The sequence below is a fragment of the Mauremys reevesii genome, linkage group 1 (genome assembly GCF_016161935.1).
Source record: "Mauremys reevesii isolate NIE-2019 linkage group 1, ASM1616193v1, whole genome shotgun sequence".
In the NCBI taxonomy this organism is placed as follows: Eukaryota; Metazoa; Chordata; order Testudines; family Geoemydidae; genus Mauremys; species Mauremys reevesii.
The window spans coordinates 129,921,095-129,993,183 of NC_052623.1; the positions used below are offsets into that span (position 1 = coordinate 129,921,095).

The 72,089-nt window shown below is 42.1% G+C and overlaps 1 pseudogene; it reads left to right on the top strand.

Moving 5' to 3' along the window:
• Positions 1 to 279: 279 nt before the first annotated feature.
• LOC120405828 lies at positions 280 to 11,092 on the top strand (annotated as a pseudogene).
• Positions 11,093 to 72,089: the final 60,997 nt, after the last annotated feature.

Genomic DNA, 72,089 nt, shown 5'->3' on the forward strand with positions numbered 1-72,089 from the left:
AGCTACGCCATGACTGTCTTCACTGGGTGGAACAGGATCCCCGCACGGAAGAACCACAGACCCAGCTGCTGGTGCCTCGGTGCCATCGACGAGCAGAAATGAAGCTCGCACATGACATACTTGCTGCAGGGCACTTGGGCCATGAAAAGACCCTCACCCAGATTTTGACGTGGTTCTTTTGACCCAGCATTTACCAGGAGGTGAAGAACTATTGTAGCTCCTGCCCTGAGTGCCAATTAGCAGTTCCCCAACAGGTACGCCAAGGTCCCCTTGGTTCCCATGCCCATAGTGGAGATGCCATTTGAGTGGGTGGCCATGGACCTGGTGGGCCCACTCCCAAGAAGTGCCATGGGATTCCAGTATGTGCTGGTCATCGTTGATTATGCCACCCATTTTCCCGAGGCCATGCCATTGTGGAGCACCACTGCCCGAACCATCTCCAGCAAACTAGTGAAGGTCTTTGCTCAAGTGGGCCTACCCCGGGAAATCCTAATGGACCAGGGCACCAACTTCACCTCCCGGCTGTTGCAGCAGGTATGCGAGCTCCTGGGAGTTAAACAGTTATGCACCTCCGTCTACCAGCCACAGACTGACGGGACCAGCTACTCCCACCCTTACTGCTGGCAATCCGTGAGGTACCCCAGTCATCAACAACATTTTCACTGTTTGAGCTACAATAGGGCTGCCGCCCGTTGGGCCTATTAGACTTAATGCGGGAGACATGGGAGCAGTCTCCATCTCCAACCCAGGGCCTCATGAAGTATGTTCTCCAGCTCCAGGAGCACCTCGCTTAGACCAGAGCCCTAGCAAGTGAAAACTTAAAAGCCGTGCAGGAAGCCTAGGCACGAACTTATAGCCAGGAAGCGCAGGCTTGTGCCTTTGAGCCAGGTGATTGGGTCCTGCTCCTCCTACCGTCGAGCAAATCGAAGCTGCTGGCCCATTGGCAGGGACCTTATGAGGTGGCCCAGAAGGTCAGGCCCGTCACCTATGAGGTACACCAGCCCAACCAGCGAAAGAAGACCCAGGGATATCATATGAATCTATTGAAACCATGGCGGGAGCAACAGGGCCTATTAATTCATTCTTATCCGTCAGAACCAGAGTTGTGTCCCCACACGCCCCTGACAGAGGACCCCGCAGGCCCCCAGCTTGGTGACATGCTAACAGAGGAGCAGCAAAAGCAGGCCCAATATCTCCTGCAGGTTTTCAGGAGAACCTTTATGGTCCTATCCGGTTACACGATCCTGGCCCATCATGCCATCCAGACCAAACTGGGGAAGGTAATTCAGGAGATGATCAGGCCCCTTCTGCACCTAATGTGGCAGTTCGTCGAGGAGGAAGTACAGGCCATGCTAGCCCTAGGAGTCATCAAGCCGTCGCAGAGTGAGTGGCACAGTCCAGTGGTCTTGGTACCCAAGCCTGATGGAACATGGTGCTTCTGTATAGACTTCCAGTGGGTCAATGCGATCTCGAGGTTCAATGCATATCCTATGCCCCAAGTGGATGAACTGCTTGGTCGCCTATGGGAGTCCTGTTTCATCACCCTCGACCTCGACCTCAGTAAGGGGTATTGGCAGATCCCGCTTGACCCCATCTCTAAGGAGAAGACAGCGTTCACCACCACAATGGGATTTTACTAATTTACACAGATGCCCTTCGGCCTCCATGGGGCGACGTTCCAGTGATTAATGGATCGCCTTCTATGGCCCCCATCAAGACTATGCAGTGGCATATTTGGATGACGTTGTAGTCTACAGCCGTGGGTGGACTACCTGGAACACGTAGCCAAGGTCCTGAGATCCCTGCAAAAGGCGGGACTAACAGCCAATCCAAAAAAGTGTTGCATTGGATGGCAAGAGGCAAAGTATCTTGGATACAACATAGGGGAGGATGAGTGAAACCCCTCATGGGGAAGGTTCAAGCACTGGCAGCCTGCCCACCACCTACCACGAAATGCCAAGTGTAACAATTCCTGGGGCTCAGTCTGAGCTCCTGAATCACTGTTGCCCCACCCTGACCTAGGGCCTGGGCTTGTTTCTCTTTGTACCGTTGTTGCTCAGCCCCTGCCTGAGGGCCTGAGAGCCTGACTCACCATTGCCCCACCCTGACCTAGGGCCTGGGCTCACTGTGTTTATTTGTACTTTCACAAAGGCCACAGAGGAAGACTCCCGCGGCCAGACTAGTTCTGTACAAGACCTATTCCCAAATTTAGTGAGGCGGTGTGGTTCCCTGCTACCCGAGAGAGAGAGACGAGCCCCGGCTAACCTCTCTACAGTCTGCATTAGACTTTTTTAGGAAATCTCCCAGTACCATAAGTGAACTCTAACTATTGGAGCAATGGAGTATCAGTATAGATAGGACACCTGCATCTTTACCATATCATCAAACACTCCTCAGAACAGGTTTAGATGATGCACTTTTAAAAGAGATTTTGGAGGGATCAAAATCTTGTGTAGACACAGCCATGGGATACTTGATTCGTATTCTCTTCAGGGAATATTGGATTTAGTGGTGGTGTAGAGTGTGACACTGCACCCCATATTCTACATTGTGATATTATTATGATATGATTATAGCATAATTATGATGCATTTTATCCAAGATGGGTCATGTGAGATGTCATTAGAAAGGCTATGATTTGCTGAATATGATGATCCTATGTTTATGCATGTATCATTTTTGTATCTAAAGTTATGAATATTGACTATGTATCTGTATTTCAAATGTAGTTATACCTTGGTAATGTCCACTAAGCAAGATGCTTTTAGTCTAGATAGAGGGTGGGCAAGGGCCTATTCAGGGCAATGGAACATTAGGAAAAACAATAGGCCTTAGGAAAAGTTTATCCCCCACCTCAGGAGCCTTCCTGAGAACACTACAGACAGACTGTAAGTAATGGCTGCTATTGCTCCACAAGGTCATGTGACCAGGCCACATGACTTTGGACTCCATCTTGAGATATCAATGTTTTTCCACAAACTGAGTTTGGAACAAAAGGGTTCCTGCCATATGCTAAAGCTATACAAGGCAGGTAGTGACAGCATCTGTTGTTCTTCACTCCCCACACAAGAAGACTCCTGGAAACACCTGAGGAACAAAGACTGAACTGGGGGAAGTGCTGGACCCAGGCTAAAGGGATTTCTAGCCTGTGTATGAAAGACCTGGGAATTCCAAGCTGTAAAGCAAGTGCAGCTTGCCCCTTAAGAATCTGCAGGGTTGTACCATCTCCCAGGGTGAGAAACTGCCAATTCATATCCAATCTATCTAGTATGTTAATCTTAGTTTGTGTTTTTGTTTATTTACTAGGTAATCTGCTTTGATCTGTTTGCTATCACTTATAGTCACTTAAAATCTATCTTTTGTAGTTAATAAATCTGTTTTATGTTTTAAATTACACGAGTGTACCTTTAAGAGAAATGTCTCAGGAAAAATCTCAGCTTGGTTTAACACAGGCTTATTGTATTTCTCTTCACATTGAGGGAGGGGCGAACTCTATGAGCTTATGCTGTACAGTTCCCAATGCAGCACAAAAGGATATAATTTTGGGTTTATGCTCCAGAGGGGGGGTGTGCTTGGGGAGCTGAGAGTTACCTTCATTGTAGCCTTTCTATTGTTGGTTCATGCAGTGGCTGGTCAGAGAGCCTGCATGTAACTGCAGCTGGGTGTGTTCCTACCTGTGTGAATGCTGGTGGAAGTGTAGAAGTGGGTCTTCAGTTTGTCACAGCAGCAAAGTGAGAGAGGGAGCCCACTATGGGTCAGAGGGCTCAGATGTACCCCAGTTCCAGGTACAAGGTACCCGCTTTGCCCACCCCTCCCCTAAAGCTTAAGCATCTAAAGGCAAATTCCAACCAGATCCTTGGAGCTATTGTAGCATCCCTGCGTCAATCAGCATAATTTGGTTCTCCTTGGTTCTGCTAACCCATTATCCCAACATGTTTATCATAAAGCCCAGTTGTGTACTCTTCATAGGAGTAACAGTAGCCATTGTGATCGCTAGCTAGATACTAACCCCTGTCATATGATTATAGATGGGACATGTAGCAATACCTATTATTAAGGTTGCCCAACACATCACATTATAAGACACTGTTTTCAGTTGCTTATAATGGTTCCAAATTTTAACAATTTGGACTGCAATTTTTCATGCCAAGTGTCTTGCTCAAACTATTATTTACTTACTTTAATTTCAGCCATTTTTGAGAACAAGGCTAGAGAAAAATATATTTTGCTCGTTAAAATATATGATCTTTTCTTTAAACAGCTTTAGTGCCCCCATTCTTTGGAACTGGGACTTGAAATTTGATAATGTGACTTTTACGTCAGGAATGTGCTTTTTGCCTTCCCTGTGAAAATCTGCATAACCATGGCCACATTATAAGCCTTTGAATAATCACAGCTCACATAAGTAGAGATTTGTTCAATTTTAGCTGCTAAACTGTCCAAAGATTCCATCCTCACTGAGTATATTCCATTCCCTCACAGCTCCAGTGTGTGACCAGACTGTGCAAGTGTGAAGAATTGGGGCTGTCTGTACAAATTATGAAATCTGATTGATTTTGTGAAATTGTATTAAGAAAAACTGCTGTGTCATGACTGCCTATGAATGTGTGGATCTACCATTGCTGGCAGGTCCTATAGCCAGATACATACCAGACTGGGACAATGGGAAATAGTTAAGGTTAACAATAGTAATTACCCCTCACAAAGGTTATACTAAGCAGTAACTTGAGCCTTGGAAATCCAATCTTGTTTACCCCTTTGAAAGGAGGAAAGATAGACATAGTGGAAACTTACCAGGAGTAGAACAAAAGAGGCCAGGTGACCAGGAGAGGTTTAAATTAAAAAAAACACACAGGAACTGGGGCCACACAGGAACCAGAAGTATGGTGCAGGAGACAGCAAGGTCATAGAAGCAGGATAAAGGGCTCCATGAGGGAGAGAGACCGGACAGTGTGAAACAACCTATCCTGCCGGAACCTAGATGGTTCCCCAAGGACTCACATGGGAAGGGTGAGCTAGAAAATGATGGACACTGCTATTTCAGATGTTTGTTTTGCATGATCTGTACTTTCCTGTGCTTTACATGATTAAATATAAAAGAGCATAAAGGCATTGGACTGTACATATTATGTGTGTGCTGACTGCTTCATAACTATTGCATGCCCCTAAGAGAGTTAAACTGTAACTAGAAGCTTCAAAACTTTTTGGTGGAGTTTTGGGAGAGGGGCACGTTTAAGTAATGGGGGTATTTTGGGGGTCAGCATTGGTCTTGGTGCCTATGGCAGGTGGGCTGAGGAGTCCCATTTGAGGAGACGTAACAGACTGAGAGTCAGTACAGGTTGGGATGGGGCACAGGAACTGAGAGCAGAGGACCTCTCTCTCCATGCTCTCAGTGATGCCCCAGTGGTTGCCTAGGTAGCATTGAGAAGGATGAGGTCTGATGCAAATACAGAGAAGACAAGAGTCAGACCAGGGAGAGGGGAAAGGAATAGATTGGATGTGACCTTAAGCACCCCTGTATTCACACTCTGCACACAATTGTAATAAACTTTGTACAAAATATGCCTTGTGAGGTATCATTTCAAAACTAACAACTTGCTGGTCAATAACATCATGGCAAAATGTATGTACCAACATTATATGTAAAGTTACGAGTTCCCCTGGTAGGATGTCACTAGCATATGTTCAATGTCAGATACCTTTGCCTAAGTAGAGTTGTTAAACAGGTCTACCACAGACAAACAAATGTAATTTCCCCACCTCGGAGTTACTTTCAAAGTATGTTGAAAGACAAGGAAAATGTATGTACCTATCTTGTAAACAGACCCACCAAGCTAACAAGACGTGGAGGCAAACCTCACAGAATCATTCAAAAATCATGAGTCCCATTCCTCCCCCCCGCAACAGTCATGGGTCTGTCTGAAAAATCATGAGATTTTAAAAATATATATATATATATATATCTGGGATTCTTCTTCTTTACCTTCTGGTTGCTGCACCTCCAGAGTTTACTTTGGGTAGTAGTTACCAATTTTTTTCAGCTAGAAACCTTAATTTCTTAATGAAAGCTTAGATTGTCAAAATTCCAGGAACCTGAACTTTAAGAAAAACAGCAAATATCACAAGACTTGTGATAAAATCATGGAAGCTGACCATGCTGTGTGACTGGGGTCAAAAAATAAAGATCAGTCTCTTATCCGCACACCAGAATGACAGATGCTTGGGGTGTGGGTGTCATGCTGTTCTGTCTGTATAGGTGTTAATAGAAAATGTGCAAGTAGAAGATGCGTAAGAATATGTAGTATTGTTTATGGGTTTTATAGTACCAGTGAAGATCTTGGCTTCCTCTGTGCAGCTATTTATATCAGTTCTTAACAGAGGAAAGGGGTAACATGTAATATTGGTGGTTTCCTTTCTGAAAGCACCAGCACCATTTGTTTGTTATTTGCAAGACTGTGCACCCTTAATAATAATGCCTATTTTTTACACTGTACTCTTCATCAGTAGATCTCAAAGTGCTTCACAATTTTTAATGTCTTTATTTTCAGTACGCCCCAGTGAGGTAGAGAAACATTTTTATTCCCATTTTACAAAGGGGGAACTGAGGCACAGAGAGGCTAAGTGACTTGCCCAATGTCACACAGGAAATCCATTACAGCCCATGAAACTGAACCTAGATCTCTTATAGTGTAGGCTAGGGCCCTAATGCCTGAACTATCCTCTCCCCTGCAAGCAGCACAGGGGAATGTGTCTACCTTTATTATTTGTATGTATAGTCCCAATAATTCTGCCTCTTCTGTGTGAGAAAGCAAACAACTCAGCATGCTGTATATCTTGGGAGCAGTAGACAGCTGTCACAGTTTATTAAAAATATAAACTTCACTCAACTGGAAAAACTTGGTGCTCTTTGTACTATATGATTTGGAAGGTTAATTTTTGTCTGTAAGTCTAGAAATAATTCTTTAGCCTGCCCCCTTAAGAGGCTTTCAGAACAGTGAGATCAGTGAAGCTACGCATGGAGTTTGAAGCTGTAACCACCACAGCCTGCTCCAGGACCTTAGTTATTTTTGCTGATCTACCTTTAAGAGAGGTAAGAAATGTGTGGTAAACATTTTTTTTCCCTCTGAGTGATTTTGTTCATTTAACCAGGTGGGCTAAATTAGCAAGTGTAAAAACAATTCAATGGGTAAATATTTCTGGTGGATTTACTCTGATTTATTCTGGAAAAAATGGTGGGTCTTACAGCAAAACTGACTCTGAATTATTTTAGATGAGTTTAGCAAAAATAGGCTTCTGTATTCCACCCTAGGAGGAAAATCATGAAGATTTTCCAGAAGACTTGCTTCTTTCCTTTAAATAGATTTTTTTTTTCCTTAACCCACACAGCCCTAAGGATGAGATAAGATTTCTGAGGACAATGACCAGAAATAAATGAGCTCTTCTCTTAAAAAAATGACCTTGAAAAGACTTAAAAATACAGGCTTGTGCTTTCTTTTCCTGATTGTTTGTTTGGGTTTTTTAAACTTTTTAGAAAAGTCAGACATGTCAAGTCTGGCTTTCTCAATTTTTTCCTGAGGATCTTGTGGTTTTTATTGTGATTTCTAACTACTCAACTGAAGGGGTGGGGATATTGAATCTTTAGCAAAGATGCTCTTTATACAAAATGTTAGTTAATGTTTTTAAATAGGTGATAGCAAAAACAAATACATCTGAGGCATTCTAAACAGTCTGACTAAATATCCCTCCCCTTCTTGGTTGGTCAGATTTCACTTTTCTAGTCCTCCCTCCCCCACACCTCCCCCCTCCACTTCTCTTGACATAAGAATATTCTAGTCTAGACAGGACCAAGATTTTCATTTTTTTTCTAACATCTTTTTTTGGGAGGAAGGACAAATTGAGGCCCTCTTTATATATCTCCCAAAAGGGGCACCAGTCAAAAGTATTCCTTTTTATAGGTGATTTTTAAAATAAGCCCACTTACAGATCCTGCTGTGGACTTCAAAAGTGCTCTTCTCTCAATGGTCAGAGAGCTACTTGCTTTTATATTCCAAGCTGTTTCTTGAACATAGAACTGCGCTGGTGTCAGTATCAGTCCTGGAGTGTGACTGGCATCACCTGGAGTCAATACCTGATTCTATACTGCCTCCCAAAAGCCCAGCTAGACACCATCAAGGTCTGAAGACCTAGACTTTCCAGTGTCCTAAAAGGTAAGGGTGAACTGAACAACTATTTCAACTGTAAACAAACATATCCTAAATTATTTGTAACTAAGGACACTGCAAATACTTTATTAATAAACTTGAAAAATAAACTAAAAGTTTTGTTCTTTTTTAAATCTGCCACAGTTTGGGGTCCTGTGTTTCTCCTGCTGGAATTGATGGCATCACTAACAGATCTAGAAGGGCATTATTGCTCCTGGTTTTGTATTTATTTTCAAGTATGTTTTTTTAAGAATGATTATTAAATAAATGGAACCACCTTTCTCCAAAGATCTGTTCCCTGTGTGTGTTTTTGGAGTCTGTAGCACAGCTGGATAAAGGCATAAGTACTATATGACTGTTTCTATGATACAGCTCCTAGAGTTACTTAAGAATCCAGTTTTCATATTAGTTTGTCTTTAAGTTCCAGGCACTAATAGTTACAAAGAAAAGCATGAACACATAACTGAGCCAATGAAATCTGTCTGGGTCTGCAGACAGAATGGAAACAATAGCTCTGAGAGAGGTGAACTGCACTATGCATCTCAATGGGGTGTTTCCAAAACCTACACCTCCGGGGGACCATGTCAATAGCACCCCAGCAGAGAACTATGTGTGATAGGAGAAAAGTACGATCTCCTAGATTAGCCATGACATAGTGGGAAAACTAAGGCAAGGGCAATGGTAGTGGGGTGGGATTCAAAGCATGGGCCTGATTTTTAGAGATATTTAGAAGCCAAAACTCCTGTTAAATTAAATGTCAGCACTTCTGAAAATTAAACAACACTATTTAACTTACTGTACTAGTTTAATTTTTTCAGCATCCTGTGCATTGTACTGCATTCACACCACTGTCAGCGTTTGTGTGGAGACCATTGATTTTGACTGTGCATGGTGTTAGTTTAACTCGTTTTTTGTGCATTCACAGAATATAATTGATATTTCTAGCACTTGTGTTATACTGAGTTATGTTTTTTCCCCAAGTACAGAGTGTGTGTATAAAGCAGGGGTAGGCAACCTTTCAGAAGTGGTGTGCCGAGTCTTCATTTATTCACTGGAATTTAAGGTTTTGCATGCCAGTAAAAATTTTAATGTTTTTAGAAGGTCTCTTTCTATAAGTCTATAATATATAACTAAACTATTGTTGTGTGTAAAGTAAATAAGGCTTTAAAAATGTTTAAGAAGCTTCATTTAAAATTAAATTAAAATGCGGAGCCCCCCCGACTGGTGGCCAGGACCCGGGCAGTGTGACTGCCACTGAAAATCAGCTTGTGTGCTGCCTTCGGCACCCGTGCCATAGGTTGCCTACTCCTGGTATAAAGCCAACTACTCTTGAACTTCAACCGGAGTTTGTTCAATCCTGTATAGCACAGTAGTATTCATTTAATTGAACTGTAATTCTTATGGTTGTTACTGGCCAATCAGATCCTCTATCATAACAATGGTTACATAAAGGTATCCAGCACCAATGTTTTAATTATATACTGTAGATAAGATAGCTAATAAAGATAACCTTTAATAACTAAATGACTATATCTTTTTTGTATGCAGTTGGTAGAGCTCACAATAGAATCCTTCATCAATATTTCTGATATTTAATTGCAAGTTACTTTTCTCTACGGCAGCGTATTTGGGCTTCCATTTGCCCTCATCCCAGCTGTGAAGGGCAGAGTAGTGTCCCATTCCCTGAGATCGAGGAAGGAGCCAGCATCCCCAAAGCAGTTCCTGAACATTCTTAAACTCCTCTAAGACCGTGGGCAGATTGAAGCTCCTCAGCAAAGATACTGAGAAGGACAGTGAAGGTCAGGTGACACTGACTCCAGAACAGCCTGAAGACATGTGGCACACCTACAATCTTCTGCAGGTAGGAGACAGCCTGCAGGCCTCCGCAGTCAGGAAGGTGCAGGCAGGCAACCTAGGCATTCACACCACTCACCATCAGTATACAAACAATTGATTTTGACTCCCAGGCATGCCAGCTGCAAGTCAAGGGGACAAACATCCAGAAGAATTAATAGATCAATATGAAGGCCTTCCACACCATTGAGCCAGAACTCAACTGCAAGTTTACTTTGGCCAGGAAGCACTGGGACAATGTGGATCTAGAGAAGATAGAGAAAGCCTGTGACCCAACATGCACTGTTGATGTGGCAGCAGTAGTGATGCAGGAAGGCCTTGCTCACATCTGCCTGGTAACTCCCAGAATGAGGCTCCTGCGAGCCAAGATTGAAATGAACATTCACAGGAAGAGGAGGGGCAACTGCTCCCTACACAACAAGGCCTTGGAGGGGTTCTATGAGAATGTCATTCAAGGGATCTAATGGCACATTAACTTTGCTGTGGTGAAGTGTGTGCTTATTGCCAGACTGGGCTTTGTGAGAGAGCAGTTCTGTTACTACATGTTTTAATAGGCAAAGAAGATGTAAAACAAGCTTCTGCTGGACCACAGACCCAAGTTCTTGCAGGTCCATTCATCTTCTGGACACAAATATACCCTGAAAGTATTCTGTGATCCACCAGTAACTAGTTTCCTCTCTGATACTAGAGCAGCTGGTGAGGTTAAACCCTTGGAAGACTTTTATTAGATGTTTCAGCATGAACCAGATCAAGGCTTTTATGGTATCAAGCATGTGGAGAAGACCAATGAAGCAATGGCGATTGATACTTTACTGATCAGTGACGAGCTTCTCTGGCACCAGGATGTACCTACAAGAAGTAGATATGTATGGCTTGTGGAGAGTGTATGCGATAACACAGGGATTGTCACGATATTTTTCAATCTACATGTTTTCAGAGAACAACTGGGCCAGCTGACTGGGGTGGCTGCCATTTTGCAATTCCCAATACCAGACCTTTCTGACCAGGAAGATGATTCTTACCTGGATGAGAACTAAGTATTAAATTCATGTCTAGAAGGGGAGATTAATAAAACCAGAGTCCCATTGGCTCCTGAAAGCCAGTTGTTTTATTTAGATTACAGTAACCAAAATAATAAAAGTTTCCTGTAATATGTGTGCACACCATACACTTCCCATTTCATCAGCAAAACCATCTCTTTGCAATTGCTCATATGCATTTTTTCCTTCACACAGGTTGCCATGAACTCTGAATATTACTATAAATTGTTTAATGCAGAGATGACTTGAGGCTCCAGTTTAGAGCACTAGATTAGGTGCTTTATGTTTTACAGCCTGCTTACTGTACCCAGTTTAACATTCCTCAGTGCGGGAATATAGAGGATGCCTGAGTGTTAGTTGAATCTGGACATGATGTCACTTTGAAAAAATCTGGTTATGGAGAGAATATTTCAAATGATGGAGAGATTAAAGATTGATTTAGTGGAACAGGCAACCTTTTCTCTCTTATTGGAGGAATAATTGTATATCTACAGATATATATTCAGACCTTGATTTAGGGCTTTTGACCAAATGAGTTTGGTGGTTTCATTTTGTGTCCCTGCTTATTTACAAAACTGATGCATAATGGCAAAGCAGTGGTCTCTGCTCAAGAGAAGTCTATGTCAATAATTGAAGGGGAAAATACAAATACCAGCTTGCATAGAAAAGCTGGAACTTCTTGATTTTTTTCCTGTTTGGTTTATTTGGATGGTTTCTGGATTCCTGCCTTAATGTTGCTCTTAGATTATCCTGCTGGGTAACTAACCAAGTGGTGCTCAGCTGCCTCTGTTTGCCTGAAATGGTCAAGTGGAGGTAGCTCAGCAGTGCCACACTACTTGTGGACTCCTCAATTGCTGGAGTTACAGTTTCTCATTCTCCCACCCCTTTTCTCTCTTTATTTCCCACTTCTTGCATCCTCGTTTCCTTGTTGTTGTTTTCTGTGTTCTTGATTTGCTTCCCCAGTGCTCCCTTTTAAATCTCTTTTCTCTCTCTCCTCATAAACTGTTATTTACTTACACTCCTCTCTTTCCTCATCCTAATATGCACACAAACTGTAGTGGAGTAACAGTTTGCTATGATAGCAAGGAGCAGCTGGATTGAAGGAGAACCTGACCAATCTTTTCCCATGCCCTCCTTCCCCGATGGTTTGTGTAGGAAGGCTAAGAGGTTAGCAAAGATGTTCCTGCTTTCTTCCCTCTTGCAGTGATGGTATGTGAAAGTGAAGTGGCACATCCCTGCTCTTGGACACAGTGCATGGGTATGTGAAGAGCTGAGAGAATAAAATGTGTGGTCCCTTCTCATTGTCTGGTAGGGGGAATGCCAACAGATTTTTTCTCTCATGTACCCCACAGCTACAAGTAGCAGTGTGGAAATGGGGAGTTTGCATCGAATTTGTATCAGACTGTTCTAGGCTACTCATTCACTGCTCCTTCCCCTATTCCTACAAGCCACATGCTATTACTGCCATTTAAGTCCCTGTGGCACAGCCTATGCACCAGCCAGGTGCTGAGGAACCAGATGAGTGAACAAATGCATCTGGAAGTGGCTGGTCACTAAGGCTGTATTAGCTGTTCTAATGGCACCAGTTGAACAGAGTTCAGCAGCTTTTATTATTAGTTGTTTGCTAGGCTTTAGTCATATATGACACAATCACTTCCTTAAAGACCTTGCAATCTGCAAAGCCACAACAGAGGCAGAGAGAGAAAAGGGGTGTGTTGTATCCTATTCAAGCAAAGTGACCAGGGCCATGGTAAGCTCACAATCTGTTAGGCACTATGCAGCAACAGGCTTGAATTTCAGTCTCACAGAAATGTGAAATTAACAAACTCACTGATGCTTTAATGTTGATTAAGCATTCACAAGGTTGGGTTGTCCGGGGAGAAGGCACAGCACTTTTATTAACTGCATCAACACCTAGCTCACTATAAGACTGCTCAGGCTTGTGGAAACATCTGGTTCTCATTAGTCATGCTCAGAGGCATAACACAATATTAGCATAATCACTTCCATCTTAATACTGTATATTGTATTAGGATAGTCACTCCCTATTAGTATCTTAAGTTGAAATTGATGTGGGGCCTATCCTCACAGTTCCCAGAACTGTGTTGTATTCCCATTTTTTTTTTCAGTTTTAAGGAATTTCTGATAAACCTCTACTAGGAAATTGATGACGTTAAAAATAAGCATACGCTTTAGTGATTGATTGATTACATTGGGCCTTATACATAAATCTCCATGGCTTACCTTTTTTTCCCTTTATATAGACATATTTTAGAAGCCACCATCTCAAAAGGATCAGTTGATACATTGTATATGCAATGCTTATTTAAAGCCAAACCGATGGAGCCAATCTGAACCCTATTTTAGTTATTCCAATAGCATAAATATTAAATTAGCTTTAAATATTGGTTCTGATTAATTGAAATATCTGGTCTGTTTATTTTCTTACTATCACTTGCCAGAGATAAAACTATGCTATCAAAGATCAAATGTGATGTTTCAGCCAACCTCCAAAACCATAAAATCCTCGATTAAGGGGTTTGTGTCTGCCTTCTGTATTTTGACAGGGCAGTTCTCTAGATTATGACAGATCCCAGGAAGCACATCAGGTTTGTAGATCTGCCACTTGTTTATTACCAGACATTTGTAGCCAAAAGAGGTCAGTTCAATCACTTAAAATGGCAGTAATGGCTGGTGTTTCTAGAAATATTATCAAAATTGTCACACAACAAAATCTTGGGATCTGGATACACATAGCATCCTTCTCTTTACTTGGATCTTTCATCGGGTATTGTGAACCACCTGTTCTTCAAAAAGATACAGGGTTTTTCTTTGACATTCTCTAAAATTAGATTCAGCTTCATTTTCATTCATTTAATTTATTTGAGAGATTGGGACTACAGTCTGAAAATTAGGATAACAAAATGTGAAACCTTAGATGCCTATGGACATATATCAGAATATTTTTTTCTTAGCCAGGAGTTTCTTTAGCTCAGGAGTGACTTGCAGACTCCTGCTTGCTTGGTTAGTTTAAATCTCATGCATGTAGAAGGTAACACGAATTGGGTTTTTTCCTCCCCTCCTTCCTTCTCCCACTATTTAGAACCCCGCACAGAGTCTATTGGTAGAGGGATATGAACTTCAGTGTCTGAAGGATGTGTGCAATCTGCCTTTTGACTAAAGGAAAACAACTTTTCCAGAAAAGAGAAGGAGGATCTGGAAATATATGTTGGATAAAATAAAATGCAAGAGGCAGATTTTGCACATTGTTGCATACTTGTGAGCTCCCGAAGTATATATCTCTAACCTATTTTGAATTTGCTAAAAGTATTTCTAAAGTTACATTAAAATTACCAGGAGATTAACTACATGAGTGTAAGCACAATTATAACACATTTTAATGAGTTTTAGCATAAATATACCCAATTGTCCATTCAGATTTTACAGTAATGTTTTCTAAATATTTCAGGGAAAGAGATTCACAACCTAGTACTTATTTTAAAGAGAGCAAAGGGATATGACTAGAATTGTTTTAAAATCCATACAGAAACAATATAAATTAAACATTATTTCTCAAGGGAATGATGAATAGAACAAATAAGTTACTCCATACTCCTCAATGCAGCAAAGTATATTTAGTCTGTGTCTAACTTGAAGCACGCTGAGTCAATGGAACTACATGGGTGGTTCACTTTGGGCACATGTTTAAGTACTTTGCTGGATCAGGACCTAAATGAGGTTACAAAAATACTTCCTATGTACAACAAAACAGGAAAATAATATTTGCCATTCTGCTACATGTACAGGCCCTGATTTTGCAAATACACGTGTATAACTTTACTCATGTAAGTAGTTCCATTGAACTCAATGGGGCTTATGTGAGTAAAGTTAAGCATGTGCATAAATATTTAAAGGATCCATCAGCCCATGCCGCTTCCCACAGCCCCTATTGGCCTGGAGCAGCAAATCGGGACCAGTGGGAATCGCGATCGGCAGAACCTGCGGACGCGGCAGGTAAACAAACCAACCTGGCCTGCCAGGGGCCTTACCCTGGCGTGCCGTGTGCCAAAGGTTGCCAATCTTTAATCTAAATCTTTCTTCCCCCAGCTCCTCTCTTTCCTTTTTTTCTGCTTCTCTTCCCTATTCAATTCATAACCCCTCGCTTCCTAACCCCCAGCAATTCTTCTCTTCATAGAATTATAGAACTGGAAGGGACCGCGAGACGTCATCTAGTCCAGTCCCCTGCACTCAAGGCAGGACTAAGTATTATCTAGACCTTTCCTGACAGGTGTTTGTCTAACCTGCTCTTAAAAATCTCCAAAGATGGATATTCTACAACCTCCCTAGGCAATTTATTCCAGTGCTTAACCACCCTGACAGTTAGGAAGTTTTTCCTAATGTCCAAACTAAACTTCCCTTGCTTCAATTTAAGAGCATTGCTTCTTTTCCTATCCTCAGAGGTTAAGAAAAATAATTTTTCTTCCTCCTCCTTGTAACAACTTTTTATATATTTGAAAACTGTATCATGTCCCCTCTCAGTTTTCTCTTTTCCAGACTAAACAAACCCAGTATTTTTCAGTCTTCCCCGATAAGTCATGTTTTCTAGATCTTTAATCATTTTTGTTGCTCTTCCCTGGACTCTCTCCAATTTGTCCACATCCTTTCTGAAATGTGGCACGCAGAACTGGACACAATACTCCAGTTGAGGCCTAATCAGTGCAGAGTAGAGTGGAAGAATTACTTCTTGTGTCTTGCTTACAACATTTCTGCTAATACATCCCAGAAGGATGTTCGCCTTTTTTGCAACATCATTATACTTTTGACTCATATTGAGCTTGTGGTCCACTATGATCCCCAGATCCCTTTCTGCAGTACTCCTCCCTAGGCAGTCATTTCCCATTTTGTATGTGTGCAACTGATTGTTCCTTCCTAAATGGAGTACTTTGCATTGTTATTGGATTTCATCCTATTTACTTCAGACCATTTCTCCAGTTTGTCCAGATCATTTTGAACTTTAATCCTATCCTCCAAAGCACTTGCAACCTCTCCCAGCTTGGTATCGTCTGCAAACTTTATAAGTGTACTCTCTATGCCATTATCTAAACCATTGATGAAGATATTGAACAGAACTGGACCCCAAACTGATCCCTGTGGGACTCCACTTGTTATGCCCTTCCAGTATAACTGTGAACCACTGATAACTACTTTCCGGGAACAGTTTTCCAACCAGTTTTGAACCCACCTTATAGTAGCTCCATCTAGGTTGCATTTCCCTAGTTTGTTTATCTTTATGTTAGGTACATTTCACCAAAGAAACCTTTTAGCCAGGCTCCTTCCTCTACATTCTGTCCCTTGGACCTTGACTTATTTTTTCAGATGTAAAACTGAAAACGTCCATCTGAATCTCTCCTCCTCCTTCCTTCCTTCTCCTACCCTAACTGAAATCAAAGATCTCCCTTCTGTCTGCCCCTTCCCCTCCCCTGTCTCTTGTTCTCCAAAACTTGCTCTTTTTTTATTCATTCTCTTTCTCATTCTCAACTTTCCTCTCCTGTAATGCTTGGGGAAATGCACTTCTGCTGCCACATCTTTTACTTATCAGGCATCATGTAAAGCCATATTACAGTTGCTAATGTAGTACTGCAGGCAGTCTTTGCAATATTGCAGACTTGTCTTTCACTCCTAATAGCAGGTGGCGATTCTGCATTTCTATAGTTACTTGGTAAGCTTCGGCCAGGTCTACATTAGTAGCACCTCCCTAATGTAGCTATGCCAATATTCTGTACTGGCAAAGTGCTCCTATTATGGATACAGTTGACACCAGCAGCCCCTGGAAGCTATACTGACAAAAATACAGTTTTGCTGGGATATCTGCATCTACACTAGGGGCTCCAGTCAGCACAGCTAAGGTGGCTAGAGATCACACCTTTTCAACCCCATAGGTATGCTGGCACAAGTCTGTAGATCTGGCCTTAGCAAGTCATAGTATGGACATATGAAGGGGAAAACCTTTAGATCCTGTAGGCTACTGTTCAGGTAAAGAGATAGATCAGAACAGAAAAATAACTTTACCAAGTATGTGTTTCTTCTTTGATTGTAGGGATGCTTATCTCTTAATAATAAAGGACAGCTATAAGTAAAAGGATTATAATGCTAACATCCAGTGGAACCTGTTACAGTCTAATTATATTATACTTATATTCTCTTAAAAAGTGATTCTGGTTCTTTGATAATTAATCCTCAGAAGTTTTTCTCCTTTTGTTTCAAATCACTGCATGTTTCAAATCAGGACTGAGATGATCTTGAAAAAGGGATTCATTTTACTGCAGCATCGATTATTATTTATTTTTCATTTCAATTGTATAAAAATACTCCCCACCACCTGGCTTTAGCCACAAACCAAAGTAAAGTCTTAACACTGGAATAATTCTAATGATGTTCTGAGCAAGGACTGCAAAAATGAATGATTTGGCCAGAGCTGGCTATAGGTTTTTTGTCGCCCCAAGCAAAACAAAATTTGGCCGCTCCCCCGCCCCCCCTTTTTGTCTTTTACACATTTGCACTTTGAAATGGTTTGGTTTGGTTTTGTTTTGGACTGTTTAAAATAAAAAAAAAATGAATAAAGAGAATTTGTAGTTAGTGAAATAAAACAATTTCCAGCTATAGTACTCATTTACTCACTGGGCCGGCCAAGGAGTGAGCTGGGCTGTGTCTGCCTGGGCAGAGCCAGAGCTGCCTCTGCGCCAGAGGCCTTGGCATAGGCAGGACATCAGCGCCAACCCCAGGGGCTCATGTGGTCCGTGCTGGTCGGACCAAGTCACGCTGCTGGCGGGCTACCCAACCTGGCTGTCGCTGCTGAGTAACCAGAGGGGCCTGGAGCAGTGTGGAAGACACCAAACAGCTCTGCCTCCTGTCTCTCCTTCCCCGCGAGCATGCCCGGGGGCTTGGCGCTGCCCTCCGGAGCTGGGCGTCGCAGCCCTGTGCCGGCAGGAGCAAGCAGCGGGCATGCGGGGCTGGGATGCCTGGTCCCTCCAGCCTGGGCACAATCACCTCTGCTCCCCCAGCGCCAATCCCAATCTGAAATGGCTGTAGCAGCCCTGCCCATGGTCCCATGTCTTGCTATGCAGCATGGGGAGGGGAGGAGACTCTGAGAGCAGGGCTGCGGCCCAGCTCCGACACTGGCCTAGGGCCCCCATGGCTGGAGGGGCAGCAGACCCCAGCGACCCTGGCTTGGGGCAGCCTCAGCAACACCCCTGAGTCCCGGGCGGTCACCCTGCGGCGTGGCCAGGGACAGAGCCAGACGGGCGGGGGGCACCACCTGTAACTCTCACACGGAGCGAGCTGGGGCGGCTGCAGGATTCAGCTGCTGGGGCCCAGGTCAGAGCAGCCAGCGGCTGGTGATCTCAGGGCAGCGTGCCCAGGCCTTCCGCTCCCCGGGACCTCTGCGAGCCAAGGAGGAGCCTGCTGCCTCCAAGCACTGGAGGAGCGCTGGAGGAGCAGTCCGCCCGGCCGCCATGTTCCACTCCCACCCCCTGAACTCTGCAACTGGGGCAAAGCTGTGCTACCGGCTCCTGCCTGACTGGGGCTGGCCGCTGCCTGTGGGAGAGCGGCAGGGACATGCTCCCCACTGAGCCGGCTCCCCCCGACCCGCCGCACAGCCCTGGCAGCACCTGGTCAGAGAACAACAAGGTGGTCAGGATCCAGCCCAGGACACTGCCTCAAGTCAGAGCTGGGGCCCCAGTATTATGCCACCCCTGGTAATTTGCCGCCCCACACACCTGCTTGTTTTGCTGGTGCCTAGAGCCACCCCTGGATTTGGCTCATCCAAATGCCATCAGCTCATTCTTTATTTTCTTTGAGATTATCCCATATGCAGACAAAAAAAAATCCATAGAGAGGACAGAAACTCCAGCAGTTTCTACACATGGAGTTTTTACTGCATTGATCTAATACAAGGAAAGCAAACTTTCCTTCCCATTACTGTAGAAATGACATGGAGTTTGGTTTCCAATACATGTGGTCTCTTGAGAGTCATAGTGGCTTTGATTACAGTGCTCTACAGGCAAAATGCTTCTGAAATAAATGTAGTCAAACTTTACTAATTCTGGGTCACTGAGAACGAAAATGATGCTTAAAATTGTTGATTGGCTCTAGTTTTCAAGTTATGCTATTGGGTCAGTATATACGACCCTTGACTTGGGAATAGTGGAGGATAAGTGAGTTATAAAGGGAAGGGATCTCAATTTAAACCAGAAATGACTAAAATACATCTTTGACTGGATCTGTGAATAAATCTTTGACTGGGTTTGGACAGTACTTGCTTTTTAGGCAAAACAATGAATGATGCAATCTGAAGCTGGTATTGCGTCATACATGATATGAATTGCATCATGTTATTCCTAGAAGTCATGGATGATGCAATCATAACGAAGCTTACATCACTCTGCTGAAGAAATTGCCCTATATCAGCTCTAGAAATCAGTGTCGTGCTCTCTTATTTGTCAGTGTTTGATTTTGCAAAGGGACACATTTCTGTTTAGCCAAAGTGAGCAGAGATGCCTCGTACTTGTGTGAACAGTGCAGATAACTTCTGCTATGTTTGTGGTGAAGTGACTTTTGCATCACAAAAGCACAGTATAACCACTATGGTTAAGAAAGCCTATCACCTTTATTTTGGCTGCAAAATTGGAGATCAGGACAAGAGGTGGGCCCCACACATATGCTGCAACACTTGTGCAACAAATCTTCACCAGTGGTTGAACAGGAAAAGGAAATCTATGCCTTTTGCAGGGCCAATGATTTGGAGAGAGCCAACAGATCATACCAGCAATTGTTACTTCTGCATGGTGCCTCCAGTTGGGCAAGGTGTGTCAAAGAAGAAAAAGTGGACTGTGCATTATCCAAACATTCCATCAGCTATACGCCCAGTACCCCACGGAGAAGGACTGCTGGTTCCTGATGCACCAGAATCATTCTCACTTGAGTCAGACGAGGAAGAGGATGAAACTTCTGGTCCTGAACCATCAATGTCACAGGACCCACATTTTCTCCCATCCTCCTCCTCTGAACCACACCTCATAACACAAGGTGAACTGAATGACCTTGTCAGGGATTTGGAACTACCCAAGAGTAAGGCAGAGCTGTTGGGCTCCAGACTACAGCAGTGGAATCTCCTGGCAGGTGATGTTAGGATTTCCATGTTCCGTGACCGTCAAAAGGATCTTGTCCCATTCTTCTTCATGGAAGGGGATCTTGTAGCCTGCAACAACATCGATGGTGTGATGGCAGCCCTCAACATCGTTCACGATCCAGATGAGTGGAGACTGTTCATTCATTCATCGAAGACGAGTCTTAAAGCTGTTTTACTGCATAATGGCAATGTTTTGCCATCAATTCCAGTTGGTCATGCAGTCCATATGAAGGGAACCTATGACAACATGAAACAACTTTTGAGGTGCATAAACTATGACCAACATCAGTGGCAGCTTTGTGGCGATTTGAAGGTTGTTGCTCTCTTGCTTGGTCTGCAGACTGGATACACAAAGTACTGCTGTTTTCTCTGCGAATGGGATAGTCGTGCAAGAGATTCCCACTACATCAAGAAAGATTGGCCACTCCAACAGTCATTGGAGCCGGGCAGGAAAAGTGTTCAGCATCCACCACTTGTTGAATCAAGGAAGATTTTGTTACCACCCTTACACATCAAGCTGGGTCTGGCCATTGACAAAACACAAGCAGCTTTCAAGTACCTGCGTGGAAAATTTCCAAGGTTAAGTGAAGCTAAGATAAAGGAAGGTGTCTTTGTTGGTCCTCAGATTCGTGAACTTCTTCGAGATGATGCATTTGACCATGCACTGCGTGGCAAGGAAAAGACGGCATGGAAAGCCTTCCAGTTAGTGGCAATAAATTTTCTCGGAAACAACAAGGCAGACAACTACAGGTTGTTGGTGGAAAACCTCCTCAAGGCATACAAAAGCCTTGGTTGCAACATGTCACTAAAGACAGTGACAAGAGATGCTCCATTTAATGAATACAAGAGACAAGCCAAGAAGCGCCGAGTAGACACTGAATAGGACTAAACTATGTACATAATAGTTTTTTGACTTTTGTTTCATAATACATTTTAGTTAGATAACCCTTTTGCTGATTTTTAAAATGTTACATAAACAGGACAGGTGAAATATTATCATGTAAAGCAACCATAAAGACATGAAAAGACCTAGGTTTAAATTTATGATTAAAACTCTACTATCTACACAATATACATAGACATAAAATGTAAAAACTTAAATAACTTAGAAACAGTAGCCAATCAGTTGTTTTAATTGTCATATTTGAATTCAGCACATCAAAATACATAATAAATAGCACATTTTATCTCTGAAGCAGACGACTTCTCAAAAATTGTAGACCAGTGTAATCTGTACAGGGGGCATTTACCTGTGCTCTGCTTTTCGGGCCTCTGGACTTCCATGACATCTGTCTGTCTTTTTATCTATCCTGACCCTATCACAAGACCAGTTTTCATGGTGCTGTAGCCAGTGCTGCTGCTAAGTCCCACTAGGATGGTGTTCCCCAATGTGATTGGAGAACCAGCGTAAATTAGTAATTAGATCAGCGTTAATTTGCATTGGGATTCTCTTCAGGGTTGAAGGGAAACACCATGGGGAGGAGTCATTGTGTCTCACTCCTTGTCTACCTGTAGACCACAATTCTCTCAGAGCTTCTGTAGGGCTGGGGTTAGGGAGGAAAAGCTGCAGACTGGTTGCCTATTATTTAGTGTGATTAGTAGAGCTGGTTGAATTTTTCACTGAAAATAAATGAGCTTCTGAATTTAGGTAATTTTTCTGTTTGTTTGCAAACCAATCTGGCTTCCTGTGAATGCAGCCATTATTGATAAATATTAGCCCGATATGGTTTTCAGCCTTTAGGTTGTTTGAAGACAGTTCATTTTGACAGTTCATTATTCGTTCTTTGACATTTGTGAGTGGTCAACTAACTCACTTGATATTTTTTCTGCTCTCTGATTGGATGTCTGAATTAGCCATTCCCAAACATTTGTGACTAAACTTTCTTGTGGAAATGTGTGCAACCAGTGACTAAAAAGGGCATGGATATAGATGTGTATAATGAGTACAAAATGGGCACTGACAGCTGTTCAGGATCCGAATGAATCTGTTAATTAGTTACACAAAGTTGAATGGAAGTAATACAGGTTTTTGGTCCTCTTCAAGTTTGTTGTGTTTGATTTTATCCCAGTTTCATCTCAGTGATATTCCTGAGGTTTGATTGAAAAGACTACACTGACGTGAGGAAGGTAAAACTGACTGACCTCAGTGAGGCTTATCAAGAATGGGAGAATAACTGTCTCCTGAACAGCTTTGCTTTCAAGTAAGGAGCTTCCAGGATTGCATTTGCAAGTAATTGAACTGAGAGGCTTTTCTAATTAAAATTTTCTTTTGTGGTGGTGAGGAGAGGAAGAGATACTCACAGGAATTATTCCAGCCTTTGTTGATTGTTTCCAGTTTAGGGTTTTGTTTGTTTGTTTGATTTTGGTCTGTTTTCTGATAGCAAAAATTGTGCAATTCTGTAGAGAACTAAGTTGCACCAAAGAAGTAGAACTACTTGGATTTAATTAATCATCAAGCTTTGTTTCCTATACTGCATTCTGGAATTTGATTCCATGGCCAAAGGCTTGAGGAGTATGTTAAGAAACAGAATGTGTGTTACACAGTTCTCTTTGCAAATAGTCATTGCCTCATGAGCTAACTTTGATCAAGTTTTATATACTATTCCTTAAAGGCCAATGTCTACCGTGCTATGTCCACTGCCATCTGATTACTTTGAAAATCATTAGATTTGGGGTATCGAGTACAAATAAAACCCTAATATTTTACCCATTATCACAGATGTTTCTCAGTTTGTGGGATACAGAGATAGATTTGGATGCCATCTAAAGGGAAATTATGTGATATCCATAAATAAAGATTTAACAATATCTGGGGGTGCCACACTTTAATTAAGACTTGGGGGCAGAAAATGTTAATCCAGTCTGGTAGACTCCACTACTAGGGAACTCGTGTTTCAGAGCCTACAAAGCCTAGTCAATCATATAAAAAACCTAGACAAGATAAGATGGGAGGCAGCTAGAATTGGATGGCTGAGATGTAGAGGTACTACCAGAATGTGACACAAGTAGAAGATCTCTAAAGATGCCAGCATTTTAGTTTTTTACTTATCTCTACTGCAAGTAATGCTTGGACTTACTAGGCTAGTCTTGTAGAAATTCATTGGGGTCCAGTCTTGAAAATAAGGTAATCATCCCAAGTAGCATCTTAATACCCTAATAAGGGAGTACCAATTTGAACAAAGGTATTAGAAATTGTCCCCTAGTCTTTAAAAGTGGAAAATGGGTTTCAATTTGAATTCTGTTCCCTATGGAGTCCATCACCCTCACAGTGCAGGATCATTCTCTACAAAGACATGTTTCACAATGCTAAGAAACAATTGTATTTTATGTATATATTTAAAAAGCAAGAAAAGATCCATTGCAACAGGTTGTTTTAAACTATTAACTTTTCCCAACAGTTTAGAACGCATCTTTCTCCCTAAAATGAGAAAAAAAAGTTTAAAAATTTAAGCATGAATTTGGTAGAGTGCCAATTTGGGAATTATTTCTGCTTCATTGTTACTGTTCACTGAGTTAGACAGAACTATAATGCCATAAAATAATATATTTCAAGATTTAAATATGTGAGATATTAAATGATGACAAATGTACAATATACCTAAAAATATATTAAATCCTCATTCTGATTTTTAAATGATATTTTGTAAGGCTGTTAAGAACTCTGAAAAGATAGATTGACTTCTTTTCAAACCTACAAAATAGGCATACGTAATCAGATTTCCAAGAATGAAAGTAGGAAGTGGGAGCTGCGACTGGCCGGACCTGTGAATGGGGCAGGTAAACACACCGGCTGGCCCACCAGGGGCTTTCCCTACACAAGCGGTGACCCCTGTTTGAGAAACACTGCTCTAGTTGTTACATATATTTAGATATTCTATTCACAGTGTGTTTATATCCATGACCATGAGGATTGCAGTGATTGCCAATGCTTTCCCATGTGCTGCCAGACAGAACTTTGAAAATGGCACTGAAGCTGTCATAAACAGATAGTTAAGGGTTAATGTCTCTTTTACCTGTAAAGGGTTAAGAAGCTCAGTAAACCTGGCTGACACCTGACCAGAGGACCAATAAGGGGACAAGATACTTTCAAATCTTGGTGCAGGGAAGTCTTTTGTTTGTGCTCTTTGTTTGGGGTTTGTTCGGTCTTGGGACTAAGAGGGACCAGACATCAATCCAGGCTCTCCAAATCTTTCTGAATCAGTCTCTCATGTTTCAAACTTGTAAGTAATAGCCAGGCAAGGCGTGTTAGTCTTATTTTTGTTTTCTCAACTTGTAAATGTTCCTTTTTGCTGAGAGGATTTTACCTCTGTTTGCTGTAACTTTAAACCTAAGACTAGAGGGGGTTCCTCTGGGCTATATGAATCTGATTACCCTGTAAAGTTTTTTCCATCCTGATTTTACAGAGATAATTTTTACCTTTCTTTCTTTAATTAAAATCTTTCTTTTTAAGAACTTGATTGATTTTTTTCCGTGTGTTAACATCCAAGGGGATTGGATCTGGACTCACCAGGAATTGGTGGGGGAAGGGAGGAGGGATGGTTAAATTCTCCTTGTGTTAAGATCTAAGGGGTTGCATCAGTGTTCACCAAAAACTTGGTGAAAAAGCCTCTCAAGGCTGCCCAGGGAGGGGAAGGTTTGAGGGGGACAGAAAGTGATCCAGACACTGAAATTTCTGGATGGTGGCAGTGTTACCAGATCTAAGCTAGTAATTAAGCTTAGAAGTGTCCATGCAGGTCCCCACATCTGTACCCTAAAGTTCAGAGTGGGGGAGGAACCTTGACAGAAGCAAAAAGAATTATGGGGTGTGTGGAGGGACATGCTCTCACCCTGGTGGAGAGAAGACTAACCAGCTCCTCTGGGCTCCTCTGGGCCTGTTCAACACTAACAAGGTGCACGTGCAAGGCTTGTTCTGCCTGGGGTGGAGAAGCTTAAAAGGGAAACGCTGCCACATGAAGGAGAGTGCCCTGTCTCAGGTAGTAGAGGTAGGCCTGCTGAGAGTGAGACAGAGGAAGGCCTCACCATTTCCAAAGCTGCATGACCCAGCCTCAAAGCAGTATGCTGCAAAAGAAGGGGTTGGATGTAGACCCCATTTTAGACTAAGCCCACAGGTCTGACCCCAGAGGACTGCCTGATATTCAGGTCACCCTTGCCTCTTTCTGTTTTCCCACAGAATCCCTTCTCTCATAAGGGAAAAAAGAGGGGGAGGACTTTGTTTGTTTGCTCAAAGAATGCCCCTGGGGCATCTGCTGGGCAGGGAGAAAGATGTTATAAAGGACTGGAAGTGGGGTCTGGAGGGGCCTTGAGGGAGCTCATGCCCTCTATAGGAAATCATGAGAATTGTTCTGTCTGACCCCCAATCTGAGAATTACATTGCCTTCTAGTCTAAATCCTAGAATGCAGATCATGAAAAATTCCAGAAGGCATGAAGCCCAGCGGTGGAACAATGCACTATGGGATGTCTGCTCAGAATGTTGAGTGCTCAACACAAACCAGCGCTGTTTTGTATGGCCACAAAGATATGAAGCAACATTAACTTGATCACAAGATAACAATGCAGAGTGTATGAAATGATCATGCAACAGTTGTGGCAGATCACTTAACATGGATATCCCATGCCCCCACCAAGTTAAAAGTGTAGACATGCCCTAAGAGCAGTGTTTCTCAACCTTTTTGATACCAGGGACCGGCTTGCTGGCTTCCTAAACTGTGTCAGGGAGATCTCATAGACTTCCAGTCATTGAGAAAACACTGCCTTACAGAACCTAATGCTTAGCTCAGGGACTGGCAACTTTCAGCACACAGTCTGTCGGTTTGTTTACCTGCCACGTCCGCAGGTTCGGCCGATTGCCACTCCCACTGGTCGCGGTTTGCTGTCCCAGGCCAATGGGGGCTGCAGGAAGCGGCGCGGGCAGAGGGATGTACTGGCCACCGCTTCCCACAGCTCCCATTGGCCTGAAGCAGTGAACCGCGGCCAGTGGGAGCCGCAATCAGCTGAACCTGCGGACGCAGCAGGTAAACAAACCGGCCCAGCCCACCAGGGGGCTTACCCTGGCGGGCCACATGCCAAAGGTTGCTGATCCCTGGCTTAGCTTTTTCAGCTGCAGGTGTGAGGGGAGAATTTTTGCTCTTTCTCCCAAAGGGAGCATTCCAGAGAAACTGCAATTTGAAACTTGTAGAATTTACATTTTATTTGCAATAACTTGTGGTATGGAGCATGCACACTAGAAATTTTGCTCCCGGAAAAATGCTTGGTTGTTCTAACTGATTTCCTGCCCCCTCCCCAGTGATTAGGTACTTCATGCTTTCTTACTTAAGACTGATATTTTAAGTCATCTGTATCCTATATAATTTATTGGAACTGGGTTTGAGCTTCAATTCTTTTGTTTTGTAATTTGTCAAAAAAATTTATTTCTGTGTATATCTTAATGGTTTGATCTTGGTTTAGAGGGAGAATAAAACTGGAATTTAGTTCTGTTTTTTTGTTTTTTCAGAACCAGTTAGCCTACTGCTAACCTATTCAACTAGCTGGATGAAATTCAAGGCAAACAGTAAACTTTTAAAAGTACAAGAAAGCATGACAATATAAGTAAATCTGAATGGTGGAAACTGAAAAGGTTAATGGGATCAAAATTTGACTTGCTTTTTCCTTTTATTTTTCTCATTTTTCTGTCTGTTTGCTAGTTCCATGAATATTTATATTTTTCCTCCAGGAGAATGCTTCAGTACTATTTTTTCCTTTTTATGAAAATGAATGCTAACAAGTTCAGCAGTTACTGGTAAAATCAACCTTACAGTAACAAGCCAGTGCCTGCATGAAATAAAAGGAGGAAAATTGATTCTGACATGGATTTTACTTTAAGCTACTCCATGTGTGTGTGCAGACAGTGAGTAAAAACAAAATAATGAATTATAATGTTTGTTTCTATATACATAAGAACCTAGGTTTTAGGGGACTAGATGGCTCAGGGAATTAGTAATGAAATATAGACCCTTTCACTTCATAGTCAATACAATAAAAGCTTCCAATCTGATGGCTCTTTAGTGGCTTAGGTGAAGAGATTTCAGTGGTCACAGTACAGCTAGTGGACTGATATCCATTGCACATAGATTGTGAATACAGTCGGCACTAATTAGCATACATACTGACTGTCTCAGTAGATCAAGGACTGAATAAGCATGAGGACTGAACTACTGTATGTTACCACTAGAAGTACCCATGTAGTTCAATCTCTGCCAGTGTTGGGAAATTTGCAATGTTGCTGCCTCAGCTGGATCTCTTCTATGGATTGACTCATTCTGACTTTGACTCAGTACAGCCAGTTCAGCTGCTTGATCATCAGCTGTAGGTGGCTGTTGACCCAGTGTCTGCTTTAGTGTCTGCACCATACTGTGACAGGGAAAGGGGGACAAATGGGATACTGTCTGGGAAAAGGGGGACCAGAGAAGAGAGTGGATAGTGTGGCAGAGAGAGAAATGGAGAAAGAGAAGGAACGTGGATTGAAAACATTATGAAACAGAGAAGATGGAAAGGGGGGGCGGGGAGAAAACCAGTCCTAGAAAATGAAAAAAAAACAGAAAATAGAGATGAAGTACAGTAGGAAGAGAGTGTATGTGGTGTTTTTCATGTGGCACACATCACATTGTTTCCTTTTTTTATCCTTGTGACTTTATTGTGCTGGTGTGGGATTGCGCATCATTGTCAGAGAGATAGTGGGAAGCAGAATAGTCTGAAATAGTCTGAAATTGTTGAGATACACTGGCTGTACTGACCTTCCACCAATGAAAAAAAATAAAATAAATGTGATAAACATTTTATTTTTTTAAATTAAAATATTATCACTACTGGGAGAGTACTTTATGAAAGTAGCACCATTAAAACTAAGTTTTAGCACAAATTCTAGTTTTAAGTAAATAATGATTTAAGATAAAATTAACTACTATGTTAATTATGTACCTCCAGGCCCATAACATTATTTTAACGTAGTGGTTGTGCGTGGATAAATTTAGCAAGATCTTCTTTTCTCAACTTCCCAGTCACAAGGTAATGTTCATAGCTATTCAAGACAGAGCTGAGTGGAACAGTGGCATACTTTATCTCAATTAGGCTAGGGCAATATTTTTCTCATGTTTATAATTAGTGATGTGTAAAATTCAAAAGGCTCAGAGATTTGTTTCAGGTCAAGTAAGTATCCAAAAGCCCAGATGTTAATCTAAAGCTTGTATTTATGCAACCCCATGTGGTCTGCACTCATCAAAACTGCTTTTAAAAAAAAATCCACTACTACTTAGTTTGGCAAGTACATCAAGCACAGCCTCTCCCAAAATACTCCATACCTCTGCCTCTGATTCCAGTTGAGGCCAAAAAGTGCAGAGGGAAAGTAAAAAATGTCAAATCCAGAGCAAACCAAAAGTATTTGAAACTTTAAAGTTCCAGTTTCATTCAGTTTGAGTAGTTTCTTGTTTTATCAGAAGTTGTTTTATCTGTCTTTTTTTTGCTAATTGGTATCTTTCATATGTCTTGAAGTCTATATGGCCATTAAGATTTTAAATAACCTTCCACCAGCTAGTCTCTTTTTCACTCTACCTTATTGGCTTTAGACCGCACTTTTATAAATTGTTTAGAATGGACAATGAAACAGGCTTATCCCAAAACAAAGGCTAAATGATGGATCCCATCAGTGGGTCAAGGAGTTAATAAGAGCATTTGTGCTAATGAATCTAATCATATTGTACCCACTATAAACATGTAACTTTATCATCACATATAAACATGTAATCATGCTGGATTCTTTTGAGTGTCAAGTCAGAAAAAATGTATACTTCTCAGCCTGTGCAGTACCATTTGGACAAGATCAAGGACATCATTAGGAATGTCCACATGTCTGAAAAACCACTGGGGTTTTTGCAAGTTCCTATGCTTTATGTGTCACTTGTTTTCTCTTTGCGTAAGAGCAGTGTTTAGCTCTCTGAAGAAAATATGATATAGAGTACCTTATTCTGAAACATCCAAAATTACACCTGAACAGTGTTCTGTTCATTTGCTTCATTCCTCATATGACCTTTTTACTCTTTTAACTTGTTGAGCTATGAGGCTATATCTTGACCCAATGGAAGTCAATTGCAAAACTCCGATTGACACCAATAGAGTCAGAATTTCACACATGAAACTGTGTAGCTCGGAAAACAACCTCTCCCACACTGAACATCACCAACAGATTAAGATTATTGTTAAGAAACAAGAAATACACATGCATTTATTCAGTGAGAGAGACAAAACAGCCAAGAGACACGTTTGATGTCAGTGCTCTAGCACCAATCCTTTACCCATTTTTCTTCAGCTTGGTCTCACCTACAGGAACATCCACCACACTATCTATCCAGTTGCTTAATAACTGGAGCTGGTTGGGAATTTTTCAATTTTTTTAATGCCAATTTTTCAAAACTGAAACTGTTTGCAAAATGGGGCTGGATTTCATGAATTTCCTAATTCAAAAAATGTTGAGAAAAACATTTTGTTCTGATATTTTTTAAATGAAAAAAGTCCAGTTCATAATGCCATTTTGGTTTGAAATTTAAGATAATTAGACTGAAAAAAGGTCAAAATTGACCTTTGAAATATTTTAAAATGATCAAAACAAAACATTTCGATTTACTCCCTAAATGAAAAAAAGAAACAAAACCAGACAGTTTTTCAGTTTGCAAATGTTACTGATGTCTTGACTTTTTATCATGATTCGAGACGGGCAAAAATTTTGAACTGTCAAAAATATTATAGGGATGGAAAAACTGTTTGTTGTGCATCACCATTGGTGATGCATCTGGGCCTAATTACAGATAAATACACGAGATCTCTAGGTAATCATTCTGTTCTCTAGGCAGTTATTTAACCACAATAGTTTAATATAATCTCTTTAATTAAAATTAATGCCAAATTTTGTTAGTTTTCCATTTAATATAGGTTTTTATTTCCTTTTTGTAACAGTGCATGATACAGCGAAAGAAAAAAAGTTTTATTTACATCCATTTTTAAATGCTCTATCATTTGTGATACATCGATCATTGCAAAAATTTTATATTTTAATGTATTTTCAGTAGCAATTCAGTTACTGTAATAACTGGTGTTTTTTAGACTATGAGTAGTAGCCATACATAATTTTTTATGGGAGTTCAAATAACAAGTGACTGAGTACTGGGGATTGTGCTGTCTAAGACCTTATATTTATTGTACTACTTGAACAATGTGAATAAATACTGTCACCAGTGATTGAATGTTATTTGATGGAACTAAGTAGAATGAGAGGCATAGCGGGATTGTTCACATACTAGAAAGGTCAAGAATTATTTGTGAATGGGAGAGGTCAAGGGGGACTCATACAATGATTAGATTTTGCCAAATCACCACAATTGTATTTTATTATCTTAAGTTATAATAAGATATCCCTCAAAACAAACTGTCACAGTGTCAGCAAATTGGGAGTGATGGTGAGGAGTCAACAGTTGCCTTAGTAATCACCTGCCTACCTGTCCGAATGTTGACGCTCAAATCCAGAAAAGTCTAGCTGTCCTTTACCACCACCCAATAATTCAACATTGTACCATTATCATTTGGAAGCACTGTATTAAACTTATGAATGGCTTATGTAAGATTGTGTTCTACTCCATGAGGTTGGGTTACAGCGGCTCCCCCAAGAACAAAAAACAGTGGGGAGTGATTAAGTGTAGTTGGTGAAGCTGTAAACAACTCCAGAGTGGTACCATCCCCTGAGGTGATTTGCATAAGATTGAGTTTTCCAGATTCCATGAAACAAAGAAAGGTGGTTTTGGTATACAAATCTGAGCTTGAACTGACACAGGGTCTACATTTAAATGGGCAGGACCTTCCGCCCAAGGGGTGGGAGGCAGCCCAGGCCACAAACCTTGTGGAAAGGTGGGAATGGATCTTGGCCTACCAGGGTCCCATAAGGTAGATGGGCAATTACTGGTATGTTTATTAGTAAGCCTGTAGGAACTTTTATGTAAATATGTATTTATTTGCTCTCTCTCATACTTTTACCTTAAGAATAAATGTGCTTGCTTAGAAAAAGCTGTTTGGATTATTGGTAAATTATCAAATAACATTGGTGTTAGGCATACTTGTTTTCTGAGGCTATCACAGTGTACTGAAGAGGGCTAGACAGCCTTAAAACCCCCCGACACAAGAGAGTAGGACACAGGACCTGCACAGAGACAGGTGATAGCTGGACACCTGAGACCTGACTTGGCACTCCTGGAGTGGAACATGGGGGATGAATCCCTCTGAAACTGTGACACCTATCTTGGTGAAAGGTCATCGTCATGTAATTTCCACACTCAGTATGTTTCTATAATCTAAGCTGTTATGGCATTGTGCTTTTTGTGGACCTCTGGTGATTCCCGTATCATAGTTTTAATTACTATGTGCGTACATAAGTAATAATATTTTAATAAACAGTTATCTGAAGCTTGGCTCCACTCTGAGCCATGCCTGCAAAGAGACACTCTATAGATGCCAACCTTATAGGAGATTTACTCCTAGTTTTTCATCAAACAATACCACAATGGTTCACTGAATGCAATGTAACTGCATGAATATTAAAAAAAAATGTTTTACTAAAAAAGTGTTAGAGACGCTTTGACTCTTTAGCATACCCATGATTATTTTGCATTTTGGTGTACCTCAAATATGGCTAAAAACACTGGTGTGGCTAAAAAAAATATGTACCTCTCAGCTGACAAATATTTTCTCTGTTGTCCTGCACTTCATAGAGTTTGCTGGAAAAGAAACAACCAATCAAAAAGGAAAATACCATTTTCTATTTATATTACCTGTAACCAATATCACTGGACTTAAAAACTATTTGGTGGTGCATAGTTACCGTAGGGAAAATTGAAATTTGCTGCTACCTCCAGGAAGAAATGAGATGTAACTATTCCACTTGCCAGCACTATGAGACCTTCAGCACCCCAGAAGTACGGTTATCCCACAACCATTATGCATCCTAATGTGCATTCTTCTTCCTTCCTTAATTAGTACTAAAATATCTTAAAATGATAGGTGAAATTTTCACTACGGCTCTGCATTCACTCCTTATTGTGGGCAGGCTCATTGCATTGCTGATGGATACAGACCTTGTTGGCTCTGATGCAGAACAAGAGAGTGTAGTTAGCCCAAACCATTATCCTGACTGCGATATGTTGTTTCCAAGACACAGACACTGGTTGGGAGATTGTTTTGAATTGTTACATTATAATGGTGTCTTTCTCAAGGAATTAATTAGATGCAAATAGACCAGTGATAATATGTAACAGTGTGGCTGCTGCTGTGCGCTCCATTACATCTTGTTTACAGCAGTGAACATGAATTGTATTTGTGCCAGTTACTCTGTGAGGCATGAAATGCTGGCCTTGGCAGTGGGAATATCTTGCATTCTTTTAAATAAAACTCAGGGCTTTTGATCATCCTGGAGTTTAGAGAGCTTTGAAGAACCTGAGATTCCCTTAGTTCTGGCAATAGGAAACACATCCGATGCCCCTCCATAACCTGCGTCAGTGGCAGTGGGACATCTACATTTACAAAACCCATTTTATTTTTAATTAAGAGAGGAAGGATGGTCTTGTGGCAAAGGCACTGGGTTATAATTTAAGAGATCTGAGTTCAATTCTAAGGCACTAAGGTGATAGGGAATAGCCAGCATGGATTTGTAAAGAACAAATCATGTAAAACCAATCTGATAGCTTTCTTTGATATGATAACAAGTCTTGTGGATAAGGGAGAAGCAGTGGATGTGGTATACCTAGACTTTAGTAAGGCATTTGATACGGTCTTGCATGATATTCTTATCAATAAACTAGGCAAATACAACTTAGATGGGGCTACTATAAAGTGGGTGCATAACTAGCTGGATAACCGTACTCAGAGAGTAGTTATTAATGGTTCCCAATCCTGCTGGAAAGGTATAACAAGTAGGATTCCGCAGGGGTCTGTTTTGGGACGGGCTCTGTTTAATATCTTCATCAATGACTTAGATATTGGCATAGAAAATACGCTTATTAAGTTTGCAGATGATACCAAACTGGGAGGGATTGCAACTGCTTTGGAAGATAGGGTCATAATTCAAAATGATCTGGACAAATTGGAGAAATGGTCTCAGGTAAACAGGATGAAGTTTAATAAAGACAAATGCAAAGTGCTCCACTTAGGAAGGAACAATCAGTTTCACACATACAGAATGGGAAGAGACTTTCTAGGAAGGAGTATGGCAGAAAGGGATCTAGAGGTTATAGTGGACCACAAGCTAAATATGAGTCAACAGTGTGATGATGTTGCAAAAAAAAAAAACAACCATGATTCTGGGATGCACTAACAGGTGTGTTGTGAGCAACACAAGAGAAATCATTCTTCCGCTCTACTCTTCACTGGTTAGGCCTCAACTGGAGTATTGTGTCCAGTTCTGGGCACTGCATTTCATGAAAGATGTGGAAAAACTGGAGAGGGTCCAGAGAAGAGCAACAAGAATGATTAAAGGTCTAGAGAACATGACCTATGAAGGAAGGCTGAAAGCATTGGGTTTGTTTACTTTGGAAAAGAGAAGACTGAGAGGGGACATGATAGCAAATTTCAGGTATCTAAAAGAGTGTCATAGGGAGGAGGCAGAAAACTTGTTCATCTTAGCCTCTAAGGATATAAGAAGAAGCAATGGACTTAAACTGCAGCAAGGGAGATTTAGGTTGGACATTAGGAAAAAGTTCCTGACTGTCAGGGTGGCTAAACACTGGAATAAATTTCCTAGGGAGGTTGTGGAATCTCCATCTCTGGAAATATTTAAGAGTAGGTTAGATAAATGTCTATCAGGGATGGTCTAGACAGTATTTGGTCCTGCCATGAGGGCAGGGGGCTGGACTCAATGACCTCTTGAGGTCCCTTCCAGTCCTAGAACCTATGAATCTTCCCTAGACTTCCTGTATGACCTTAGCCAAATCACTTCATATCTCTGTGCTTCAGTACCTCATCTGTTTTCACTAAGGTTTTGGGGGTTGGAACTGTCCCTCACTATATGTTTGTACAGCACCTAGCACAGTGGGGCCCCAAGCTCAGTTGGTCCTTCTAGGTGTTACTATAGTGTAACTAATAACAAAGTTGTAATAATAATAAATATTTTTGTAAAATATAAGGAATTTATGTATTTATAATTCTATGTCCCTTTTTAAAAACAAATAAAATAATGGTATTGTGTTGTCAGAGGAGAAAATTCTCTGTGATTATTAGTGATTTATTGTGGGGTAGAAGGGAATAAAAGAGCAGGGTAGAAGGGTATAGACAATTTCAGCATAACACTGGGAGTTTTACTGGAGAATTTCAAATTATGGCTTTTCACAGGGAACTTGGGTAAATCAGAAGTCGGGATCTGTTTAAGTCAAGAGCCTTGGAATCTGATCCCAATGGTCTGAAGGAGCCCAGCTAAACCAGTGAATCAGAGGCAGAACAGCAGTGTGATGCAGAACAAATTATTACCTGCTGGCATCCCTGATGGTTGGATCATGGGCTGTCTGACAGCCTTAATTGGGAAGAAGATTAAAAACTCAGGAATAAGAGATGAAAACTGCTCACCTGCCAAGGATGGGCTGCGGTAAACTATCTATCTGCGAGGGGCAGCAAAGTTTCAGGAGCCTCAAAGTTTTGATGGATCTGAACCTGTTTAGCCTTTTCCACCGCTGTCTAGGAATAAAAAGTGAAAACTGAATTCTGCTGGCTGGAGTGTTCTTAAGGTTGCCATGACACAGCATTGGAATTCAGTTTCAATGGGCCGCATTGACATGAGTACAGTGGTCCCCAAACTGTGGAGTGCACCCCCCCTTAGGTGGGGCATGGAGGAATTTTGGGGGGGGCATGGCAGGAGCCGGAGCCAGCCCTCATGGAGGGTGGGGAGGGAGCACCATCCTGCCCCACTCTACCCCCAGCTTTGCTCTGGCCCCTACTCCTGGTCAAAGCTCTTCTCCCATCTCTGGTCCCACTCTCAGCCACAGACCCGTCCCAAGCTGCGGCCCCAGTCTTGGCCCCTGGCCCTTACCCCAGCCCTGGCTCCCAGCTGAGGCTCCTGGTGGGGAGGGGTGTGCGGACAAGGGTGGGGGGGGGGGCGTGAGGATAAAAAGTTTGCGGACAACTGCATGAATAGGTCAAATAAAACAAAGGAGGAAATTCACTTTTTTAGATTAAACGTCATTGAGCCTCAGCTGCCTTGTGCCTGTGGATTTCATTTATTGGAAAAATTTGGGGCCAAGTTCTCTGCCAATGTAAATCAGCACAACACCAATGGATTCAGTGGAGCACCACTGATTTACCTCGGCTGGCAAGCCTGCCTAAAGTGGAAAAAAGATTTTCTGCTACTCTGGAGTGAAAATGACATAGGAGTTACCACTGGAATTTCCATGAGAATATACAGAAACACAAAAGAGCGAGATACGTTGTAGTAACCAACTGTACAATCAAAGGAACAAACAGAGTTTTCACAGTACTGGAGAGGTGCAGTAACTGTAGTAAGAGCAGGTCACTACAAACGTGCACTTTCTACAAGAGGAACATTGAAACCTAGGACATTCTGGAGGGAATCTACCTTATTTTATTCCTAATGGAGGCACATATCTACCCACTCTACAAATTTCAATTTAAAAATAATTTTGCAATAGTCTGATACATTTCACCACCATCTGCTATTCTGCTCTGCAGAGGTGATGTTAGCCTGTTACTTTTTTTTTTTTTTGGTGGGGAAGAGGCATTGCAAGTTAAACTCTTTTTTCCTTTTCATTTTATCTTAACTTTTATTCAGTTATCTCCATTTTTTACTAGAGGGATCACTGGAACATTGTTCTTTTCACAAAGAAGGAAATTTTTGAAAGAAACATCTGTGAGTAAGAGGAAAGATCCCCTTATTTAATAACAAAGGAACAGAACCTAAAGATATATTTTCTGAGTTCCCAGATAAAAGGAGTCTGGGGTTTGAGAAGGATGAACTACAGGACAAAGGGAGAGCCTTACCTGGAGAGTTGGTGTCATAAAAGGAAAGGAGGACCTGGGAAAAGATGAACTATAATAATCTAGGTCCCTATAGTGGAGCAATGTCTTCTGACATCCTCCAACACAGAGAAAACATAAAGAAAACCTTCACGACTGGACTTGATGATAAGTTTACGGAGGGGATGGACTGCCTGTGGTAGCATGTGGTCCATTGGTGACTGCCAGTAGCAAAAATCCTCAACTGCTGGAGATAGGACACTAGATGGGGAAGGCTGTCAGTTACTACAGAGAATTATTTCCCAGGTATCTGCCTGGTGGGTCTTTGATCACCATGTCTGGGGTCAGGAAGGAATTTTCCCCTGGGTCAGATTGGTAGAGACCCTGTGGGTTTTTCATCTTCCTCTGTAGCATGGGGCATGGGTCACTTGCAGGTTTAAAGTAGTGTAAATGGTGAATTCTCTGTAACTTGATGTCTTTAAACCATGATTTGAGGACTTCAGTAACTCAGGCAGACATTAGGGGTTTATTTCAGGAGTGGTTCAGGTGAGGTTCTGTGGCCTGCAATGTGCAGGAGGTCAGACTAGATGATCACTATGATCATTAGATGATCACACAGAAGGTCCCTTCTGCGCTTAGAGTCTATGAGTCTATAAGACTGAAGTCAGGACTTTCTGTTTACCCAGTTCAGACTTTCAGTGAGTGTGTTCCAAATACAGTGGTTAAAGGAGGTAAAATGGTCTTCAGAGTGGGAGACTACTTCATTTCTTCAAACAATGTGCAGGCTCTGTTTATTTGAGCATGAATATTGTGAACCTGCAAATGAATAGTGAGAGAGTATGTATATATTATCCTGTAAATGGGGAGTGTAGATGGACGGCTGAAGTCTTGGCTTTTCAGATCATGCCTTTGATAGTTATGTAGCAATTTGGTTAATATATGAGCATGTAGTGAGAAGGATTAAAAGTAAATATAATTAAGATAAGCAATTAAAAAAATACTGCTATGGAAAACAGATCAATTATTATTCTATTAAAATACACTAGGAGGAATATTCTATATTAAATATGCGCGGACTATCTTAAACATGTAGAACCCAATTGTTCCCAATATTCACTATTCCTGCTTCTTACCTTTACTGAGGTGCTGATGAACGGGGCAAGGGAGAATTTGAAGAGGATGTGTGAGGGGTCTAAATTGCTATGTGGTGTGGAGATCGATCTCTCTGAGTCCTCCTCCCTGCTTTTGGCAAGAAGAGTTTAAGGAGGTGCCAAGGTAGGCCAGAGGAGGGAAAAGGTGGAACTGCAGGATCTGCTGTTTTGCTGGTTCACCAGTCCTTCCTACAGTGGAAGGGGGTGTGCAACCCTGCAATGGCTGTGGAGGAGCTCTGTTCCCGAAGTGTTCCTTCCTTTCCTCCAGCCCATTTACTTGATATCTGTACTTGATATGGGAGTGCTTTGTTCCAGGTGGGCCTTGAGTGGGCCTGACTGCTATAAAAAAGGCAGTCAGCAGCAAACCAGCTGAGTGGCGAACAGCAGAGGCTAACAGAGGGAGTTTGCCTGGGGAAAGCCCACTGAGGCTTTCATCTCGCGGGCTTCTGTGACTTGCTGCAACAGCGGAGGAAGCTCTTAGAAGCAAGAAATTATGAAAGGTGAGCATTCAGCTGTTGTAACCTGCACAGGTTGTGCCATGTTTGTCTTTCTTCCACAGGACAGAAGTGACTTTGTCTGTACAAAATCCAAGCTGGTCTCCATATTGGAAGAGAAGGTTCGAGGTCTGGAGCAATAAGTATCGACCTTGCATTGCATAAGAGAAAATGAAGATTTCCTGGACAGACATCAGGATATGCTTCTACCGGCACAACATCCTGAAGAATCGGAGCAGGCTGTGCAGAGGGGAGAGAGGGACGGTGAAGAAATTTGGCAGCATGTGACCTCCAGAAGAAGAAAGAGGAGCGTCATTGTACCAGCAATGGAGATACAGATGAGCAACCATTTTCATGTTCTTTCCACAGGTACTAATGCGGAGAGTGGAGTAGATGGTACTTCTGAGAGAAGGGAGCAGAAGGAGACTCCACCGATTGAAAGGCACGAGATGCACTGTCCTAGGGATGGGGGTTCCACAACCACCGCTGCCAAGAGAAGGAGGAGGGTGGTAGTGGTTGGGGACTCCCTCCTCAGAGGGACTGAGTCATCTATCTGCCGCCCCAACCGAGAAAACTGAGAGGTCTGCTGCTTGCCAGGAACTAGGATTCACGATGTGACGGAGAGACTGCCGAGACTCATCAAGCCCTCGGATTGCTACCTCTTCCTGCTTCTCCACGTGGGCACCAATGATACTGCCAAGAATGAGCTTGAGCGGATCACTGCAGACTACGTGGCTCTAGGAAGAAGGATAAAGGAGTTTGAGGCGCAAGTGGTGTTCTCGTCCATCCTCCCTGTGCAGGGAAAAGGCCTGGGTAGGGAGCATCGAATTGTGGAAGTCAACGAATGGCTACGCAGGTGGTGTCGGAGAGAAGGCTTTGGATTCTTCGACCATGGGATGGTGTTCCAAGAGGGAGGAGTGCTAGGCAGAGACGGGCTCCACCTAACGAAGAGAGGGAAGAGCATCTTCGCAAGCAGGCTGGCTAACCGAGTGAGGAGGGCTTTAAACTAGGTTCACCAGGGGAAGGAGACCAAAGCCCTGAGGTAAGTGGGGAAATGGGATACCGGGAGGAAGCACAAGCAGGAGAGTGCAAGAGGGGAGGACTCCTGTCTCAGACCGAGAAAGTGGGACAATCAGTGAGTTATCTTAAGTGCCTATATGCAAATGCAAGAAGCATGGGAAACAAGCAGGGAGAACTGGAAGTCCTGGCACAGTCAAGGAACTATGATGTGATTGGAATAACAGAGACTTGGTGGGATAACTCACATGACTGAAGTACTGTCATGGATGGATATAAACTGTTCAGGAAGGACAGGCAGGGCAGAAAAGGTGGAGGAGTTGCATTGTATGTAAGAGAGCAGTATGACTGCTCAGAGCTCCGGTATGAAACAGCAGAAAAACCTGAGAGTCTCTGGATTAAGTGTAGAAGTGTGAGCAACAAGGGTGATGTCGTGGTGGGAGTCTGCTATAGACCACCAGACCAGGGGGATGAGGTGGATGAGGCTTTCTTCCGGCAACTAGCAGATGTTACTAGATCGCAGGCCCTGGTTCTCATGGGAGACTTTAATCACCCTGATATCTGCTGGGAGAGCAATACAGTGGTGCACAGACAATCCAGGAAGTTTTTGGAAAGTGTAGGAGACAATTTCCTGGTGCAAGTGCTGGAGGAACCAACTAGGGGCAGAGCTCTTCTTGACCTGCAGCTCACAAACAGAGAAGAGTTAGTAGGGGAAGCAAAAGTGGATGGGAACCTGGGAGGCAGTGACCATGAGATGGTTGAGTTCAGGATCCTGACACAAGGAAAAAAGGAGAGCAGCAGAATACAGACCCTGGATTTCAGCAAAGCAGACTTTGACTCCCTCAGGGAGCTGATGGGCAGGATCCTCTGGGAAAATAACATGAGGGGGAAAGGAGTCCAGGAGAGCTGGCTGTATTTTAAAGAATCCTTATTGAGGTTGCAGGAAAAAAAAACATCCTGATGTGTAGGAAGAATAGTAAATATGGCAGGCGACCAGCTTGAAATCCTTGCTGATATTAAATGCAAAAAAGAAGCTTACAAGAAGTGGAAGATTGGACAAATGACCAGGGAGGAGTATAAAAATATTGCTCAGGCATGCAGGAGTGAAATCAGGAAGGCCAAATCACACTTGGAGTTGCAGCTGGCAAGAGATTTTAAGAGTAACAAGAAGGGTTTCTTCAGGTATGTTAGCAACAAGAAGAAAATCAAGGAAAGTGTGGGCCCCTTACTGAATGAGGGAGGCAACCTAGTGACAGAGGATGTGGAAAAAGCTAATGTACTCAATGATTTTTTTGCCTCTGTCTTCACAAACAAGGTCAGCTCCCAGACTGCTGCACTGGGCAGCACAGTATGGGGAGAAGGTGACCAGCCCTCTGTGGAGAAAGAAGTGGTTCGGGACTATTTAGAAAAACTGGACGAGCACAAGTCCATGGGGCCAGATGTGCTGCATCCAAGGGTGCTAAAAGAGTTGGCGGATGTGATTGCAGAGCCATTGGCCATTATCTTTGAAAAGTCATGGCGAACGGGGGAGGTCCCGGATGACTGGAAAAAAGCTACTCTAGTGCCCATCTTTAAAAAAGGGAAAAAGGAGGATCCAGGGAACTACAGGCCAGTCAGCCTCACTTCAGTCCCTGGAAAAATCATGAAGCAGGTCCTCAAGGAATCAATTTTGAAGCACTTAGAGGAGAGGAAAGTGATCAGGAACAGTCTGCATGGATTCACCAAGGGCAAGTCATGCCTGACTATCCTAATTGCCTTCTATGAGGAGATAACTGGGTCTGTGGATGAGGGGAAAGCAGTGGATGTGTTATTCCTTGACTTTAGCAAAGCTTTTGATACAGTCTCCCACAGTATTCTTGCCAGCAAGTTAAAGAAGTATGGGCTGGATGAATGGACGGTAAGGTGGATAGAAAGCTGGCTAGATCGTCGGGCTCAATAGGTAGTGATCAATGGCTCCATGTCTAGTTGGCAGCCGGTTTCAAGTGGAGTGCCCCAAGGGTCGGTTTTGGGGCCAGTTTTGTTCAGTATCTTCATTAATGATCTGGAGGATGGCATGGACTGCACTCTCAGCAAGTTTGCAGATGACACTGAACTTGGAGGAGTGGTAGATACGCTGGAGGATAGGGATAGGATACAGAGGGACTTAGACAAATTAGAGGACTGGGCCAAAAGAAACATGATGAGGTTCAACAAGGACAGGTGCAGAGTCCTGCACTTAGGATGGAAGAAACCCATTCACTGTTACAGACTAGGGACCGAATGGCTAAGAAGCAGTTCTGCAGAAAAGGACCTAGGGGTTACAGTGGACGAGAAGCTGGATATGAGTCAACAGTGTGCCCTTGTTGCCAAGAAGGCTAACGACATTTGGGGCTGTATAAGTAGGGGCATTGCCAGCAGATCGAGGAATGTGATCATTCCCCTCTATTCGACATTGGTGAGGCCTCATCTAGAGTACTGTGTCCAGTTTTGGGCCCCACACTACAAGAAGGATGTTGAAAAATTGGAAAGAGTCCAGCAGAGGGCAACAAAAATGATAGGGGGCTGTAGCACATGCAGGGGCGGCTCTAGAAATTCCGCCGCCCCAAACAGGGTGGCACGCTGCGCTGCTCGCGCCGCCCTTCCCCTGTCCCGCGGCCGGGGCAGAAGTGGCTGCGGACGGTCCCGTGGCTCCGGTGGAGCATTCGCAGGCATGCCGCAGGACGAGCACACCCGCCGCAGTCATGCCTGCAGGAGATCAAGCAGAGACGCGAGAAGAGGGGACCCTCCGCAGTCATGCCTGCGGCAGGTCCACTCATCCCGGGGCTCCGGTGGACCTCCCGCAGGCATGACTGCGGAAGGTCCGCCGGAGCCAAATGCCACCCTGCCAGGACAATGCTGCCCCACGCGCCTGCTTGGCGCGCTAGGGTCTGGAGCCGGCCCTGAGCACATGACTTATGAGGAGAAGCTGAGGGAACTGGGATTGTTTAGTTTGCAGAAGAGAAGAATGAGGGGGATTTGATAGCTGCTTTCAACTACCTGAAAGGGGGTTCCAAAGAGGATGGATCTAGACTGTTCTCAGTGGTACCTGATGACAGAACAAGGAATAATGGTCTCAAGTTGCAGTGGGGGAGGTTTAGGTTGGATATTAGGAAAAACTTTTTCACTCAGAGAGTGGTGAAGTACTGGAATGGGTTACCTAGGGAAGTGGTGGAATCTCCTTCCTTAGAGGTTTTTAAGGTCAGGCTTGACAAAGCCTTGGCTGGGATGATTTAGTTGGGTTTGGTCCTGCTTTGAGCAGGGGGTTGGACTAGATGACTTCCTGAGGTCCCTTCCAACCTGATATTCTATGATTCTATGTATTGGGAAGAGAATTTATTTCTTTACAAACCTTCTGCTAAAATGCAAAAAGCACAATATTGCACCTTCCTTCTGGACAGTAAAGGGTGGAAACCTGAATGGTAAATTTGTGATTGCTTACCTGGAACTTTTCCCTTCTTCAAAGAAATAGGTCCACAGATCCTCAGTATGGGTCATTGATGACCTGTAGCTGTAAGGGGCAGAATCAAAGCTGATTAGATGGTGGACAGGGAACTAGTCCCCACCTTCTGAAGACCCTTTCAGTTTCACTCTGGACCATGAAACAGAGCAACAACAACACATCTCTTGTCCTGCATCAGCATCTTGCAAAAAATAATAGTCAACAATAAACATTATAAACAAGAAAGATTTTAACTCCTGCAGGAAACTTCAACCATAAGTGAAACACATCTCCCTTAATGGATTTTTGGAGAGGACTATCTGCAGACCCATCCCTTTGAAGAAGGAAAAAAAATAGGTAAGCAACCACAAATTCTTCCATGCTCTCTCAAAACTAGTCCACAGATCCTCAGTGTGGAATTTGCTCAGTAGAGGCGAAATCCAAGGGCAGGAACAAAGTAACATCACTGAGAGAAAACATTCCCTTACTCTAAGGAGTCACTGCAGCATGCGGGCTGCATCAGCTGAAGGCTGAATGTCTATTATATTAAAAAATTATGAATATTGCTGCCCTCCAGTTCTATAAAATGTCCTTTGAGTCACTGACTTTTAAGAGAACTCTCCCCATCCTTCCAGACTCATGTCTGTTGTTATGACAGACCTCTCTGGTTTCACCATGTCCTTTCCTCTCTGGAATCTCTCCAACTCATCCACCAATCCAAGTAATTCAACACAAGTGATGGAACATTCACTTTTCAAGATGGAAAATCAGAAAATGGAGGGAAGGAGTCAGCGGGAAGCCCTTGAGAGTCTGCATATGCATTTTTTCCCAGGGCACTATTCCTGTGCAGGACACAATCGTTCCTAGAATACTCATTTGAGTGCTTACTGATGTCCTTGCACTCCTCCTCAAGAGGGTAATCACTGATCTGATCTTGTCTTGTCTTTTGGTTGACAGCAATTTTTTTGTGGGACTGTGTCTATCAATACTCCCAGATGAACTAGGTATTGAGGTGGTTGAAGATAATGCTTTTCTAAATTTACTCGAAATCCGTGCTGTTGCAATATTTGGACTGAACTCTGAGTTGCTTGATTGGAGCCCTCCTTGGATGGGCTTTTGGTAGAATGTCGTTCAGAAAAGGGCATACCTGTATCCCATTCTGCCAGAGGGGACAGAACAACACAGACTTTAGTGAGCACTTGCGGAGTGGATGACATTCTGAAACACAGCAATTTGTATTGAAAATGATCAGTCCCATGAATAAATTGCAGGAATCTCCTCTGAGCCTGGTGAATGGCACATGAAGGCAGGCCTCCTTTTGGGATCTGTGGATAATGGGGAAAGGAGAAAATGATGATTCATAATCTTTGAAAATTCTGTTGCATACCCTTGTCAAACCACATCCAGGATACATCTGTCCTACATTGAGAGAGGGCATTGGTCCTTGAATTTCAATAGTCTCCCTTCCAAGTGCTGCCTGTTGGATCTCTCCTGACTATGGTGAAAGGCTGTTTCTAGTGTTGGAATCTGAATTGTAGTAAGACTGGTGTCTCCCTTTTCCAGGGTTACACTTGTTCCATATGTATTTTCTGTGGTCTCACCTTCCATGCTTGGACACGTAGCCACAAAAAGGACACTTAGGTCTGTAATTCCCTTTCATGGATTTAGAATCAGGAATATTCTATAACGAGAATAGCATAGCTGAAGTTGACGTATATTAGATCGACTTAGAATCACTTACTTCGCGTCCTCGCGGTGCGGGATAGATGGCTGCTGCTCCCCCGTAGACTCCATTTCCGCCTCTTGCTGTGGTGGAGTTCCGGAGTCGACAGCAGAGCAATCGAGGATCGATTTATCTGCATCTACACTAGACGTGATAAATTGATCCCAAATAGATCTATCACTAGCCGCGAATCCAGAGGGTAATGTAGACGTACCTTTAGAGATAAGGTTGCTATTCTGGATATCTTACCAATGCAAACCCTATACAGAAAGGAAATAAGTGAAGTCACTCAGTGCTCAGACCTGGTTCTTCATTGTTTGCACCTTGCACAGATTTTTTGCACCTGTGCCAAGTGAGTGTCAAACATTACCAAATCAGAATGCATTTTACACATTACACTCACTTGGCATAGATGCAAATGGCAACCCGGGGTACAAGGCAGTAGAATCTACAATCCATTCATCAGTTCCCCTTCACAATCTCATATTTTTCTTCCACTGCCCACAGCCCACATATCTTCACCCTACAGTCTGACAAAACAATGGGCACCCATGACCTCCAATCATGTTTAGGTATGTTAATATATTTTAATGAGACAAGAGGGGTGAGGTATTATCTTTTATTGGACCAACTCCTGTTGGTGAAAGAGACAAGCTTTTGAGCTACACACAGTGGCAAAATAGTCACTGGGCCGAGAAAGTCCATGTCCAGGGGCACCAGTCAATTGGGGGGCCCTAGAAAAATGGGCACCCCTGTACTTTGACCCCACTCCCCAGCAGGAGCACCAGGCAGAAGAATGCCACCCCCATGCCCTGACCCCGCTTCCTGGCTCTGCATGCCCTGGGAAGGGGGAAGAGAGCTTTGTCATTCCAATGCTGGCCCACCTGGCATGTTTTGGCTCTTGGGGAGTAAACAGAGCAGGACAGAGGGACTCCAGCTCCTGCCTCAGCAGCTGGACGCCACCTCCTGGGTCCTAGTGCCCACCTGTATCCTATACAACCATGAAGAAGTGGGACGGAATGGGGAAGAGAAAGGGATACAGGAATGGGGACAGGGAGAGGGGAGCAGGAGCCCAGCATGTGGTGTTATCTGGGCAGTAGCAGCCCCAGCAGGGAGGTAGCCGCAGCAGCACCAGAGCAGCAACATCACTGCAGCGGCTGGTGCTGAAGTGGCCACCAGCAGTAGCTGGGGCTCCCCCATTATGCCATCCTGTCTCCCATTAGCACCAGCACCCCAGGTACCACTGCAGGCTGGGGAGAGAGCCAGTGAACCAAGGGACTGGCTTCAGCATGCACATGTACTTGCGTGCATGTGCATGGGTGTGCTTTCTCCCTCCAAATATAGCAATCAAACTACGGCTATCGCTCCAGCACTGGAGGAGCTCTAGCTCCCTGCTGCAGCCTCAAGGCTGGGGGAGCTCTTACTCCGCACTGCGGCCCAGGGCCATGCTGGGGAAGAGCTTCTCCAGTCTTGTGGCTGCAGGTGGCGGGGGGGGGGGTGTCAGAAAGGAGCAAGGTTGCAGCCCCATAGTGGGGGTGGCAGAATGGGGCTGACCGTGGTTGGAACAGAGATAGGGATGTGGGAGAAGGGGCAGAATGGGGTGGGGCCACAGGCAGAAGGGGCAGGACTGCAAGCAGAAGGGGTGGGGAGGGGTTCCCCACTTGCTTTGACTCAGGGCCCCACAAAACCTTAATTCGCCTCTGAATACACAGAGCTCTTCTTCAGGTCTCATATGTTTTCATGGTTAATATACAGTCAGTGTGGTTTCCATAAATAACTTTGTATGGTGTCCCGTGTGTGGTTTTGCACTTGTTTATATAGATAAGGATGGGATGATGTCAAAATCCAAATGGTGGCTGAGAGATATGTTGGTTTTTTTTCTGGAAACTAATTTAATTATATTGATTCTACTCAATGTAGAGTTAAATGTGTGTGTTTAATACTAATTGAATTAGTCTGTTCAGCCTTTCCTATCTGAGCAAATTAAATTTTCAACTGATATGTTCCAGTGCAAAAATGGATAATATTGTTGCTGCCTTGTCATATGAGAGGAAAGTAGATTATACTGCTGTGTGGAGAGGGATCCTTATTCAGCAGGATACCTGATCAAATAAAGTTCATAACTGAATTTCCTTAGGCACCTGTTTCTTGTATTCTCTGCATTTTAACTAGAAGTATATAGAGCTAATTAGTCAGAGGGGAAGTGTAATCAATAATGATTTATGAATATCTCAAATGTAACAACACTCGTTTGGTTAGAATAAATGGCTCTTTGTATATTTTAATCTCAGAAGTGAGTTTTTAGTTCTGTCTTTCTCTACTTAAAAAAAAAGGGGGGTGATTTCACTGGGAATGGAAGTTAGTAACCATGATTATCCCTGAAAAACACAGTTATTCACACATCGTCTACAGACACCCAGTGCTGGCCTTTGTGGTCCATGAAATTCTAGGCTCTGGTTCCCTGCATGCCAAAAAGGACTGACCCCAGAACAAATCATAGCTGTGACGCAGTTGCAACCAGCCAGTTTTGCTGTGATAGTATGAGAATTACCACAAGCTTCTAGGTAGCTGCTAGCTAGTTGCTTGCAGGGGCGGCTCCAGGCCCCAGCACACCAAGCGCATGCTTGGGGTGGCATGCCGCGGGGGGCGCTCTGCCAGTCGCCGGGAGGGCAGCAGGCAGACAGCCTTCGGCGGCATGCCTGCGGAGGGTCCGCTGGTCCACCGGAGCCGTGGGACCGGCGACCGGCAGAGTGCCCCCCGCAGCATGCCACTGTGCTTGGGGCGGCGAAATGTCTAGACCCGCCCCTGGTTGCTTGTAGTTCAGTTACTCCTATCCTGATTAGATTATGTTGCCTCTGGCCACAAGTAGTGAAGTTCTGCATTGTGAAAGGCAGCATGATCTAGTAGCCTAAGCATCAGTCTGGGAGTGAGAATCTTCTAAATTTTTAATTGTCTATTTAATTTTAATTGTCTTTCTCTTGACCTTTTCTGTTTTTGCTGTTCTGTCTTGAAGTAAAGTCACCAAAACTGAGTGCAATATTCCCTGTGCAATCACATCATCCTTTCATATTATGTCATCTTTTTATTGACAATATAATAACCTGATTTAGTTTTCTCCTTAAACTTGGCTCCCTTTATTACCATTGTCTGACTATGCTAGATTGACCTCAGAAGTCTAAATGATTTTTTTTCTAATTTATCACCATCTCTGACTGATCTTACTGGGGTTCCAGGAAGAACAGAAAATCATTGAGCTGGAGTTCAGAAGATCATTTGAGATTACTATTTTTGGCTACATTTGAAGCATAGGGGAAATGTTATAGGGTTTATACTATATAACCCAATAAATAGACAATAGGAAATAGACAGTATACCGAAGTGTCCTTGAAGTCTGCATGGTAGGGTGGAAGACAGTATTTTAAGATTTATTCTAAATACTTCAGCCCTATTGTTCATTGTGCTATCTATATCCGTATCTCCTTCACCACTTTTACATCATCTGTTTATCTTAAATATATGTATTTTTTAATATGTTGTCTTATTATCTTTGAATCCTCACTTTGGATCAGAAAACCCCGTTTCTCTATCACCCCTGAATCTTGGAGTTGGATAACAAAGAATCTCCTTAGAGAATTGTATCATTGCAGTTTGCACCAGTATGAGTGCAAGATGCAATGGTGCAAAATATCCACACTAAAAAATCCTGTTTTCGGCTTAGTGTCCACACAACACTGCCTACTAGAGTTACAATGTTTATGGATTCCTAAGGCTATCCCACAATCACTGCAATATCTTCCAGGGTCAAGTATATATTGTCTATGACAGTGGTTCCCAAACTTGTTCCACTGCTTGTGCAGGGAAAGCCCCTAGTGGGCCGGGCCGGTTTGTTTACCTGCCGCAACCGCAGGTTTGGCTGATTCGCTGCACCAGGCCAATGGGAGCTGCTGGAAGTGGTGTGGGCTGAGGGATGTACTGGCTGTTGCCAGGGCTTTCCCTGCACAAGCGGTGGAACAACTTTGGGAACCACTGGTCTATGACATATGATGCCTATTTGAACTTGATATATTCTGTTCACAGCTTACACACACAGAAGTTAGATAAAAACAGAAATAGTCTTGCTGGAAGATTGCAATATATCACTACTTTATTTCTTAGAATTCAGAATAACGCACAAGAACTCAAAACCAGAGAGAAACAAAGCAGGCTGCTCCCTAAAAACAGAGGCACAACTCACCCCATCTTGCTTTAGGCAGTGTGTCTGCACAGTGACTGTGTTCCCACACTTCCATGCCTCCAAGCAGAACAAGAATACCCCTGAGAATTTTAAGAAATCACAATTTTACTTCAGTTTTCAATAGACCAGAGTTCACATTTTTGGTTTGGTCCATTTCCTGTTTAAAATGGTCTGCCCTGCATCTTTAGAAAGGCAGAGGGAAAGCCTTCTTAAATCCTCGCACATGCAGATATTGTTGTGGAGATTTGGCAGCACCCAGCATCTGCTGCCAACCTGCCTGTATGCCTGGTTCTTGGAGTATACTAGGACAAGCACCAAAAGCTTTAGTAGCTGGAGCTTGATGGGTTACAGAACTTGATTTTTTTTAATTCATTTTTTTCTTTCAGTTTTAATTATGTGGTTACTGTTGCTTTTACTTGTTTTATGCTTTGTATTTTTACTTCTTTTGGGCTAATCTCTTTTGCTTTTTTGTCTCCTGCTAGGAATTAGAGGTGGGAGGGGCTCAAGCTTACATTTGGAGGGAGGCCATCCCTCCAGTTCCTTCCATGCAGTCCACTGAATTCCACCCACACCACTCCCAACTACTATTGTGGGGACCTGAGAGATTTATTGCTCCTCATGGGGAATGAGGATGGGACAGGAAACAATGAGTGGATGCTGGAGCACCTTTCAGAGACAAGTGGCTTTACTTGGAAATATAATGGGGTAGGGACAGCCTTGATGTGACGATCTAATGATCGTCAGTGAGATTTTCAAGAGTACCTAAGTGATTTAGGAGCACAAGTACCATTGAAAGCCAATTGGACTCATGATACTTAGTCAGGATTTATCAAACTTCATTGCACCATAACCCCCTTCTAACTACAAAATTACTAGAAGACCCCAGGAAGAGGGACTGAAGCCTGACTCCCCCGCCCTCAGCGATGCCAAAGCTTGAGGGCTTCAGCACTGGGCAGTGGGGCTTGAACTTTGGCTTCAACCCCAGGCCTCAGCAAGTTTAATGACAGCCCTAGCAATGCCATTACAATGTGGTCATGACCCACTTTTGGGTCCCGACCCACAGTCTGAGAACTGCTGTCCTAAGTCATGTAGATGCTCTTGAAAATTCCACTGCCTATTCTTTTTTTCTTCTTTGTTTTCAAATCAGGAATTTGCGAGATATGAATGGACAAGGGATGTGTGTGTGTGTGTATGTGTGTGTGTGTGTGTGTGTTTGCTCACATATCAATGAATGTTATCCTTTATGTTTATCAGAGGAATTCCTGAAGAAAAACATAAACACTGCAGTTTGCTTTTTTTTCTCCTTTGTTGTTGATGTGGAGGCTGGAGTGTGTGCATACAGGCTGGTTTGAGGCTGGCTGAGCTGAGAGCATGTTGCTCTTGGGAATTTGGGCAGAACAAGGAAGTTGAGAAAGGGCAGGCAAAACCTACAACAGCCAGGGATATTCTCAGTCTTCACGGAGTCAACTTGACAGGTAATGTAGCCAGTGCTCTACACTTTCCAAACTGTTTCTGGATGGTGCATCAGAGCATTCTGGGATTGCTCTGGAAAGATGGACAGTGAAGAAATTTTGCCATCACTTGCTGCCTACATTGGCTTGGCAATAATCCAGGGTGATGTGTTGTCAGATGACACGGTGGCTAGTCTTCTGTCGAGCAAGTGTAACATAAAAACATAAGGATAGTCCTACTGGGTCAGACGAAAGGTCCATCAAGCCCAGTATCCTGTCATCCAACAGTGGCCAGTGCCAGGTGCCCCAGAGGGAATGAACAGAGCAGGTAATCATCAAGTGATCCATCCCCTGTCACTCATTCCCGGCTTCTGGCAAACGGAGGCTAGGGACACTATTTCTGCCCATCCTGGCTAATAGCTATTGATGGACCTATCCACCATGAATTTATCTAGTTCTTTTTTGCACCCTGTTATGGTCTTGGACTTCACAACATCCTCTGGCAAGAAGTTCCACAAGTTGACTGTGGGTTGTGTGAAGAAATACTTCCTCTTATTTGTTTTAAACCTGCTGCCTATTAATTTCATTTGGTGACCCCTAGTTCTTGTGTTATGAGAAGTAGTAAACAATACTACCTTACCTACTTTCTCTACACCAGACATGATTTTATAGACCTCAATCATATCTCCCCTTAGCTATCTCTTTTCCAAGCTGAAAAGTCCAAGTCTTATTAATCTCTCTTCGTATGGAAGCTGTTCCATACCCCTAATTGTTTTTGTTGCCCTTTTCTGAACCTTTTCCAATTCCAATATATCTTTTTTGAGATGTAGCGACCACTTCTGCACACAGTATTCAAGATGTGGGCATACCAAGGATTTATATAGAGGCAACATGATATTTTCTGTCCTATTAGCTATCCATTTCTTAATTATTCCCAGCATTCTGTTTGCTTTTTTGACTGCTGCTGCACATTGAGTAGATATTTTCAGAGAACTATCCGCAATGACTCCAAAATTTCTTTCTTGAGTGGTAACAGCTAATTTAGACCCCATCATTTTATATATATAGCTGGGATTATGCTTTCCAATGTCCATTACTTTGCATTTATCAACATTAAATTTCATCTGCCATTTTGTTGCCCAGTCATCCAGGTTTGAGAATCCTTTTGTAGCTCTTCGCAGTCTGCCTGAGTCTTAACTATCTTTAGTAATTTTGTATCATTTGAAAATTTTGCCACCTCACTATTTATCCCTTTTTCTTGATCATTTATGAATATGTTGAATAGGACTGGGCCCAGAACAGACTCCTGGGGGACACCACTATTTACCTCCCTCCATTCTGAAAACTGACCATTTATACCTACCTTTTGTTTCCTATCTTTTAACCAGTTACCAATCCATGACAGCACCTTCCCTCTTATCTCGAGACAGCTTACTTTGCATACGAGCCTTTGGTGAGGGACCTTGTCAAAGGCTTTCTGAAAATCTAATCCACTATATCCACTGAATCCCCTGGTCCACATGCTTGTTGACCCCCCTCAAAGAATTCTAGTAGATTGTTAAGGAGTGATTTCCCTTTACTAAAACCATGTTGACTCTTCCTCAACAAATTATGTTCATCTATATGTCTGACAATATTATTGTTTATTATAGTTTTAACCAATTTGCCAGGTACTGAAGTCAGGCTTACAGGCCTGTAATTGCCAGGATCACCCCCAAAGGTGTTGTGAATGCCTATGCATCACTGCTAGAAATTTTGCATCTGGATGTATGATATGTTCTGGGGGCTTGTGGCAGTTGTTGTAATGCCAGAATTCTCCAGTGCAGTCTGATTGCTTTCAGAAGTATCACTATCAATCTCAATTACACAAGGAAAATAGATGGAAATAGGAATCAGAGAAATGGAAGGGAGTTAAGGAAGGTTAGAAGGAGTTATGTCCAGTATCCTGTATAGGTCATAAGGATTGACGTAGAGCTGGGTGAAACTTTCCAGACATAGTTTATTCATCAAAAGATGCAGTTTCAGTTGGTTCAAAACTATTTGTGAATTTGACCTGATAGTTTCAGCTGGGCAAAAGTTTTTCAGTCAGCTGAAGGAGTGAGTGTGTGTTCTCCCCTTTATAGTCTTCTAAGCCATTGGCTGAGGCATCTGCCTGGGATATGGAAAACTCAGATTTGAATGCCCATTCTGGAACAGGGCCTCAAACATGGGTCTCTCCCCTTCTATGTGAGTGTTGTAACCATTGGGCTGTACGGAGTTATGGAGTGGGGCACTCTGAGGCCAGGTCTACACTACAGAGTTAGGTCAACACAAGGCAGCTTATGTCAACCTAATTCTGTAAATGTCTACAGTACAGCGTTGCTCCAGGCAATGTAACTCCCCCATTACACCAACCTAATAACTCCACCTCCACAAGAGACGTAGTGCTTAGGTTGATGTAGTTCGGGCAACTCAGTGTCTACATAGACACTGCATTACTTACATCGCATGCCAGCTCCCTGCCAAGCTCCCAGCTGGGCGCTCTGGCTTTCAGTGCCAGGCAGACGGGTTCCCAGCTGTGAGTTCTGCATGGATCAGAATGCCCAGGCTCTCAGCCCCCGACACTGTCCCCCTTAAATTAGTGCAAGTGCTCCTGGTGAGGATGCACGCCACCAGCAAAAGGAGGGTAGTGTGACATGAAAAACCACAGTAATTACTGCAGTGGCTGTACATTGACCTAACCAAGGTTGATTTATTTATGTAGTGTAGACAAGGTCTGAATCTCTGCTATTGAAGCTCTTACACTTGGTATAACTACTTATATATTCATTGGGCTAAAGAGAACAAGTGAGAATGACCCTGTAGCCTGGTAATTAAGCCACTCACATAGAAGGTAGGAGATGTGTATTCAAATCTTCTCTCTGCCTGACTCAGAGGAGGGTTTGTGGCTGAACCTAAAAATCTGTTATTTATCTGCTGCTAGACAGACGCAAACAGAGTCCTGGAAACAAGAGATTAAGAAGAAAGCAACATGAGAATCAACCAAGACCAAGAAATCAATGGCAAGACTAGACAGAAATATATACATATATATAAGCTCAGAAAGAGATATCAGTCCAGTTGACCCTGGCCTTCATGACATTTGCACATTGTACATTCTTCAACCTTCTCGGATGATTAGTGAAGTTCATTATATGCTGTCCAAAAATCTTTCCATCTATTGTCCTTTAAACTCAGAACCTTTTTAAAGCTTCCTTTGAATCAAAAACATTCAGTCTAGATAATTTTAAAAGACTAGATTTCACAAGACATCTTTATAGCAAAAATAAATCTGGGCAATGTTCAGTACACCTATAAATCATTACAAAATATTCCTACATTTGTCTTGGGGAAAAAACCTTTTAAAATGGAAAGTAATGATTTTTCAACATCCGGTAGCTCGAAGAACATTGAACAATGTCACTGAAGCATATAGTTCCTCTCTTGAGAACATTAGATGTGAGGTTTCTGATTTATTTAGATTACTTTGATTGTTGTTCCTTCCCCAGAAACTTCCTTTTCCTTTTATATTTGAAGTGTATCACCCATCTCCTTTTGGCTTAAATTTAGTTGTAAATTACAGCAAATCCATTTTAACTGCAGCTCAAATAGTGCAGATCTTGATACATCTATCTGTCTTAAAAAGGCAAGGGGAAAAGTTTACGAAATAAGTTTTGATAATATTGAAAGAGAATTTCAAAGCCACTGGGATTCAGGAAATAGTTACATTTCTCTTGTGACTCATTTGTTCCCCTGTGGCACTTTCTTTTTATGATTTATAATAGTGCTATACTTGAAGATATGTAGCACTTGTTGTGTCAGAGGATTGCAAAAAACATTAGAAACATTCAGCTTGGGATCTTCCATCCAGCGAAGTCAATGACATTGGTGCAGCATCAGGCCCAGATAAACTAAGCCTTCCTATGAGTCAGATAGGTGTTTTTATGCTCATTTACAGAATGGAAATCTGAGACACAGCAAGATTAATTTAGGGCTAAATGTCCAACTGCCTTCATTTTGGGCATGCATCACATTAATGTACAACATAATTATTGCAGTTGAACTTGGAAAATGCCCTGACCCTAAGGCTCTTGGAGAATTTTACAATACCATACCAAAAAAAAAAAAGGAAAATATAATAAACATGGAACCCTTTTAAAGTATTGAAATTCATACAGCAGAAAATAAATGACGTTCCAATAGAGAAAAAAGGGATGAGGAAACTAGTAAACAAAAAGTGGTCAATATAGGGCTAAGTGTGATCTTAACACAAAGCAACTCTGAAATGAAAAAAAAAAAGACAAAAAGGCCTGGACATGTTGTTTTTAAAGGTGAAGAGACAGGAACTGAGATAGACAGGAAGGAAAGTGAATTCCACATTCATGGATCTTCTACATGCCAGGTGCGACTGTCTGCTGAATGATGATGGGTAGGGAATTAGATAATGCCCGAGCACAGGTACCCATCAAGGGAAGTCTCAAGAAGCAAGTTCTTGAATATAGCCAAAGCACTACATCATTTAAGACTTTAAAAGAACCAATTTAAAGTCAACCTGTCATTTTTAAGGCTGTAGGGCAAGCAAAATGTGATCATAATTGCTCAAATTGACAAGCAAATATTTTGTTTCACACTGAAGAAGCCACACGCTGCCCCACTGAAAGCCCGCAAAGGGAATCTCAGTAATGTGACCTTTATGAACACAAGTGATCTATTGCTGTGGCAGGGTAATCATGGTGCAGCAAGTGCCAATTATACAACTGTAGAACCCCCTCCCCAACTTTCATACCATGTTCAAAACATGTCGTTCTATGGCGAGTAAATGGTCAAAAGTAGCACAGAAATTCTTAACGTGATTTATTATCTCTGAACAAATCTTCTTTTCAAGTGGGAAGAAGAAAGTGTGTCTTATTATAAATCTAGTACTACCTACCTGAAAGGAAACACAAAGCTCCCATCTCATATGCCAGCACATCTGACCAAGAGTGGAGAGAAGCACTCACTGTACCCCTTGAAATGGTAGAACAGCTGCTGCTCCTGCATACTCTCCCTGGGAACTCCCAAATACCCAGTCCAGCACAACTTAGACCTACAGGATAGTCTCATAATTCACTCTTTATCTTTGTAGTACTCACTGAATGCCCCAATGAATGAGAGGCTCATTATCAGGCTTTATGTGTCATGAATGTGTACTCTTGTGGGAAATTTCTGATTTCAGCAAGTACATTTCTGCTATAAAGAAAGTCAAATTATCACCAAATTAGATAAGGGATCTGCAATTCTGGTGGCATTACATTTTGATCGCCAATGAATAAATCAATGGAATCCAAATGATTTGCAAAGTGAAGAATAGATTCATAAGGAAATATATCCTCTTGAATCTCAGATCAAGAAACCCATGTTTCTGTGAAATTAATTGATTTTAAATGAACTTCCTACTTGTCAAATTATGTAGTATATTTTATTGCTGGATCATTTGGCAGCATCTGACAGAAGGTTTTTCCCCAAACCAGCAAAGTAGTACTCAAATGTTTGAAGTTGAGCATGCAGTCAAGTGTTTTTTCTGGAGCAGAGTCTTTATTTGGAAATACACTAGAAGGATGAAAGGATCTTAGAAAAATTGTATTTTCTCCAGTTTAGAGAAAGATTTCAACCCTTCCTGGAGAATATAATTGACTGAAATTATCTCATTTGATTTTCTTAGATTCCCAAAAGGAAAATAATCACAGAAAATTAGAGTTCAGTGAACATAATAATAAAATTTAATTATGTAAATAATATATATTCCTTTTTGCTGAAGTATTTGTTTTTATGAACTACAAACAGCTGAGCTTTTAATTATTTAGATAATTTTAAACAGTCAAAATATGTTGCTATTGATATATCTTGTATATGGAAATGTGTTACAGGCTCAGCATTAGCTTGAATGTATGTCTTTTATTTTTCCAAATGGAATGAAGATTTTCAATTGAGATGCATCATTGCAATATATACCTTTCATGCTCTCCCACATACAACTGTGAGGAGAGCGTACACTGATGAAGATTAATGAGCCCAACAAGGTATATACATATACAGTCCTGGCCATTTGTAATCATAACTCTCTGTAGATCATTTTGCTTCTATGAAGAAGCATTGTGCCTTAAATGAGCATCACTTGCTGAATATCACTTTTTAACAGTGAAACAGGAAAGTCTTTAGAAAGACATGATCATTTAACTTGCTGAAGGAACATACGTCTTGTGGTCAGTCTGAAGATTACCATCTTAGTAGTGGAGCAGGAACTCAGCTTCAGCTATGTGAAACTTCCATGAGAACTGAATATTTGACAAATCCAGAAAGCCAGTAGAACAAGCTATCAAAGGCCCTGATTGAGTGAAGCATCTGCTTAACATTAGACGTGAATCCTGGAAGTAACTGATGTTACAAATGTGCTTAAAACTAAGCACGTATTTAAGTGCTTTGCTCAATCCTGGCCAAAACTTCCAAGAGGTTAGGAGATATATCATATTTCTGAATCTCATATGCACAGAAAAAAAAAGATGCCAGTGGAGGATGGTATAGTCTCATATTTCTAAATAGACACAGTAACAGGTACATTATCATATAATAAGAAGATGTACTAGAAATCTATATGTCACCATGAGAAAACATACTAATAATATGAACAGTTTGAAGTGGAGTGCATGGTGCTCTGATGATCTAGGATCAGTGTTTCCTTTGGGATCATTGGACTCTGAGCCCTGGCATGAATAGTGGCGACATGAAATGATGGAGGCCCAGAGAGGTATCAATATGGTGTATGGGTGTGTGCTGGCCATGCCTGAACCCTCATACAGCCAATGAAATTTAGAGCAGCATTTAGTCTCATCTAAGTTATACCAGGTGTATTTCAGCCACTAGCTGACCCAGTTTGGAGGACAATAAACAATTATTTACAGCCACCTTTTCCCCTCTGCTCTTTTCAGTTGTCATGGGTCCAAAATTGGCATAGCTGAGAACCCAGCCTTTATTCAATCCCCTCTTTTGTTTGTTTATGCTCTTCTTGTCTGTTAATAAAGGTGCAGCCTGTAGCAGACTGCTGACCAACAACAGCTGTCCCAGCACTCTGATCACTGAATCACCAATTAAATCACCCCAGAGTAAACTTGAGGGGCAAAGCTGTGCCTAACCGATAGATGGGCGTAGGCTTAAGAGAGCTATCAGGCTAATTAACCCATTAGTCCAAAAAGTGGAAAAGGCCCAGGAAGAAAGGGTTGCACAAGTTTGTAAGGGTGGTGGGAAGCATACTGTCAATAAATTACACCAGGTGTTTGACCAGAGGTCTCTGAGCTGTTTGTGGCTAGACAAGAGATAGGAGCAGGATGACACCCTGTCACACAGCCTTTGTACAATATATTAATATTAGCTTGTGAGCAGGGGGCGGCTTCAGGCACCAGCATAGCAAGTGCTTGCCTGGGGCGGCAAGCTGCAGGGAGCGGCTTGCCAGTCACTGTGAGGGCGACAGGCAGGCGGCTTTCGGTGGCGCGCCTGTGGGAGGTCTGCTGGTCCCGCGGCTTCGGTGGCAATTTGGCAGTGGAGACGCCGATGGCACGGCACCGGCAGACCTCCTGCAGGCATGCTGCCAAATCTGCGTGACCAGTGGACCTCCCACAGGCGCACCACCGAAAGCCGCCTTCCTGCCGTGCTTGGGGCGGCAAAAAACATAGAGTCGCTCCTGAACTCTGAGCGAACTTTGAGGAACATTTTTGGAGGTCCCCTGAGCAAAGCACCACATAAATGTGTTTCTCTTTTGCTTACATTCTCAAGAATGATACTTATCATTATTTGACTAAACAAGGTCTGAACACAATAACACTCTTACTTTACATGCAGTGAAACTCGGAATACTCAGATATTGTAGGTGTCATATCAACAGAAACTTCAATAAGAATATACAAGAAAACATCTTCATTTTAATCATATTTATATTAATTTGTTCATGGTTTCCTGTTTAATAAGGTGCTTTAAAATACAGTTTCATAAACGTTTTTAGTAACTATCATGAATATGTACCTTACTAGAAATGATACACAGATTAAGGTGCCATGTTTTTTTGGGATTGTGGGATATGGAGGAAAAATCCCCAAAAACCTTTGAAGTCTGTCAGTGATGACACATTTTGTCAGCTTGATATCTGTGTCTGAAAATCAAAGTCCCACTGGATGAAGGTAAAAGTCACTTAACTGACAATATTCCTGAGTGACTAAGAGCTAGCATCTGTTCTTTCAAGGTTCATCTTTGAGGATTCTCACTAGAAAACAGCAGCTGAAAAGATTATCTTACAGCAGTGCTAAATAATAGAGTGTTCTTCGGCATTCAAAGGTCTGGAGTTCCCTGTGGTACTAATGACATTTGTACAGCAAGTTAGACTTCTTCAACAAAGGAGCCTGGTGGAAATGTGAAATTGATGGATTTTTGACAGAATGTTAACCCTGTGGTGCCATCTTTTCTGGGAGATAACCAAAAATTAGTGGACCATAGCATAGATTCTTCTAGAATATACTTTTGTAGAGATAAGGGGCTAGATCCTCAGCTGTTGTAAATTGGTATACTAGCTCCATTGACTTCACTGGTAGTACACTGATGTATTCCAATTGAAGCTCTGGCCCTGAAACTTTAGGTAGGGAAATAAATGTTGTGGTGTTGTTTTATGGTTGCACAGCCATTAAGTATTCCTTCAGCCACTGTTACATGGCATTCCATAGAGACTGCCATTAATGCTGCTGCAACATTTGAAAAGAGTATTCTTATTCTGAAACAGTTTTCCTGCCCTTTTCACTAGGAAAGTTTCTCCAGAGTCTTTAAAATAAATATGGCTAGCTCAGCTAGTGAGCAGGGTCACTGGCTCCAGATGAGAAGTTTTATCATCACTATTTATTTAGCAAGACTAGTAAAAAAAAAATCACATAGATGGGAAAAAACTGTTAATGAATTCTCAGGTATGAAGAGTGAGGGTAGTGGGAGAAAAAGTGATATGCAGGAAGTCTTTATTCATCACGTGTAAACATTTTGTCTTTGTGTATCTCCCTTTCCATGTACACTGTCCAACCCAGGAGCCACTCAGCAATGTGAGGGTCAAGATTCTGGGGAAGTTGAGGCCACTTGGTTGGGGGAATTACTTCACCTGTGTGTAAGGGGAAAGTCTTTGTTATCTTTAGCTACAGAATAAGGTCTTAGTATCTTTACTGCCTTGGTTATAATTTGCTAGTGTAGCTGCTGTCACAGTGTGAGGCAGCTCCAGAATATGTGGTCTCGATACTGTTAGCCATTGGGTGCTCGCTCGTTCTACAGCTGATCCACATATTGTTGTACTTGAGTCAAAATATTACACTATCTTAAAGTAGACAGCGATTTTGTCTAACATACAGTCCATGGGCCAGATCCAGCCTGCAGAAACCTTTATTTTGGCCTGCAGCTCCCTCTGCAATTGACAGGGGGATCTAACACACAGCTGCCTGCCTACTGCAGCCCAAAAGAGCTGGGAGACAGCAGGACCCTGGGCAGAAAGAGCAGAAGAGAGAATCCCATGCTTGACTGGACACTGGCACTGAGCCCCCTCTTCCTTCTTACTGTCCCTAGTCTGAGCAGCTGCCACCAATGAACCCCAAAGACTGGGCTCAAGGGAGACTCCTTTCTAGTTTCCCTCCACTTCCTGTTTCTGGTAGGATTGGGCTCAGGGGAGCAACTATTTCTCTTCCCCCGGGCTGCAGCTCCTTCTCTTTAAACCTTCCCCTTCTTTTATACACTCACGCACCCACCATAGTTCCTGCTGCTCCCAGGCTCAGGGGAGTGGATCCTCCTCTGACCCATCCTGCTGCCACCACTGACTTTAGTTGGCAAATTAAAAAAAAAAAAAGATCCTGCTGTATAATGGGGCAGGGGGTGGAGGGGAAGAAGAGGAGTGGAAAGCAAAATGTCTCCACTGCTGCGGAGGAAAGAAAAAATATAAAACTGTCCTTGGGTATGGGAGAAGAGAGTGAAAGAAGGTAAATTCCCACAGTGCCTGGGTGGGAAATGCCCTGGGAAGTGGTGATGTTGGGAAGCAAAATGACCCTGCTGTGTGTACTAGTGATGAAAGTTCACTGTGGTAAGGGGTGAGGGAAGGAAAATCCCTGTGTAAACAGAGAAGGGAAAAAAAGCAGCAGGGGGCTGAGAAAGAGGGAAAAGGTTTTGGAAAAGGAGATGGAAAGTGCCGATGTGGCATGTGGGAGTGGGGTGGAGAAACGGGGAGAATTCAGCAAATGACATGATAGGGAAGAATGGTCAGTTAATGGATGGAGGAAAGGAAGCTGCATAAATGCATTTACTTTCAAAATTCTCTTTAGATGTAGTAGTCCATTTAATTGGCATATTAAGGTGGCCACTTTCCCAAAGCCAAAAATCAGCATCATCTGATATAGGCCGTGATAGCTAAATTTAAGGAGAGAAGTTTGTGATAGATAAAACTAGTTGATTCAAATTGGTGGATCTTTCACAAAAACTAAATCTTAGTGAAAGGCAATAGCTGTCACTAGGGTTTCATTTTCTCAATGTCTATGAGAAACATCTGTAGGAGGATAACATACTCGGTACAGAATTACATTGTTATAAAATACTGGAATTGCTAGATGGACACTAATAAATTGCCATACCAACCAGAATGAGAGTGGTTTTGTGGATAAACATGGGAATATAAACCATTTCCTCAGATTGTATCTTTCATTTAGATGAAAGCATTAAATGCCTATCACTTAAGGCCAGAAAAATTCTGACATCCTTTGATGCCACCAGCATCATGACCTTTCATAGCATCTATTTTTTCAAGTTTTACCATTCTGTTCTTCTATTTTGTAGAACTAAACAAACCTGGGCTCATGATATAGAAATATGTGAGAGGCTGTCTTACCCAGGGCTCAATATACAGGATTTGTGAACTTGTGGACACCCTAGTTGATTGTTGTGCTTTCCTTAGGAAGTCCCCAATCTGTGATGCATTATTTGAATTGCTATAGAAACTGTATTACCTAATTAAGGCAAAATGACCAATTCTACAGTGGTCATTCTTAAAGTTGTGAATTGTTTTAGAAAACTCAGATATTAAATTCTTTCTATCTTTTATATTGCCTTATGTTACTCTTATGCCCTACTTGTAGCTGTACATTGGCTTTATTTTATATTAATATACTAGTTAGCAGCAATGGGTTGAATCGCTGTAAGATGATAGCAGTACTAACACTACAAATTTTGATTGATAACATATTTCTTTAAATGGCTGGTCCAATTCAATAATTTTCAGCTATACCATGTGTCTTCAAGGGGAAGAAAACTCCTAATCTTTTTGGAAGATGAACAATTTTCCTCATTTCATCTCTTCCATTCATGATTGTCAGGCCTTCTTTTGACATTTAGAAAATTAGAATTTCTCATCAACTAATAGCTTCAGAGCAATTGCCTTCCAAGTCTTAATAGATATAGTTTTCCTGAAATTATGTCACAACCAGAGTGATATACACTGTCAAGTAAACAATGATTCTTCCAGTAAAAACATCCATTTCAGGCTGCACTCTTATTTCCTGTGCACTTAAACTTTAGTCCATATCAAATACAAACACTTAAAGGAAAACTACAAAGATAACTGTTAATGATATAAACAAGCATTCGTTTAGGTTTCTTTTGCTTTTTTCAGGAACCGTATTCCATGCCAAAGCAGACACAAATAAACTGATCTCACAAACCACAGGACCTGCCATAATGGTAAAATACTACTGGTTATAGAAGTGGCTAAAAAACAAATAGAACTCAGATTGTGCCCTGAAGTTCAACAAAGTTGAGCCCAAAGGAAGCGGTGGAAAAAAGTTTCCACAGAACTTAGACCGTTAGCTCTTTCGGGCAGGAACTGTGTCTTTCTCTCTATGTGGAGATTTCTAGCACACTGTGAACAAATAGTTGGTGAGTGACATCAACTCACAATGCCTTGCTGACAGTCCTAGAGAGGACAATTCTAGGAACGTACAGAGGAAGTGACCCAGAAAATCTTTACTGAAATGACAAGACACAGGCAGAAATGCAAACAGTTAGGTAAGCTGGCCCAGACCATTCAGGATTTTAAAGACCATATATATCACTTTGGATTACACCTAGAAGTGAACCAGTATATGTAAGTATTTAATAAGAAATAAACTTGATTTTTAAAACCATTGTGAAGATACACCTTGCTCTAGTTTAAAAGTGCCGTTTCCATGACCCATTCAGTGGTCTGTCATTCTGCACAAAAAGTTTAGTGATTCTTCCAGTGTGGAAATCTTTTGCTCAGATCTAACCTAACACATAGGAAGTCTTGTCCAGCAGATGAATTCAGAGAGGAATTGCTAAAAACTCTAATAGTGACTTTAAGGTAATTTTTTGCTGCTGGGGCTGACCAGACTGTATTGGCTGCTCTTGGCACGTTGGCTGTTCTGGACTGGCCCTTTGTTGAGTTGAGCCTTGCACTGATAAAAAAGATTGTTGAGAGTAGAGAGGGTCTGGTGGCAGTGCCTGGCCAAGCAAAAGACAGGCCGTGTGGTTGAGCTCCAGTTTGGACAATAGGTTTGCTGGGGCTGGGATCAGAGTCTATCTGGGAGCTGGGGCTCGGAGGAGGGACAGACTAGAGGTTATTTATTTTACTTTTTAGCTTCTTAATTTGTGTTACATTTTGTCACCACATCCCCAAGAGTATTGACAATAATGAAGAGAAAAGAATGGAGAAAAAGATACGTCACGTACACATTCTCCGTTTCCCTTTGTCCCCCATCATATTTCCTGAATCTCCCTTTTGCCCTACTCCGTCTTCTCACCCTATTATTCTCTATTCTCCCTCTCATTCTATCTCCACCTCTGGTGTCCATAGGCTCTCTTCTGCTTACATAAAGCAATACCTAAGCTGAAGCATTTTATCAAGGAAATGCTAATAGGATCAAAGAGCCACACTGTATTAGTGTGGGTTACTGTAACATAGCCTGAGACTATATTATTTTATTTACTTATTTATGGCTATGTTCTGCAGGACTGGAGGGAGGGAGGGATGATACATGTCCTCTCTGGCCAATCCTCATCTTGCATGCACAGTAGACCACAAGATCCACAGGATGGGTTACAGTGCTACAAATGTGGCTGACACATCCCTTTGGCATGGGAGGAGACCTCCAAGTAGACAGAAGCCTCCGTATGTAGTTCTAGTGGACACAATCTGGGTCAATGTAAGTAGTTTATTTACAATGCAGTATCTCAGTAATGTACAATGAGGGCAAAGGAATACAAATAGTACACAAGAGGTTGGAGCATTTTTGTAATAGTATTTAGAAAAATATATTATTCGATTTTGGAAGGTGCCCTTTAATACTTGTAAATTCACTGAAAAAGGATTTAAATTCTACTGAATATTACCTTAATTTGAAATCAGCAAATCTGTTTTGACTGTACTATATTTTTATTCAGGCAAACGCTATTTTTCTTCAGCTTCATAGTGGTTACTGCTATATTAAATCAGTACATATGTAAGAGAATAAGGCACATATGGGTCATAAAATATCCAGATCAAATCTGGTTGGGATTATCAAATTATCTGAAGATTACCTTAGAAGGGCAACAGTTTACCTTGTCATAAAAAAGTGGGCTTTGTTTCTTGCCTCTCTGGGATGACATGCTGACAGGAGAGTCACTGGCCACTCAGTGCGTGAGAAGAAAATATCAATGTTCAAGGACAGTTTGCTTTCACCAGGCAGGAGCTGACAAGATGATTCACAAATTGCAGTCATGTGATGTAGTCCACTGTCAACATATCTGGCACTGCAGGGGACTTGACAGTGATTCTTGGAGAAGGAAATGTCACCCAAATGAGCTTTCCTTATATACATGCAATTGGAACATATATAATTTTTCTTTTTGTTGTGCCTTCTCGGAAAGCAGACATGAACAAAGGTTGAGGGAGCAGAAATGGATATTCCTTTCCAGTCACTTTGCTTTGCCTTTGAAAGCAGAGCCTCATTTAAGTTCCTGAGGCCCAGCTGGGCCTTAAGGAGTCACAAATATTTGAGTATTGTCTTTTTTTATTACTCTTGAAGCCATTAATGAGCACTGTTTCGACATTTGTTTCCTGAGGCACTTAACGTTAACCTCATAGAGTCACTGTGAGCCAAACACCACCACACTCCTCCGGCCACATGTTTAGAGAAAGCAGCAAAGAGTCCCGTGGCACCTTATAGACTAACAGACGTTTTGGAGCATGAGCTTTCGTGGGTGAATACCCACTTTGTTGGATGCATCTGACGAAGTCTATAAGGTGCCACAGGACTCTTTGCTGCTTTTACAGATCCAGACTAACACGGCCACCCCTCTGATGTTTAGAGAAGAACCCCCTACATTCACAGAGGACAGTGAGAATAAGCCCTTCTTTCTATCAATTTTCATTCATTAACACCCTGAGATATAGAAGCATAAAGATGACAGCCTGGGATCTGCATATCAGGCCTTTTTCCACAGTACTATTTAAACCCCCCACAAGCTTAATATATTATCTTATTAGTGAGATTTTAGTTGGAATATACAGACGCTAGAATTGCCACGCTCTACCTTTTGATGGATACTGATGTAAAGACGTATATAGTAGTTCTGACTAAAGAAGAATTGCAATCAATCTAAATCATACTTTGAGAACTGGATGTCAGTAGTGAATGAGATCAGTGATAATCTAATGAGAAGTGATAATGTCAAAGATATGCTTTATGCCTGCAAAATACTCAGAGGGTAGAGTTTGCAAGGGTGACTTAGAGGCTGCAATGATGGTCTATAGGGAATTCCGGGATGGAGCACTCTGTTTCTCTTGTGGAAGCTGCTCCACTACATATAAATAATTAAGTGTTTACTGGTCCAGAAAGAGAGTGAGACTGACTCTGTACCCAGTGGTTAAAGCACTCAACTGGAGATGGGAGACTCCAGTTCCTGCTGATCCAATCAATATTTAATTGTTATACCCAGTGGAAGGAGATCCCCCAGGAGCACTTGAGAGCATCTTACCTTCTACCCCACTGGCTAGGGTGCTGTCCTGGGATGTGAGAGACCCAAGTTCAACCCCTTGCTTCACATCAGACAGAAGGGCTAACTGAAGTTGGGTCTCCCACATCGTGGATGAACACTCTATCCACTGGGCTAGAAGATGTAAGGGAGAGGCCACCACATCCTCCAGCTGTTTTGTGTTTGTTTTGGATCAGGCTCTGCAGGTGAGGTAGGTGAGGGAATGCTTAGTTTGTGAATCCCACTAAGGCTTTGGTGTGAATTGGCAATGAACAGCTAGATGATGTCAAGATCAAGGTCGCTGTGCACAAGCTCAGTTGATGAATTAGGCACCTTGCAGATTTTAATGGCAGAAATGTAGGCACTGAAGGACTTTTGGTATGTACAGCGTTAGGCAGCAGTTGAGCCGTTTTTTTGTGAATGCCAGTGGTGCCTAAATATTGGACTTAGATGCCTAAAGTGGCAGTTAGGTACCTCAGTCTCCCTTGTGAATCCTATCCAGGGAGTTCAATTGTGTTACAATAGGGATGAATTTGACTCATGGTTTCTTAGGGGAGAGAACTTGCATACAACCGTCTGTTGTTAGAAAAGAAGTATGATAACGAGGACAGTATGTATAACACAACATGTCACCACAAGGGTTAGCAGCATCTGTGAGATATCATGTATAACACTGACCACCTAAAAGTATGAATAATGAAACTGCATGGGAGTGATACCAGATCCTAAGATGGTATAAATTGACAAAGCTCCACTGAGGTCATGACAGCTATACCAAGTTACAACAGCCCAGAATACATTGCAGAGCTTTGTACAGGTTCTGATTTGATTTGCTCTCTCACACTTCCTTCTGGCTCCCTCATTGTCTGGCTGGTGCATATTCTGCATATTCTGCTTTTTCCACTTTTCTCACAAGTAATCAGTCTCTATTGAAAAATGAGGTACGTTTTTATTCACTTGGTGGCCTCAGATTTCAATATTACTTTAATCTTATAATTAACACATTTTTTAATGGGGTTATTTAATATGCTTCCTTGGAAGCAGTTGAGCACAGTTAAAAGCAGCAATGGGCTGGCAGCAGTGATTATTTCTAATTTTTTAATGGCCTGGCACAGTTAAAAGCTTCATAATATAAATAGGAAAAATAACCTCAAGTTTTCAAACACTTTTTTTAATTCTCACACACATTTCTCCCATTCACAGTTCCACCCATGCCCCTCTCTGACATTCAGTGACAAAGACAGAGCCAATCAAATCCATTTTGAATGAAAAACACCAGCAAGAAATGAAGTGGCACACACAACAGGGGATGCAAACACATTTAAAAAAATAATTTCCTCTTTGTTCTACACATTTAATTTGTTAAAGATGTTATAAAGACAACAATAATTTGTAGAGTCATAGATTCCAAGGCCAGAAGGGTCCTTTGTCATCATCTAGTCTGACCTTTCTGTATAACATAGGCCACAGAATTTCCCCAAAATAAATCCTAGAGCATAGTCCTAAAAACATCCAATCTTGATTTTAAAATGGTCAGTAATGAAGAATCCACCTTGGTAAATTGTTCCAATGGCTAATTACATGCACTGTGGAATATGTACACAGTATTTCTGAATTATCTATCTTCAACTTCCAACCACAGAATCATGTTCTAGCTTTCTCTGGTAGATTGAAGAGACCATTATTAAATATTTGTTTTCCATGTAGTTACTTACAGGCTGTAAGCAAGATACCCCTTAACCTTCTCTTTGTTAAGCTAAATACATTGAGCTCTTTGAGTCTATCACTATAAGGCAGGTTTTCTAACCCTTTAATTATTCTTGTGGCTCTTCTCTGAACCCTCTCAAATTTATTAACATCCCTCTTGAATTGTGGCCACTGGAACTGGACACCGTATTCCAGCAGCAGTTGCACAAGTGCCAAATACAGAGGTAAAATAACCGCTGTACTCCTACTCAACATTCCCCTGTTTATGCATCCCAGGATCACATTAGCTCTTTTGGCCACAGTGTCATTTTGAGAGCTCTTGTTCAGTGACTATCTGCCCCAACCCCTCATTTTTTTTCAGAATCACCACTTCCAAGGATAGAGTTCCCCATTCTGTAAGTATGGGCTCCATTCTTTGTTACTAGATGTATACATTTACATTTAGTTCTACTAAAAACATGTTGTTTGCTTGTGCCCAGTTTACCAAATGATCAAGATAACTCCGAATTAGTGATCTGTCCTCATTATTTACAACTCTCCCAATTTTGTGTCATCTGCACACTTTATCAGTAGTGATTTTTGTTTTCTTCCAGGTCATTGTTAAACATATTAAATAGCATAGTGTCAAGAACCGATCTCTGCAGGACCCCATTGGAAACACACCCATTTGATGATGATTCCCTGTTTACAATAACTTTTTGAGACTTATCAGTTAGCCATTTTTTAATCCATTTAATGTGTGCCATGCTAATATTATATCATTCTAATTGTTTACTCAAAATGTCATACTGTACCATGTCAACTGGCTTACAGAAGCCTAATTATATTACATCATATTATTACCTTTATCAAACAAATCTAATTAAAAATGTCCAGCTGGTTTTTCAGGATCTATTTTCCATAATCCCATGTTGATTTGCATTAATTACATTACCCTCATATAATTCTTTATTATTTGAGTCCTGTATTAGCCACCCCATTCTCTTGCTAGGGATCAATGTCAGGCTGGCAGGTCTATAATTACTCCAGTCATCCTGCTTAACCTTTTGCTAAAAATTGTCACAAAATTAGCTTTCTTTCATTCTTATGGAATTTCCCCGGTTCTTCAAGACATATTGAAAACAGGGCTGGCTCCAGTGTTTTTGCCACCCCAAGCAGCAAAAAAAAAAAAAAAAAAAAAGCCGTGATCGCGATCTGCAGCACTTTGGCTGTACCGCTGCCGCTTCATTGTTCAGCGGCCATTTGGCAGCAGGTCCTTCGCTCCAAGAGGGAGAGAGGGACCCGCCACAGAATTGCCACTGAAGAGCCGGACATGCTTCCCCTCTCCGTTAGCCGCCCCCAGCACCTGCTTGCTGCGCTGGTGCCTGGAGCTGGCTCTGATTGAAAAAGCAACATTAACAATTCCATGAGCTCCTCAGCCAGCTCTTTTAAAATTATCAGCAAATTACCTGGATCTGCTGATTTAAAAAAATGTCTAACTTTAGTAGCTTATGTTTGATATCCTCCAGAGACACTAGTAGAATGGAAAGAGCGTTATCATCACCATAATGATGAGACTATATCATCTGTTTTTTCCTCAAATACAGAACAGAAATATTTGTTGTCTTTCCTGCATTATTATTGACAATTCTACCATCTCCATCTACCAATGGACCAGTATCATTGTTAGGATTCTTTTTGTTCCTAATATACTTTAAAAATTCCTTTGTATTGTCTTTAACTCTCCAGACCATACATTTCTTCTTGTGTCTCTCTATTTCCCTTATCAATTTTCTAGTTCCTAGCTTCTGATTTATATGCATTACTATCAGCTTCCGCTTTCTTCCATTCATTATTCATATATTTTTATTTTTTATAGTTGCCTTCACTTCCCCTGTATACCAGGTCAGTTTTTTAACCAGCACAAACTTCTTCCTCAATTGTGGGATTGGTTAACTAGTAACATGTTCTTAAATGATTCCCAATTACAATTCACATTTTTCTGATTAAATTCTTCCTCCCAACTGATTTGGCTCATAATAGTTTTCAGCTTTGTGAAACTGGCCCTATTAAATACCAAGTATGTACCTTACTGGTCTGGACTTTACACATTTGCACCTTATAAATGTGATCAGGTCATGTACCTGTGCTACCATTATTTTTTTTTTAGTTCTGTGATCAGTTCCTCTTTATCTGTTAGGACAAGGTCTTTAAAAAATTAAAATTCCACTGCATTGGCTGCAACACTTTTCGAATTAGTACTGGCAGCATGAGATTCCTGTATATGTCATGGAAATTGAAGTTCCCTGTGATCATGCAGCATTTTTTCCCTACACATTATAGTTAGGTGTGGAAGAAGTCGGTCATCCTGTTCCCTAGTGTGATTTGGTGGTCAGTAGCATACACCAACTAATACCCCATCGTGTGCTTTCTCTATTAGGGCATTGATCCATAAGCATTCAAGATTATTTTCTTTCAAGTTGTCAGCCATTTTTTGACTTAGAGTGCTGCTTCCCCTCCCCTTTTGCTCACTTGATCCTTCCTAAATAGGTTAAAACGATTGACAAACCCGTGTGCTTTCTCTGTTAGGGCATTGATCCATAAGCATTCAAGATTATTTTCTTTCAAGTTGTCAGCCCTCCCCTTTTGCTCATTTGATCCTTCCTAAATAGGTTAAAACCATTGACAAAGGGAAAAGATGCTTCAGAGCAGCTGTCCATGGGATGTCACTGTGGCACTTTCTCAGGGAGCCCAGGATTCTGAGTAACCTTGTTTCCCTCCTGCCTCAGCAACAGTGAGTCTTGATGGTGCTAAACTGATTGTTCCCTGTCATTCCAGACTGCTAGCCACCCAAACAATGTCCTCCCACTCTCTGTCAGCTTTTATTTTGCCTTAATGTTAGGTGTACCCCAGTCCCAGCCCCTGTCTCTGGACACTCACGGAAATTACCAAGTTTGCTGTCTCCAAAGTGACAGTGTTGATACCAGTCTGTTTGGTTCAGCTGAAGATTCACACTTAATATTGCAGCACTGAGATCAATTTACAATAAACCCAAGAATAAGTGTATTCATTAAGAACAGAGATTTACATGATATTGAGTGAGGATAGTGGAAATAGAATTGGGTATAAATAAAACAAAAGCATAACATGCTTCTAAGGCTATGGTTACACTAGAGAGTTTACAGCGGTGGAGCTGCATCGGTGCAGCTGTGCCGCTGTAAGCTCTCTAGTGTAGCTGCTGTGACAAGGCACCTTCTTGGTCTCCTCAGCCTCCGCTGCTTTTAGCCCTGGCGAGACAGGCTTGGGTAATATGGTTCCCCTTGGGACACAGGGGAAGTCTGTTCCTTCTCTCCACCAGTCCTTTTTAGTGTATTTTTCTCCCTTGTGGGAGAGAATACTGCCCCTCCTCCTGGTAAGGCTCACTGTCTTGCTGCTCCTAACTTCCTGGCAGCAGGGCTCCTTCTCTCTCTCCTCTTTCCCTCCCGTCCCCCTCCCCCCGGGAGGGTTTATAAAGGTCTCAGGCAGCCCTTAGTTGGAATCAGCTGATCCTAATTAACCTCAGGTAGCTCCCTCTCAGCTGATTCTAACTGATACTTTGGTAGCCCCTTCTCAGCTGAACCTGACTGACCTGTAGTTACCCCCCAGTTGATAGGGAGTGGGCCTTTTAACCCTCTGAGACTGATTTCTATCCCTCCCTTGCAGCTGTCTGTCCTGAGTTTATCACACTGCTCTAAACCGATGGAATAGAGCTCTCCCATCTACTTAATCCACCAAGCAGTGGTAGCTATGTTGGTGGGAGAAGCACTCCTGCCTACAAGCACTGTCCACACCGGCACTTAGATTGGTGTAACTTACGTCACTCGGAGGGGTGGCTTATTCACACCCCTGAGTGACATAAATTATACGGACAGAAGTGGTAGAGTAGACATAGCCTAAGAAACTAAACATAACTTTATCAGGCTACGCTACACTCCTTTGTCTCAAACAGTTTCTCACCCTCAGAATCCCTTTTCAGAGCTTGCTGATTTTCAATCAAATTGGGATCTTGATTTTTACTTCTCTGTATATTTCCCCAAAACACATTGTATTGACCCCATTGACCCCACTGTGGTTTTTGTCTCCTGTGTCTTTCCATGCTGATTTCACATCCTCCCCCACCCCCATCAATCTGGCTTTTACTGTTGACTTACATACAAATACAGCTCCCATTGTGTTTGGGCTTTTGCACTGATTTTCTTCAGAGACATACATGGACAGATAAATCAGCATTGTCTAGGACAAACTTGTTTATCAACCCAGTCTAGTTACATGGTTTAAGCATCTTTTTAGAACACACATGGAACATCTTAATTATCACCCAGAGATATATTACACAATGCTTAAGTTGACCAGTATAATATAAGTTTTCATTAGATCTCATGTGACCTTCTTTCCAGACAAATACTATGACAACAATGTGTTAGGTGTAGTGAATTTGGCAGGCCTGATAGCAGTTGCAGGACAGTGAGGTCTTTGCCAGTTGGCACTGATGGGCTTTTAGGGTCACAGCCAATTTTGTCCTCCGTAGTTTAAGGGTAAGTGAAGGGTTTACAGATACAGGATATACAGTGTGTGGGGTAGATTGTTAAGCTTGTTTGCTTTTATTTTCAGAAGTTGTATTTATTCTGGATGGAGAGGATGAAAAAGACTTAATATGGTTTTAATGTGTGTTTTGTGGGCATTCTGCAATTGTTGGGTAATATGAAAGCAATAAAAGGGAGCAATTCACTAAAATGTGTGCCTTCCTTGGGTCAGGCATCTCTGAACTGGTCAGTATATAGTAAATCCCAATGCCATGGTCATTAAGTTATCCCTTTCATCACTATGTACACAAATACTAGGCTAGAAAGACAAACCATGGATGTGAATGTCTTCATGAAGTCTGTTGTTTTCTACCAGCTGAACAACTGGGTTACAATGAGCACTGCACACCATGTCCGCACTAATCTTCCTCCTTGCCATCCAAAGAATAGAGTATTTTCCTCAGGATGGAGTCTGCCATCCTTCAGAAGGGTGGCTTGGTTTTCTGGGAAGGTTGAAAAGAAATATATGAATAGAAAGATTCCTATCAGTTGAGTCTAAGCTTTCCCTTGTTATAAAAGGACCTCCTCTGGCATGAAAGTAGGCTCTCAAAAGATGCTGTCAAGGCTGTGTCATGTATTTTCTAGACCAGGGAAAATGGATAGTTATCAACCTTGACAACTGTACTCTAACCACATATTAGTTATGCTGAGGACGGTGCCCAAGCTGGGAAATAAGTTCTTTCCAAATTCCTTTTAACAGTGGACTGAGGGCTTGTCAAGTGGAAATTAACCAAGCAGAACAAAGACACAGGTGACTAAGGTTATAAAAGGATTCACATGGGGAACACTTAGAGATAGACATACACAGGAAGTGTGTGCAAGGGAGAGGAAGGGGATGGACTGGCAAACTTCAGAGAAGAG